The sequence below is a fragment of the Coregonus clupeaformis genome, chromosome 30, assembly GCF_020615455.1.
Source record: "Coregonus clupeaformis isolate EN_2021a chromosome 30, ASM2061545v1, whole genome shotgun sequence".
NCBI classification, from domain to species: domain Eukaryota; kingdom Metazoa; phylum Chordata; class Actinopteri; order Salmoniformes; family Salmonidae; genus Coregonus; species Coregonus clupeaformis.
In genome coordinates, this window is record NC_059221.1 from 19,285,685 (window position 1) to 19,355,907 (window position 70,223).

The 70,223-nt window shown below is 42.6% G+C and overlaps 4 protein-coding genes across 9 annotated transcripts in view; 3 read left to right on the plus strand and 1 right to left on the minus strand.

The window, feature by feature from the left end:
- The first annotated feature begins 318 nt into the window (after nucleotides 1–318).
- Nucleotides 319–35,846, plus strand: LOC121545725 (inactive dipeptidyl peptidase 10). 3 transcript variants are annotated; one of them, XM_041856498.1, is made up of 25 exons: nucleotides 319–492; nucleotides 8,069–8,183; nucleotides 8,969–9,064; nucleotides 9,363–9,457; nucleotides 10,171–10,242; nucleotides 17,623–17,675; nucleotides 18,467–18,548; nucleotides 18,930–19,050; nucleotides 21,421–21,575; nucleotides 21,702–21,799; nucleotides 21,928–22,051; nucleotides 22,368–22,409; nucleotides 22,538–22,642; nucleotides 22,954–23,045; nucleotides 27,078–27,125; nucleotides 28,149–28,267; nucleotides 28,385–28,432; nucleotides 28,631–28,729; nucleotides 31,170–31,236; nucleotides 31,537–31,731; nucleotides 33,401–33,455; nucleotides 33,591–33,690; nucleotides 33,779–33,837; nucleotides 34,596–34,668; nucleotides 34,812–35,846. In XM_041856498.1, exons 1-25 carry the CDS (start codon nucleotides 454–456, stop codon nucleotides 35,033–35,035), a joined length of 2,376 nt encoding a protein of 791 aa, XP_041712432.1. In that variant the 5' UTR covers nucleotides 319–453; the 3' UTR covers nucleotides 35,036–35,846. The 3 variants fall into 3 exon arrangements, with proteins under 3 accessions (XP_041712432.1, XP_041712433.1, XP_041712434.1); XM_041856499.1 differs by lacking the exons at nucleotides 319–492; nucleotides 8,069–8,183; nucleotides 8,969–9,064; nucleotides 17,623–17,675 and having other exon boundaries at nucleotides 9,370–9,457; XM_041856500.2 differs by lacking the exons at nucleotides 319–492; nucleotides 8,069–8,183; nucleotides 8,969–9,064; ... (1 more) ...; nucleotides 10,171–10,242; nucleotides 17,623–17,675 and adding an exon at nucleotides 16,717–16,933.
- Nucleotides 35,847–36,390: 544 nt separating this feature from the next.
- LOC121545723 (citrate synthase, mitochondrial) lies at nucleotides 36,391–51,703 on the plus strand. The gene is made up of 11 exons (XM_041856495.2): nucleotides 36,391–36,564; nucleotides 40,502–40,549; nucleotides 40,843–40,950; nucleotides 43,004–43,069; nucleotides 43,452–43,583; nucleotides 44,034–44,222; nucleotides 44,871–45,073; nucleotides 47,194–47,323; nucleotides 47,563–47,664; nucleotides 47,930–48,139; nucleotides 48,404–51,703. The coding sequence occupies exons 1-11, from the start codon at nucleotides 36,508–36,510 to the stop codon at nucleotides 48,575–48,577; spliced, it is 1,419 nt and encodes a 472-aa protein (XP_041712429.2). The 5' UTR covers nucleotides 36,391–36,507; the 3' UTR covers nucleotides 48,578–51,703.
- Nucleotides 51,704–54,286: 2,583 nt separating this feature from the next.
- Nucleotides 54,287–60,353, minus strand: LOC121545724 (coenzyme Q-binding protein COQ10 homolog A, mitochondrial). 2 transcript variants are annotated; one of them, XM_041856497.2, is made up of 5 exons: nucleotides 59,668–60,353; nucleotides 58,227–58,379; nucleotides 57,645–57,837; nucleotides 57,293–57,394; nucleotides 54,287–55,407 (listed from the first exon to the last, which is right to left on the minus strand). In XM_041856497.2, exons 1-5 carry the CDS (start codon nucleotides 59,802–59,804, stop codon nucleotides 55,240–55,242), a joined length of 753 nt encoding a protein of 250 aa, XP_041712431.2. In that variant the 5' UTR covers nucleotides 59,805–60,353; the 3' UTR covers nucleotides 54,287–55,239. The 2 variants fall into 2 exon arrangements, with proteins under 2 accessions (XP_041712431.2, XP_045065411.1); XM_045209476.1 differs by lacking the exon at nucleotides 59,668–60,353 and adding an exon at nucleotides 59,195–59,326.
- Nucleotides 60,354–60,866: 513 nt separating this feature from the next.
- LOC121545722 (serine/threonine-protein phosphatase 6 regulatory ankyrin repeat subunit C) overlaps nucleotides 60,867–70,223 on the plus strand; it is a 19,953-nt gene continuing 10,596 nt past the window's right edge. Inside the window, exons 1-17 of one of the 3 annotated variants that reach the window (XM_041856489.2) lie at nucleotides 60,867–61,062; nucleotides 61,395–61,481; nucleotides 63,373–63,451; nucleotides 63,680–63,750; nucleotides 63,886–64,086; nucleotides 64,348–64,435; nucleotides 66,470–66,612; nucleotides 66,825–67,037; nucleotides 67,292–67,370; nucleotides 67,477–67,674; nucleotides 67,810–67,927; nucleotides 68,046–68,114; nucleotides 68,324–68,464; nucleotides 68,581–68,643; nucleotides 68,803–68,917; nucleotides 69,029–69,100; nucleotides 69,240–69,441. In XM_041856489.2, coding sequence (XP_041712423.1) covers nucleotides 61,036–61,062; nucleotides 61,395–61,481; nucleotides 63,373–63,451; nucleotides 63,680–63,750; nucleotides 63,886–64,086; nucleotides 64,348–64,435; nucleotides 66,470–66,612; nucleotides 66,825–67,037; nucleotides 67,292–67,370; nucleotides 67,477–67,674; nucleotides 67,810–67,927; nucleotides 68,046–68,114; nucleotides 68,324–68,464; nucleotides 68,581–68,643; nucleotides 68,803–68,917; nucleotides 69,029–69,100; nucleotides 69,240–69,441 — 1,966 coding nt within the window. In that variant the 5' untranslated portion in view covers nucleotides 60,867–61,035. The remainder of the gene's footprint in view (nucleotides 61,063–61,394; nucleotides 61,482–63,372; nucleotides 63,452–63,679; nucleotides 63,751–63,885; nucleotides 64,087–64,347; nucleotides 64,436–66,469; nucleotides 66,613–66,824; nucleotides 67,038–67,291; nucleotides 67,371–67,476; nucleotides 67,675–67,809; nucleotides 67,928–68,045; nucleotides 68,115–68,323; nucleotides 68,465–68,580; nucleotides 68,644–68,802; nucleotides 68,918–69,028; nucleotides 69,101–69,239; nucleotides 69,442–70,223) is intronic. The other 2 variants (XM_041856491.2, XM_041856490.2) reach the window with 2 other exon arrangements.

Consider the following 70,223-nt stretch of genomic DNA (forward strand, 5'->3'; position numbering starts at 1 on the left):
TACCCACTGGGCACAGACGTCAATTCAACGTCTATTCCACGTTGATTTAACATAATTTCATTGAAATGAGGTGGAAACAATGTTGATTCAACCAGTGTGTGCCCAGTGGGTATGACCATGAAACGTTGCTGAGACAGAGGTAATGACCCGTGTCTTGATTAATTTCTGAGCTAATCAGTGGTATGGATTGAAAAGCAATGAAGAATTGACAAATGACCATATACAGAACAACACACACACACACACACACACACACACACACATAAAATCTCCATCCCGCAGAGACAGAGGATAGAGAGAGAGAGAGAGAGAGAGAGAGAGAGAGAGAGAGAGAGAGAGAGAGAGAGATCAATGTTTTCACTTGGACAACTTGCGAACAACGCATGCTTGCAAACCAGGTGCTAAAAGGAGCACGTTTTAATTATAGGAAGACGCTTGTTGAAGACAGCAAAGATGATTGCCACTACTCAACAGAACATGACCACGGACCTGGTAAATGGCTTGCTGAATAGTTTAATTATTTTAACGTTGCTTCCAAGATTAGTTTTTGTTGTAAAATATAATTGAGCTGTATCTGCGTAAATATTATTGATGCAGCTCTCTGATAAGCATGCATAAACATTGAAGTCGCAGAGGTTTGTGTTTGTGTGTTTGTGCGGGTGTGCGTGAATATGCGCATATGCGCTTGTAGGCTACTGTTGTAAATGCGCCTGTATGTATTTCTCTGTTGTGACCAGTCAGCATTTTTTTCATTTAAATCAACATGATTTGATTATCGATAAGTATCTATCTTTACGTTGTACTCTTTCATTCTTACTTTATATATCTAATTAATACAGCCATTTCTTGAACAAGCTTCTGTGTTCTGACTGCACTGACTGCGGTGGTCGTGCATTGTAGCCCCAGTAACATATCAGCATTCGTCTCTTCAACCACAAACTGATTTAATGTGGTGACTTTTTGTTCAACTGACTCAGTCAAATTGTGTAGATTTGAATACACCTCATGCATTCCCGTTGCTGTTATCACAATTGAAAAATGTCTCTTTGTTTTATGAATAGATCTGACATGCCTGTTCAGTTGTAGCATAATCTGTAGTGAAATCATGGCCAGATTACCAATGCCAAAGGGGCTGATCTTACTTTATTATATATTTATACAGCATGCTGATAGAGAGGGATCTGCAGTCACATAGTGTGAATAAGCAGGTGATGGATGGACAATCCATTTTATTCTGTTGCCTAATTGTATAAAGTGTATAAGCAATCTACCCACTCAATTAAGTTGATGTCAAATCTGAATATCAAAATAGCCAATTAATTAACACCAGACTTAATTTTTTCCAGCATTTTACACTTCACACTTTTTTGCCACAGATTTGAATGTCATATTTCTTTTCCCCCTTGTAATGAATTATGTCCACTGCATACTCATTCAGCAGTTCTGTGAGCCTATCCAAACAGAGAAGTAAGAAGTTGCAACAGTGTTTGCATGTTATGTACAGTAGCTCTACTTACAGGCTGTCAATGGGTTGCAGAATTGCTGACACCAAGAAATGTCTAAGTGACTAAATGTGACTGTAGTTGGTTGCATCTTTGTGGACAGTTGCTGATCGCTGCAAACATTGTTTTTAAATGAATTCTCTGAGAATTACATTTCCCCTGGAGATGAGTTAGTTTGTTGCTATATGCTTTCCATATCCAGTACAGCAATACTTTACAGCCTTTCCAAATGATCTAATTAAGAATACACATCACCCATCACCTTCTCAGTAACAGCAACAATTCAACCATGGCAGCATTTCAGTTCAGAGCTGCACTAATGCATGGCTGACAAAACATGTGTCAGTGCTGTATTAGGTTTCATTGGTATTTTTTATAGTGTGCGAAATTGTAAATAACTGAAAATAGATTATATGTCTTTAATGTCTGAAGTGGCCAGTTGGGAATGTTTTACATATCCCCTCAATTTAGAATGAATCTCTTCAATTTTGTAGGTTAAACAAGGAAGCCACAAACACTAGTCAGCGTATCCGTATCCCTTATCGTTTCCCAGGCAAATGTCTCTCTGTGTTATGGCCCAGTCCCAATCAATGCCTTTTATTTTACACAGCCAAGCAATTCATGTAGCTACTGCACCTCAGTGCTTGGTTATGTCTCCACAGATTTCAAGCTTCTGTAGACTGATAGGGAGCTCTTATATGTGATGGGGTTGGTGAACCAGAAGAGTCTGTGCTTTAAAAGGCTGTATTTATCAGTCGTGTGTGCCTGTATCTGAAAGGACGTGTACATCTCTCTCATATCTCATGTACCTCTCCTCTCCCCCATGCTTTACAGTGGCATCACACCCCATTCTCCCCAAGGCATACACGACTATGAGGGGAGTGGGAAAGGTTGAGGAGGACTGGATGTGTGGCGGGGGCAGCAGTCATACAATACCCACCCAGAGCCCTTTTGTAAAGTAATTTGCTAATGCTTGGTGGGATGCATGAAAGGGAAAGGAAAATGCCTTGCAGCAGAGAAGGCTAAAGTTGTGGGTCTGTTCCATGTGACTGAGGCAAGTGCTACATTATGTGGCCCGCCAGAAAGCATATGATAGAAAAATGTGTAGAATTGCAGGAAATTAGCTATAAAACAGCGAATCTTTCTCTATGACCCACCAACATGTGTTGGGAATAATCTGTCCCCCCCTCTGCTCACTGTACTGTATTGTACTGTATTCTACTGTGCTCTACTCACTGTACTGTACTGAACTGTACTGTGCTATCCAAACTATGATAGGTTCAGATTTGGTCAAGTCCAGTCCGTTTGTGGACGTTAACATGAAGGCCAGGGTGCAATGACCAAATTTCAACTCTCCCAGTAAGAGCTGGGAGAGTTGACATTAACTGGAGAGTGAGAGGCAGAGAGAGAGTGAGAGGGGGAGAGAGAGGGAGGGTTTTTCCAGATATCAGAAAGACAAAGAAAACAGTTCTGAGCTGAACATAACAGTATGCCAGTGGAAGGGAGGGCAGTAGCAGGTGACCCAACTGTGGTTTGTGACTATTATGATTTCCCATTGTAGCCAATTCAGTTGCAATAATTTAGTTACTGATATTTTGATAATTCTGTTACCAATTTCATTTAATAATTCATAAAGAAATTAATATCAGTAAAAACACTATAACTAATTGGTAGGTCTACAATTAGTTGTTACTTCTGTGAACTTTCATTATCCTCCCTGTCACGACTTCCGCCGAAGCTGCCTCATCTCCTTGTTCGGGCAGGCTTCGGCGTTTGTCGTCACCGGCCTTCTAGCCACTGCCGCTCCTCTTTTCATCATTCCATTTGTTTTGTCTTGTTTTCACACACACCTGGTACATATCCCCACATCAGTGTCTGTATAAGTATTCCCTCTGCTCCCCATGTCTTTGTGTGTTATTGTTTCCAGGTGGAGGTTTCGCTAGCTCAGTGGAGCATATTGTACTTCATCGCTGGGATATTCACCCGTGTGTTTTGTTTTTTCCCAGTGCGCCATTAAGCCGCACTGTAGTTGTTTTACGCATTGCTGCGAACCGCTGTATTGGCCGAATAAACCATTATTCTGTGATTTACACCTCCTGCGCCTGACTCCGTCCAAATCACCCACTACACACTCTCTTCATGAGGAAGTGAAATGGGAAAATATCTTAAAGATATGAGGGGTTTTGGTAACGGAATTACAAGGCACAAGGCACTATTTGTTAAACTTACAGAAGGTAAACAATTTCTCCAAAACGAAATATAAGCATCTTTACGTCAATATTATTGTGTTTTGATGTATTTCTTATACCTTTTAAGACTTTTCCTGGTAGATGTTTTCTAAGGCCCCTTTTCCATCTGTTTATCCAGAAACCAAAGCCTTTACTTATGCCTATTTTTGGAGGGATGGAAAATGGTTGAAAAATGAATCTATGCCTTAATTTCCCCAAAATATACATTCTTAGCTTCCATTTTACACCCAATTTGATATGCTAGTATGAACTTCACATGTTGGTGCTCATGGGTCCTTTTCAATGGAAATGCCCATATGTAGATGAGAGTCAGCACGTGTCAACAGTAGCTTCACTAGCGGTGTGATTCTGCTTCAGATGATTTATTGTGGTATTTCCACCGCCTGTTCCAAAGACAGACAGACAAGGAGTTAAGGAGATCCCCAGAGTCTAATTTATGAATTGTTAACAGCCCTATGGAATCTCTCACCAGCTAGCTCTGGTGCATTGGGAGCAAATTGAGTAATTCATTGTATTTTGTGTGGTTTCCCTTATTGTGTCTGTAGCCAATCAATACAATTAATTTGATTACAGTGTACATACAGCATGTGTTTAATTTAAAGAAGAGGCTGTTATCTGTACTCGTTAGTTGAGTTTCTCAGTGAAGAAGGGGTCAGGGTATAGGTCCAGGGATTCCACAAGGTGTCATATTTTGCGGGGAGGGACGCTCTCCAGTGGCCCGTCCATCTAAAAGTCCCCTTTACGGGCTGCTCTCTTTCTATGAATTGCTTCCCACTGGACCTTATTCAGCTGCACACTGTATCAATCATCTCATTTTGTTGAGGCGTTTTGTATCTTTGCCATGTTGGGAGTGGAGCTCTGTTACCTCTTACTGATGCAATGAACTCAGTGAGCACTGCAAATGTTTGTGGAGGTCTCTCGCAAGGTGCTCTCCCCAAGAGATCCATGGTTGGTTGCCCATACAAATCTCAATTTTGCATAGCTATAGACTGCCTGTGTGTTGGTTTGACTGACAGCTTCATCAAAGCTTTATCATAGGCTCCTCTCAACTCTCTTTTGGATGGATGGCTCACTGAGGAGTGTATTACACATTATTGATTTTATTTTCATTTTATGATGATATTTTCTGGGTCAGCAGAATGTGTGCGCTAACATCAAACTCCTAGAAGCAGGTTTCTCACTGACAGGACCTAATCCCTCATCTGTCCACCTCTTCTGGCAGCCAGTGCTGTGTTGGGGTCTCAATTCCTCAGATGTAGTGTCACCATCACTGAAACCCACCCAGACTGTGGTGGCTTTGTGTATCCACACTTGGGATTCTCTTCCTGTCTCCTGTCTCCTGTATCTGTGTCTCTTTTGCAACTTTGACAAAACTCCCTCTTCTCCCAGCCAGCATGCACAGTGTTCACCCTCTCTATCTTCTTACAACGGTGCATGCGACCTTAATTGGAAGTGTAGTCTAATTTCTGTTCTCTGGGGAGCGGTGGAATCTGATTTTAGCAGAGTGTTGTATGCAGTAATTAGGGAAGGACTTTGAAATCAAAACATTGTCTATGGTAGATTCATCAGAGCAAAGGAATTAGATGAACCATGTGTCTCTGCTAGGTTCTACACGTGTTTGTGTGTGTGTGTGCGCGTGTGTCTGCTTTAGATTAGATTCATTTTTTTGTCACATGCACAGGGTCGCAGATGTAATCGTAGGGTACAGTGAAATTCTTATGCTCTGAGCTCCAAAAGTGCAGGTAAAAAGAACTGAAGGGATTGAGATAACAATAGTAATAATACTATATACACATTTACAACTGTAGCAATGATAAATGTCAATTTGGGGGGTGGGGACAGGGTAAATGTAGAATACCCATGGGGGAGCAGCAATGGGGGAGGGGTAGGAAGTCCAGGGGGCAAGAGGGGGACAGAGGTAGCAGTTAGCTGCCTAGTGGCTATTCAACAGCCTGATGGTCTGGGGGTAGAAGCTATTGGCCAGTCTGACAGTTTTTGCCATGATGCTCCTATACTGCCCGGAAGAAGCAAGGCAAGCACAGTAGATGAGGTTGGGAGGATCTTGCCTGCACATCAATTGGTTTGGTATCTCTCTGGACCGCGGTGGGGGTGAAACATAACTTTGTGGTTGTCCCTACTGGCCCAGCAGGATGATCTAATAAAGATAAGACATTGGCTGTGTGTCCATGTATGCTGATGATTCAACCCTATACGTGTCAGCAACCACAGCTAGTGAAATCACTGCAACCATAAACAAAGAGTTGCAGTCAGTTTTAGAATGGGGAGCCAGTAATAAACATTAATAAACTGGTCCTGAACATCTGTAAAACTAAGAGCATTTTATTTAGTACAAATCATTTCCTAAGTTCCAGACTTAGGAAATTATTTGAATCTGGCATTGAATGGTGTCGCTGTTGAACAAGTTGAGGAAAGTAAATTACTTGGTCTTACCTTAGATTGCAAACTGACATGGTCAAAACATATTGATTTAAATGCTTGTAAAGATGGGGAGAGGTCTGTCCGTGTTAAAGAGATGCTTGCTTTTTTGACAGCACACTCCACAAAGCAAGTCCTGCAGGCTCTAGCTTTATCTTATCTTGATTATTGTCCAGTCATATGGTCAAGTGCTGCAAAGAAAAACCTAGTTAAGCTGCAGCTGGCCCAGAACAGAGCAGCACATCTTGCTCTTCATTGTAATCAGAGGGCTAATATTAATACTATGCACGCCAGTCTCTCTTGGCTAAGACTTGAGGAAAGACATTACATCACTTCTTGTTTTTATAAGAAACATTAATGTGTTGGAAATTCCAAATTGTTTGCATAGTCAACTTACCCACAGCACTGACACACACACTTACCCCACCAGACATGCCACCAGTGGTCTTTTCACAGTCCCCAGGTCCAGAACAAATTCAAGGTAATGTACAGTATTATACAGAGCCATGATTGCATGGAACTCCCTTCCATCTCATATAGCGCAAGTGAAAAGCAAACCTGGTTTAAAAAAACAAATAAAGCAACACCTCACGGCACAAAGCCTCTCCCCCATGTGACCTACTTGTTGTGTGTATGTACTGTATGTGTAACTGATAGATGCACACAGACTACATGTTAATGTTTTTTCGTTATGTGTCAGACCCCAGTAAGACTAGCTGTCGCCATTGGCAAATAAAATCTATGCTGGCAACCAGTCAAGAAATAGGAGTTGTCTCCTCGTTGCCTCCCCATGGGGAGACATTTCACACAAGTTTTGAGTATGCGGACAGGTTCTGAGTATGTTTGACCAAGATTGGGGATTGAGAAATTAGTGTGTGTGTGTGTGTGCAACAGTGGCTGTATAGTGGCGGTTCAGAGACGGGGCTGGATGGAGGATCAGCAATCTGTCAACCAGCGATCCGCATGGCTGTTTCCAGGCCCCATCAAGGCCTGGAGGAAGGTGATGGTGATGGGAGACAGCAGCCCGGCCGTGGCTCTGTGGCTCCGAGGACAAGGCCAGGCTACAGAGGCAAGCGGCCATAATGAAGGCTGAGCTTTATGGCTGCTCTGTGATTGAGCTCTCACACATCATTGAGCATGGGGCTCCAGCGTCCTGTCTCAGACAGCCAGACACTCTGAGGGATCACAGAGCAGCTCATCTGCCATTGTCTTTAATTGTGACTGATACTGTGGCTCCCTCTTTCCATCAGAGCTCTGAGGAGCATCTGAGGAGAATATACAGACATAATATTCATACGGCAGCTGTTTCTTGTACTGTAATGCCCCATCTTATTTATGTTTTGCCTTGTGTTCTTAAACTTTGTGTTCAACTCCCGTCAAGTCTGTTTGATTTATCATGTTGCTCCACAGACTTCTATGCAGATGTTTCCAACAAATGCTTTTCTTGCAGAATGTCTTCTGGTCTTCTAGTTTTCATGGAAAGTGCGCTTCTCCCCCTCCCAACCCCTACCATATGCCCCATTAAAGCTGTAACAGGTGAAATGAGGCGACAGTAGCGAGAAATTATACCATGACAGAAAATAGTAGTCTGCAATTAATTTCAAGGTTTTCACAGGCAAACTCTTTAGCTCTGCTTTAAGGAGAATCACTCTAAATCACACAGATTGCTGTCATAGTGAGAGGCTGTGAGTAGCTATTATTCCCCCAGAGTCTCAATGTAGCCTGAAACCACCGATCCGCCTGTCTGAGAGAGAAACCCCCACTGTGAGGCTGTGGAAATGAAGCAGCACTAATGTTCTCTCCCTCAGCTGTGTGTGTGGACACAACATTCATCACTGTGTATGTGCGTGTGTGTGTATGTGTGTGTGTTTCTCTTGGCAGGACATGCATGGTTCGACTGGTCCACCACGGAATTGGAAGGGCATTGCGATCGCCATGGTGGTGATTGTGGGTGTTCTTTCACTGGTCATCCTCTCAGTCATCATGCTCACACCTGGTAAGAAGAAACACGGAGAGAGAGGGAAGAGAAGGAATGGGGAGGGAAAGAAAGGTGTAGAGGTAAAAAAGAAAGAGAGAAAATGAACGCAGGAGGGTTAGAGGAAGGGAATAAAGGCAAGGGATGGAGTGAAGGGGGAGAGTGGAAGAATAGAGGAAGTAAGCGAGAGGGAGGGAGAGAGAGAGAAGGAGAGTGGATGCAGTGGGAGGAGGAGTGGGAACGGATACACAAGACTTTCCATCAGACAAACATATCAACAATAACATTACCAATAGGACAAAACAAACCAACACTGACAAATACAAAGTTCCCCTACATTGAAAAGATACTCAAACAAAAGCGGAGACTCCAGTGCTATGCTAAGAACAGGCTGAGCCCCAGCAACAGCTGTGCCTTGGCTCTGTGTGAATAGAGCAAGCTTCATGTTCATTCCTGGGTGGAAATGGTGTACACAAACAGAGTGTTTATACCTATTTGCTTTCTCCCACTTTCCCATTCCTTCTCTCTCTCTCTCTCTCTCTCTCTCTCTCTCTCTCTCTCTCTCTCTCTCTCTCTCTCTCTCTCTCTCTCTCTCTCTCTCTCTCTCTATCTCTCTCAATTCAATTCAAAGGGCTTTATTGCCATAGGAAACATATGTTTACATTGCCAAAGCAAGTGAAATAGATAATAAACAAAAGTGAAATAAATCAACAGTAAATATTACACTCACACAAGTTAAAGATTTCACTGTCATATTATGTCTCTCTCTCTCTCTCTCTATCTCTCTCTCTCTCTCTCTCTGGAAGATGAGTCTCACCTGTTACTGCAATCCCATCTCACCATGGAGGATCTGGTGAGCGAGAAGTATACAGTTCACAACCCCTGTGTGACCTGGTTGAATGGTAAGAGCTTCTAGCTCTAGCTGAGCTAACCCAGATTAGCCTGCTGCCTCTGTTTGATATCTGATAGTATAGCTGGTTCATGTCAGTATCAGGAGATTTAGTGAGGTATTACTGAGTCCATGTCAAACGTAAGAACAAATAACCGACAGTTATGTACCGGATAAACCTTGATACCCCGAAGGAGGGGAACAAGATACAACATGTATGGGGAAGCCTATGCAAACTTCCATTCATGTGGTAATCGAGTGAACCAACTGAAAGGTTCACATTTCCCTTGGACCTGTGTTGTCTCTTCCAGAGAATGAGGTTGCTCTCAGAACCAGAGAGGGTCACGTCCTGTCTTACAACCTCCACTCCAACCTCACAGCTACACTGCTGGACAACAGCTCCCTGGTGAGTAACGGCCCCGTAACGGCCCTGGGGCCCCACAGGAGAGGAGACTCATTCCATTATTGATTGGCTCATTTACAGAGACAGCCATACAAATGGACCGTTCAATAGAGACTGAGAGGGCCTCCCAGATGGAGAGAGAATATAGAATGACTGTTAAAACTTTTGTAGTTTTAGAAAAAATTGAGAGCAGTAGTAACTTTCACTGGAATATAGCTATGCAGAGGAGGTGACAGTTTAAGCTTTTTGGGGTCTATTTGGTTCCATCACTGTTCAACTGAAGCCCTCAACATATGGCTTCAAAGAGATTTTTCTAGCAATGGCCTCATTTTGAAGAGTGCCTGGTTTGGCAAAGCGACACTGGAAAACGTATCTGGGTCATTGCCTAGGAGCTAAGCGGGGTTCTGTTGTCAAGATGGGGAGATGTCTCCTCTGGCTCTCACCAGTTTATCATCTCTGTTGCTATATCAATCCCACACTGTAGCTGTTAGCCTACAACATTATTTAGCATTTGGTGGATGATATAGGCAGGGATACTGTACCTAGGGCCATGGCTTTCCAAGTGCCATCCCTGACTTTATCCATATAAGCCCCTAGGCGATGTTGTTCTTGAAGGTTAAGGCTCTTATGAGATCTAAGTAATTTGCTGACATGTGTATCTTGTAATGTTAGGAGATAAGCATGTTGTTGATATGTTGTTCATTCCATGTTTTCAGGACCTGACTACCACAAAGTTCCATGTGTCTGCAGACAAGAGGTTTGTCCTGTTGGCATACAACATTCAGCCGGTGAGTGATGCTTGTTCTGACCAAGTAACATGCTCATAGCTTGCTCTTTCCATCTTCTTTACTGTGTCAATCATTCTGATCAATTATCATACTCACAGCCATAGCAATCCCCAATGACACCAAAGATGACTTGAATGCAATGTGGTTTCCTACTCACTCACACACCGTTTTGCACAGCAGCGCCACAAACTTATTCCAGACCATCATAGAAAATCAGTTGAGTCAAATCTGTTTCTGTTTGCGACTAACGACAGGTCTATTTCCACACTGCATTGTGGCTGTAGTACAATAATGCCATGCATTCTAATCCAGCCTTTACAGTCAGTGGAATGAACGAGGGGGAGGAAAGTCCCTTATGAAACAGTTAGAGAGACACAGAAAGAGAGCGTGAGAGAGAGCGTGAGAGAGAGAGAGAGAGCGAGAGAGAGAGAGAGAGAGAGAGAGAGAGAGAGAGAGAGAGAGAGAGAGAGAGAGAGAGCGAGAGAGAGGGGGGGAACTAGTGATGCTACTACAGTACTGCAGCAGTCTGCATGCTATTCAGACACAGCCAATAGTCACATCACTGGCAAAATGTATGGGGAATATTCAGACTGGGTGATTATGGGGGAAGGGGTGTAGAAGGATGGAGGGAATTGGATGGCTGAGAGAGATGGATCAGTTTGATGTAGATAGCAGTGTGTGGGGAGGGGGAGGCAGAGATGTGATGAGGGAGATGGGGTGGTAAAGTTGGAGCTGCATGCAGTAATGAAATCGCCCTGCTGGTTTGGTGGGGAATGTTAATGAGGAGCTTATACGAGAGTGTAATGTATAATGCACAATTGCAGGTGGTTCGAGGCAAACCCCAGCATAACAAACAACTCTAATAACACATGTATTTTCCCATCTCTCTTTCCCTTGTAATAGCTTTCCCTGTTTCCCCCGCTGACCCTCTCCTTCTGTAAATAACTGCTCGCTTAATAAATAGCTTCCTGTGTCCCCAAAGGAGGGAGCAAGAGGTGTAATATACGGGTAATGGGGGGGGTGCCTTCTGCATTTAGTAGTTGATGATCATATACCTTTGTAGGGCGGCCCAGCTCCCGAAGTGACTCTTTACACTGTATGCAAGGATTTCCTTTGTGTTGTCTTAGGAATTCAGCCTTCTTTGTGTTGCTCTCCAACCCTCTCTTGTGTCACCTTTAAGAAGCAGATGTTCTATTGTCTTTACGTCCTGTAGGTCTGATATCTGATTGGAGGTTCACTTTACAGTAATACTATTGGTCAACCACTCAGATTTTGAATCCGAACAACTCAGATGTTATAAAGCGGTCTCAGATTCATTGTTTTTGTCTTCTTTGTTCCTGACCAGCACTGGTGAGATACTCTCTCCGCCCCTTGGACTCTTGAGGCATGGCCTTTCAGGCTATGACTTCTCTCTCTCCCTCTTTGAGCATGCTTAGAATAATGCCTTGTAATGCTTTGTAACTTAAGCATTATGCCTTGTATAATGTTATCATTCATTTTACAAAGTTATTAAATAATACTTTTTGCATTCGCTTCTCGTTACCATTTCTTGATCTTAGTCAGCTAAACGCATAATATTTGATTGCACATGGTTTTACTCTAATATTAAATGGAGTCAGATCAGTCTTTCCCTCTCGTTTGCTCTCTTTCTGCTTTGCCTGTCTCTCACTCCCTCACTCTTTCTATATATCTCTACCTCACTTTTTTTCTCTCTATCTCTGGGGGTTTTCTGCTGACAATAGCCTTTTGCCGCAAGCACCGGCTTTCTTATTGGGGAGAGGAGCGGTGTGCTGCTGAGAATGGCAGAGTGAGACAGAGAGGTAGAGGGAGAGATGCAATAGCAATAGGGGGAGAACAAATATCTGATACACACCATTTGCCTTTAGATCACCCTGTCCAATCGAAATCAATCAGAAGGGGTGTAAAAGAATGAGTGGGATGCATGCTTAGAGGAGAGGGCTGCACTGGTGGGAAATGGATGAGTGGGCTGTATGGTAAGTTGAAAGGCTTATCCCCTGGATTTCATATTAGCTGTGAGGCTTTGGGGAGGTTTGTGCCTAGTGGGCGAAGATAAATGGATTTTTTTTTGGGGGGATAGTTAGATGTAGGGGTGGCGGGGGGAGGAGGGGGGGGGGGGGCATATGGGAGAGAAGGAATTCACACCTCCTTTGTAGCAGAGGTTTCAATCTCTCCTCAAAATCCCCAATAGTCTGATAAGTGTGTGTGTTTGCGTGCGTGGGTGCGTGCGTGTGTGTGTGTGTGTGTGCGTCAGTGCTTGTGAGAGTTGTTCCGTTTGTTTGACACAAAAAGAGGGGAAGGAGAAGATGGATGGAGATAGAGTGGAAAAGATGAGGAAATGCAGCCAGAGCCAGACAGGTGGAAACTGCCAAGACTGTGCCATTTAGAAAGAAACGAAATACAAATGGAGAGTTGGTCTGCTCTGCAGTTACAGACAATGAGGTGCTTGAATCAAAGACAGCATATTGAGGCACTACCAGAGAGAAATGCAGGTTTAGCACTAACAATGGGCTGGGGGAAGAAATCTAGTATCCTTATATTGTGTGTACTGGGTCGTTCCACGAAATGAGTCCCTTTTGCTTCCCTTTGATGTTTAAAGTAGAAATTGTGCACCAATATTGCATTTTAAAAGCCTGTTATATTAAATGAATTCCCCTTTTAATATAGACCACATGGATAATTCAATACATCTTTTTTTTTTTATGAATGCAGCATTTTGACATGACCCTCGGTGAACCCTCTGTGACTTCTAGGAAGATTTTAACCCACTTAACCCCAAGATTTCTCCAAGTTTTCACCATCATTGTAAAGCCCTATTATTCTGTTGTTTTAAGAAAGTCATTTCTGAAGATTATTCTTTATTTCATGTGATAAGTGATTCACTTACGTCTATCTGTCACGATCGTCGTAAGAGACGGACCAAGGCGCAGCGTGATATGCGTACATCTTTTAATGAGTACTTTACAAATATACAGAACGATACGTGCAGTCCTAAGGTTAACAAAACACAAACCTCTCCGGAACAAGATCCCACAAATGACAAGTGCAAAACATGCTGCCTAAGTATGGTACCCAATCAGAGACAACAAGCCACAGCTGCCTCTGATTGGGAACCACCCCGGCCAACATAGAAACACATGAACTAGAACATGAACATAGAACACTAAACATAGAAACTAACACCCTGGCTCAACATATAATAGTCCCCAGAGCCAGGGCGTGACAGTACCCCCCAAAGGCGCGGACTGCGACAACCAAACACCACAGGGGAGGGGCCGGGTGGGCATTCCGCCTTGGAGGCAGATCCGGCTCCGGGCGTGACCACCCCTCTCTCTCTCGCCCTCGTGGTCTGGCCCTGCTGACCGGAGCTGGACTGAACACCGGTGGAGCGGATTGCTCTGGCTCCGGCGTGGAGCAGCTGACCGGTGCCGGACCAGGCACAGGTGGAACAGGCACGGACCGTGCCGGACTGACGACGCGCACCACTGGCTTGGTGCGGGGAGCGGGAACGGGCCGGACCGGGCTGACGACGCGCACCACTGGCTTGGTGTGGGGAGCAGGAACGGGCCGGACCGGGCTGACGACGCGCACCACTGGCTTGGTGCGGGGAGCAGGAACGGGCCGGACCGGGCTGACGACGCGCACCACTGGCTTGGTGCGGGGAGCAGGAACGGGCCGGGCTGGCGACGCGCACCACAGGCTTGGTGCGGGGAGCAGGAACAGGCCGGACCGGGCTGACGACGCGCACCACTGGCTTGGTGCGAGGGGCAGGAACAGGCCGGGCCGGGCTGGCGACGCGCACCACTGGCTTGGTGCGAGGGGCAGGAACAGGCCGGGCCGGGCTGGCGACGCGCACCACAGGCTTGGTGCGAGGGACAGGAACAGGCCGGACCGTACTGGGAACACACACCACTGGCCTTGTGCGGGGATCAGGAACGGGCCGGACCGGACTGGTAACACACCCCAGTACCTCTCGCCGTGCCTCTACACTCTCCTTCCCCCTCATGACCAATAGCCCCTGTAACCTGGTGGCCTCCTCTCGTAGTCCACAAACTCGCCCTGTAGCTGCCTCCAGCAGCCCCGTCGTCCATGCCGTGTGCCCCCCCCAAAAAAATTTATTGGGGTTGCCTCTCGCCTGTCCGACGACGGCACGGTTGGCGCCGTACCTCCTCTCTCGCTAGGGCTTTAACTTTTGCACATGGCCCTTTGCCCACGAACATGTCCTCCCAAGACCACCATTCGCCCACCTGGGACATCGCCAACTTCTCCAGTTCCTTTCCCGGTGTTTGCTCCTGAACATGCTGCTTGGTCCTTCTTTGGTGGGATCTTCTGTCACGATCGTCGTAAGAGACGGACCAAGGCGCAGCGTGATATGCGTACATCTTTTAATGAGTACTTTACAAATATACAAAACAACAAAACGATACGTGAAGTCCTAAGGTTAACAAAACACAAACCTCTCCGGAACAAGATCCCACAAATGACAAGTGCAAAACAGGCTGCCTAAGTATGGTTCCCAATCAGAGACAACAAGCCACAGCTGCCTCTGATTGGGAACCACCCCGGCCAACATAGAAACACATGAACTAGAACATGAACATAGAACACTAAACATAGAAACTAACACCCTGGCTCAACATATAATAGTCCCCAGAGCCAGGGCGTGACACTATCCCTCATTTCAATCCTGTTATGTGAACTGAATTCTCGTTTTAATATGGTGAAACTATTCCTTCAACAACAAAAAAAATCTAAAGAAACATTGAACATCTAATAGTCAAATCATATTGTAAAAGCAGGTGAGCTAGTTCTGCTCTTTTTGGTCATTTTCATTTTTGTGGTGGAAAACTGAGTGGGTCGAGCATAACACGTCAACCCTGTTACCAATAGATAGACAGGCTAGAAATGTTTTAACAATCATATTTTGGGGTGAAGCTTGCATTCAATTTTCACACCCTGTTGCACACAACAAGCTTCCATTCCCCATCACAAGGGGATTTATGGTTGATCTAAGATGAAATTCTCTACCCTGTAATGGTCAACCCTGTTATGGTCAACCCTGTTACTTTATTTGGCACTTAATAGGCACTTACTATACTATAGTATTTTTTTTGTCCCACGGTAATGCCAGCACGTTTTGGAATTCTAACCCCATTTAAACATTGTGCGTTTGAGCAACAGACCGCTGGGTTGCATTGGATTCGTCTATATCTGCTGCATCCGCTGATACATTGCGCTACACCCGCAATAACATCTGCTAAATACATGTATTTAACATGTTATTTTATTTGATTAGTTGGTGTGATTAACGGGTGCTGAGATAGAGCGCTGTTTATGAGACAAGGGCAGATCCCGAAAACGGGTTTTCTCACAAAAATGTCTGTAAAGTGAGAACAGTTTGAGCTACAAACTATTATGACCTATCTATGAAAAGCTGCGACTCTCACGAACATGCACATATTTTGCTCTATGACGATCCAAAGCAACACAAGAGTCGTTAGAAGGTAAAGTGCTTCTTCTACATAGAAAATCATAGGAAATCGCTGTACATAGTGTCTATAATACTGTAATAAGCTCACATAGTTGCTGTCACAAACTCCAAACTCCACACAGTTGACACTGACTAGTTGGATATTAATTTCCCACTGAGCAAACATTTTTCTACTTACAGCATTCATATAAATTCATTTTCTATCAGGTTTTTGCTTGTCAGACATTTATCAATAAAACGTTTGCATGCACTGTTTATGTCAAATTGTTTTGTGTTCTACTTGCAGCCCTGGTTGTCCTGAAAACACTTCAGTGTGAGGCTAAATATGAGGGCAGAGCAAACTTGTTTTGCTGTGGGATGCCTGGTTCCCATGGAGTTAAAAGGGGGGAAATGTGTTTTTCATGGCTGCACATGTGCTCTCCATGACAGAATGTTAAAATTAGGTAAAATTGAACTTTTTTAAAATCAAGTTACACTTCTCAAAAGGCACCTAATTTGTGGAACGACCCTACTGCACCGCAACAATACCTACCAATATCTCGCCTCATACACGGACTGTTGTAATCTTATTACTGTCCCATTGTCGCCAGGTCCCACGTGAGCACACACACACTGGTCTGGTCTGTTTACAGTGTTGCTCCTCCATTTGGGGTAAAGTCATGGGGAGGAAGCAGAACAATCTGGTGGAACACTGGGGAAAGATTTATGACTTAAGTACTTAGCGGCCACATTAGAATTCATTCCCTTTCTCTTAGACACGCATACAAGGGTGAGCACAGATACATGCACGCATGCACGCACGCACACACACACCCACGAACACACACAGAAACTGTAACACACACGCATGCATGCTACGCACGCTCTCAGACATGCACACATACACATAGTTATGCGCACACACACACACACACACACACACACACACACACACACACACACACACACACACACACACACACACACACACACACACACACATACACACAGACATACTGAGACTCGTTACTCTGCCACCACGCTGCTCACTCTGTGACCTGTTAAATAGCCGTGAACTTCTCTGGCTCAGACCCTCATCCTTTACCCTGGTGCCTCAGTTTTCTTCAGATCTAACTGTTTTCTGTTGTTATTGTGTTTTGTTTTGGGTGCAGTGCCCTTTTCCTCAGAAGCAATGTCCCGCTGGTAAGAAAGTGACCTTTCTCTCTCAGGGTGACATTTTCTGGTGTGAAACATAGCCCTTCTTTTTATAGTCCTGCTCCTTTGCCTCTCTGTATTTCTCAGTTTAGAGGACTAACAACATGGGAAGAAATCCAATTGTACTGTTAAGTATGCTATTGGAAACTTGACATTCAATTACATTAGGGACACGCTTTCCAAAGCTTTTCCTTTGGCTTCTTTAAGAAGCTAGTGGGCAAACAAAACACTTCAAGTCTTTGTTTTAGAAATGGAGTGTCCTCTTCAACATGCCTAGCTGATCACTGGTCAGGATGAGTTGCCACTCTGGATCTTTTTCAATCTGAGGGATATTGGCTGTAATTATGTTACTTAGGGAGTATGTCTTTCTCTAACCCCTCTCTCTCAAATCCACACATGACATCATTCCTCTAATGTCTCCTATTCTCTGTTAGGAGAGACTGGGTTATCATTGTTTGAGCTGTTTGATTGGATAATTGGAATTTATGTTTACGACAATGCAATGTGATTGATTGAATTGCTGGCTGTTAATTTGCTTAATTGGATTGTCCTATGGTCTAATTGTAGTGCGTGTGTCTGTGCGTGCGTACGTGTGTGTGTGTGTGTATGTTTGAGATTGAGTGTGTTCTTGAGTAACTCTGGACCACTGTGCCCATCATGTCCTCTACCTCCTACAGGTGTTCTCTCAGTCCTTTACAGCATCCTATGCCATCTACAATGTAGCTAATGGGTAGGTACTGTAGATCCATGAATGCTAATGCATGGGCTGCACTGGGCATGTACATTGCCAACGCAAGCGGGCCCTGGCCTCGACTGACCAAGCACCTCCAAGTGTGTCTCTTTTCATCTGAACGTTATCTGTTATGTCAGACATATTCATTACTCTTAACATTGTCCTCTCTGACTATAGTTAACTATCAGAGTAAGTTGGGAAATTGACAGCCAGAGATTCCTACTACCTGCTGGCCCACCAGTAAAGAAGAGCTCCCCTGTATCTTTGGATGAAAGCCTGGGCTTTGTGAGGAGCATCAATGCCTCTCAGAGAAATTCAGAAGGATCTGCTCGTCTTACAGTGGTCCTCAGTAGCTCAGCTGGTAGAGCACGGCGCTTGTAACGCCAAGGTAGTGGGTTCGATCCCCGGGACCACCCATACACAAAAAAAATAATAATGTATGCACGCATGACTGTAAGTCGCTTTGGATAAAAGCGTCTGCTAAATGGCATATTAATATTAATAATTAATTACAAAAAATGAAATGTCTGGTTTTGTCTTGTAGCAAGATGCCTGCCTGTGTTTAGGAGGAACATAGTGTTGTTCCAATGCATTAAGAGGTACTGATCCATTGCATGAACCGACCTCAATCTCTGTATGGTTTTGCATTTGCATCTTGTATTTTTACGATATCTCTCAAGTGCTTATGAACAGGTATGGACGGATCTACTTTCTACTCTGTTAACCACTAGTGGCTTTAGAGAGGCCATTTGTTCCTAATGGAGGGATTCTGTCTGTGTTTGTCTCAGGGATCTGCTGGAGCTCAACTCTCCAGCGGGGGAGAAGGCAGTGATACAGTACGCAGCCTGGGGACCACAGGGGAACCAGCTGGTAAAAGGCAGCAGCTCTCACTCATTCTGCATTCCACCTCAACAGTGTCTGGTGGGCTAGAAATGCATTTAAGACCACAAATCTATAATGCCTCTATTTAGCTGAGTTATAATGATAAAAATGAAAATAATAATTTGAGTGTTTGTTGCAGATTAATATTGGATTATGTGTTTTGAATGCAAAGTGTTTTCAGTGCAATGTTTGTGTTCCAATGGCAACACATTCAGTCAGTGGCAAGTTGAGATGTAATGGGCTGTAACTTGGCTGGCTGATGCATTCCCACTTGGAGCCAATAGAACGTTTGATTCAGCCAGCCAACACTGAGCTCTCTATCTGCCTTGCTTTGATAATGGATTAGTACCGTTTCTCTGTTGCTGCCAGGCCTATGTGTTTGAAGGAGATATCTACTACCAGCCAGCCATGACCAGTAAGCCCCTACGCCTTACATCCACAGGCAGAGAGGGGCTGGTGGTCAATGGGCTATCTGACTGGATGTATGAGGGTAAGAGATACTGTAGCTACATCCACTAACGTCTTAGAGGAAAATTCCACACAAAAACTATATTTTGGTATTCGTTTCATTAGTCCATTGTTGACATAGTTTCAAAATGTTTTGCTTGCCAGCACTCAAGTTTTCAAGATATGTAACTTTCAAAATACAGAAATCATCCCCGTATGATACATTTTGCATCATATGATGCTGCGTTTTGATATGATGCAACATACAGAAATTATTTCTGTATTTTGAAAGTTACATATCTTAAAAATTGAGTGCTGACCATTAAAACATTTTGGGACTATGACAACAATGGACAAATACCAAAATATAGTTTTTGGGTGAGTTTTCCTTTAACATATCTCTATCACATAGCCATTGATTGCCAACTGTTGCCAACTGTTCCAAAATTGCCAACTGTTTGCAAAATTAGGTCTGTCATATTGAAAGCTGTTCCCTGAGATGTATGGTATTGCAGATAGTATACAGTGGGGAAAAAAGTATTTAGTCAGCCACCAATTGTGCAAGTTCTCCCACTTAAAAAGATGAGAGAGGCCTGTAATGTTAATCATAGGTACACGTCAACTATGACAGACAAAATGAGAAAAAAAAATCCAGAAAATAATATAATAATATAATATAATATGCCATTTAGCAGACGCTTTTATCCAAAGCGACTTACAGTCATGCGTGCATACATTTCTTTTTTGTGTATGGGTGGTCCCGGGGATCGAACCCACTACCTTGGCGTTACAAGCGCCGTGCTCTACCAGCTGAGCTACAGAGGACTACAAAATCACATTGTAGGATTTTTAATGAATTTATTTGCAAATTATGGTGGAAAAAAAGTATTTGGTCAATAACAAAAGTTTCTCAATACTTTGTTATATACCCTTTGTTGGCAATGACACAGGTCAAACGTTCTGTGTAAGTCTTCACAAGGTTTTCACACACTGTTGCTGGTATTTTGGCCCATTCCTCCATGCAGATCTCCTCTAGAGCAGTGATGTTTTGGGGCTGTCGCTGGACAACACAGACTTTCAACTCCCTCCAAAGATTTTCTATGGGGTTGAGATCTGGAGACTGGCTAGGCCACTCCAGGACCTTGAAATGCTTCTTACGAAGCCACCTCCTTCGTTGCCCGGGCGGTGTGTTTGGGATCATTGTCATGCTGAAAGACCCAGCCACGTTTCATCTTCAATGCCCTTGCTGATGGAAGGAGGTTTTCACTCAAAATCTCATGATACATGGCCCCATTCATTCTTTCCTTTACACGGATCAGTCGTCCTGGTCCCTTTGCAGAAAAACAGCCCCAAAGCATGATGTTTCCACCCCCATGCTTCACAGTAGGTATGGTGTTCTTTGGATGCAACTCAGCATTCTTTGTCCTCCAAACACGACGAGTTGAGTTTTTACCAAAAAGTTATATTTGGTTTCATCTGACCATATGACATTCTCCCAATCCTCTTCTGGATCATCCAAATGCACTCTAGCAAACTTCAGACGGGCCTGGACATGTACTGGCTTAAGCAGGGGGACACGTCTGGCACTGCAGGATTTGAGTCCCTAGGCGGCGTAGTGTGTTACTGATGGTAGGCTTTGTTACTTTGGTCCCAGCTCTCTGCAGGTCATTCACTAGGTCCCCCCGTGTGGTTCTGGGATTTTTGCTCACCGTTCTTGTGATCATTTTGACCCCACGGGGTGAGATCTTGCGTAGAGCCCCAGATCGAGGGAGATTATCAGTGGTCTTGTATGTCTTCCATTTCCTAATAATTGCTCCCACAGTTGATTTCTTAAAACCAAGCTGCTTACCTATTGCAGATTCAGTCTTCCCAGCCTGGTGCAGGTCTACAATTTTGTTTCTGGTGTCCTTTGACAGCTCTTTGGTCTTGGCCATAGTGGAGTTTGGAGTGTGACTGTTTGAGGTTGTGGACAGGTGTCTTTTATACTGATAACAAGTTCAAACAGGTGCCATTAATACAGGTAACGAGTGGAGGACAGAGGAGCCTCTTAAATAAGAAGTTACAAGTCTGTGAGAGCCAGAAATCTTGCTTGTTTGTAGGTGACCAAATACTTATTTTCCACCATAATTTGCAAATAAATTCATTAAAAATCCTACAATGTGATTTTCTGGAGAAAAAAAATCTCAATTTGTCTGTCATAGTTGACGTGTACCTATGATGAAAATTACAGGCCTCTCTCATCTTTTTAAGTGGGAGAACTTGCACAATTGGTGGCTGACTAAATACTTTTTTTCCCCACTGTATGACTTTCATACATTGTTTGCACTATTGGCAATGTGTAACAATTGGAACACCATGAATAACAAATGTGTATTGAAATTGATTGCGTTGTTCTCTTGTCAAATGTTTACAGAGGAAGTGCTCTTGACTTACCCTGCCCACTGGTGGTCCAAAGATGGCGCTCGCTTGGCATACTTCACCATCAACAACTCTGCCACACCCCTAATGGAGATACCTTATTTCCTGGGTGGAGTCTATCCCTCCAATGTTTTCTTTCCTTACCCCAAAGTAAACACTGATTTTAAAATATATAATTAACCAATAATGTAATGTGTAAAAGCTCCAAGACTGTCATGTCATCTAACTAATGTAATACTAATGTAATAGTCTGAACCTGTGTGTCTGTGTGAATAGGCTGGCTCTACTATCCCCACAGTCAGCCTGTTTGTGGTGAATCTCTATGGTCCAGCTCACACTCTAGAGATGATCCCTCCAGACTCTCTCAGGGCCAGGTACTACCTCCAAAATATAACTTCATACTGTAGCTCAACTAAGGACTAATGTTGTTAACGTTGATATTTTATTTTACTGTCCAAGAAACCTTCTCTTTCTATCTTTTTTTCTTTAAACGTCTCCCTAGAGACAGCTACATCTCCATGGTGAAGTGGATCAGCAGCACTCGTCTGGTGGTGCGTTGGTTGAACCGGGCCCAGAACCAATCAGAGCTCTGTATGTGTGAGGCCACCACAGGGGCATGCTCAGAGGTGAGAGGTAAAAGGTTATTTCAAAGTAATCCAATAGGATCTCCTCGCTCTGCTGCCATGCATTACTTTTATAGCATTTTCATCTCCTTTACACTCTGGTGGATTTGGATTGATTTCCTTAAGCCACCATATCTGTTCCTTCCAGTTTAAATAAGGTCAATTATACTGCCTGTGATGAATTTCCAATGATCTGCTGCAGCATTTCTCTGCCATCTCTCTCCAACCAGTCCTTATGGATTCATTACAATATTAACTTTGGCTGCTTAATTATGTTGATATATTTTCTTTATTTTGTATCTCTGTTTTAATTCTACAGAAACACACAATGGTCATGGACTTAATGCAAAACCAACGACAGGTAGGCATCACTCATTTCCCCAAATCTGCTACTCATTGAAACTGGTATACTGATACAGTCTCATCGACCCACCTGTGATATTTCCTGGATTGTAATTGTTGACCACGCCTGTCTCATTTGTCCAACAGGAGGTGCCATTGTTTTCATCCGATGGCTCTTGGTTTTATTTGACACTGCCAGCGAAGCAGGGTGCCCGAGGGGAGTTCCGCCACATTGCCAGTCTCCCTGCCCAGGTCAGTGTGAGGGCAATAATGTTTTATACCCCTGCATCATCCTCCAATGGTTTAATGCCAGACTGCTTGTTAAGTCTTCAACAGGGTGACATGCAACAGTATATGATTATACAGATCTTAATAGCAGAGACCTGAAGTCTTGTCTTGGCAGTGATTATTTTAGGTATCTGTGACTGTGTATCTGAATTGTATGTGTCTGAATAACTCTACATTTCTCTGACAATGTTATTCTCTGCATCTCCTCTCCACTGGCAGTCTGTCTGTTTCTGTATTCATCCCCCTCTCTTTCTCTCTCATTCAATGTGACACAGCCTGCCATCCCCACTGTCCCTCCTCGTTTTCTGACATCCGGTAATTGGGATGTCACTGTGCTGTGTGCCCTGGACGAGGACAACGGGAAAATGTATGTGAGAGCCTCTGTGTTTGATGCTATATAGAATAAAATGTATGCAAGAGCCTCTGTGTGTGATGCTAGAATCCCCCCACAGCTCTTTAAGAATTTATACAGGCATAGTTAAAGGCTGGGGCAAAGTATTCCAGCAGGAGAAATTATCATTAAAATGATCATGGGCTTATATTTATTTGCTTTGCATGATGAGAAGTAGGCAGGGTTGGGGAGTAACTGATTGCATGTTGTCAGTTACAGTAATCCTATAAATAAATAAATGTAACTGTAATCAGTTACGTTACCAGCAAATATGTTGGTTAGGTAACTAGCTAGTAACTGTAATGGATTACATTTAGAAAGTAACCTACCCAACCCTGCAAGTAGGCTACTGTCGTAGAACGATGATTAGGACAGAAAAACACATACAGGTATTATTGCCCTTTTAAATAACTAGCCCATGATCCCTAACAGTTCATGGATCTAAATTAAAGAGAACATGTAGTATTCACTTAAAACAGATCTGGCTTTGACTTTGCTCAGGGCAAGTCAGCTGAAACTGAACAAGACAGAATTAGATGCTCTTAGACTGAGCAGTCCACTGTTTTATTCTGTCAGTACCAGGCTCGAGGCACAAGTCCTTCATGCTTAGACAAATTGATGTGTACTATGTGTGTGTGTGTGTGTGTGTGTGTGTGTGTGTGTGTGTGTGTGTGTGTGTGTGTGTGTGTGTGTGTGTGTGTGTGTGTGTGTGTGTGTGTGTGTGTGTGTGTGCGCTAGCATCATCCTCATAGAGCATGATGGGAACCGGAGGTGTAGCCAGATGGTTGCACAAAGTCCCAACCCAGCTAGCACATAACATTCTGAGAACCATTTGTTTCTTAGAGCTTGGTGAGAGCGTGGTTGTCCTATGGTTATTTAGCATGCAACCTTCCCACAACTTTCTGGGAATGGTGCATAATAGTTGCTTGACTGTAGAACATTTCCTGCACATTTAATGAACTTTATATTTTGGTATTTCATTTACTTTAACAGAATGTTTCCTAAAAGTTCAAACATGATTACATTTCATTTCAATTTTGGTAATGTTCTACAAATGTTCTCCAATTGGTTTGACATTGGGAATGTTCTCAAATTGTTCATAGAACTTTAAGAAACAACGTTCTTCTGTGGAAATTTCAGTATTTCAGCATAACTTTTCCTACAGATTTCCTAATGGTTCTATTAAAGTAATGTTCTCAATTTGTTCCGGGAACGTTATACATTCTGGGAAGGTACATTTAAAAAAATATATATATATATATCTATGTATCTACACTACAGTTCAAAGGTTTGGGATCACTTAGAAATGTCCTTGTTTTCGAAAGAAAAGCTATTTTGTAGTCCATTAAAATAACATCACATTTATCAGAAATACAGTGTAGACATTGTTAATGTTGTAAATGGCTATTGTAGCTGGAAACGGCAGATTTTTTATGGAATATCTACATAGGCATACAGAGGCCCATTATCAGCAACCATCAGTCCTGTGTTCCAATGGCACGTTGTGTTTGCTAATCCAAGTTGATCATTTTAAAAGGCTAATTGATCATTAGAAAACCCTTTTGCAATTATTTTAGCACAGCTGAAAAATGTTGTGCTGATTAAAGAAGCAATAAAACTGGCCTTCTTGAGACTAGTTGAGTATCTGGAGCATCAGCAATTGTGGGTTCAAATACAGGCTCAAAATGAAAGAAAAAAGAAACAAATAACTTTCCTCTGAAACTCGTCAGTCTATTTTTGTTCTGAGAAATGAAGGCTATTCCATGCGAGAAATTGCAAAGAAACTGAAGATCTCGTACAACGCTGTGTACTACTCCCTTCACAGAACAGTGCAAACTGGCTCTAACCAGAATAGAAAGAGGAGTGGGAGGCCCCGGTGCACAACTGAGCAAGCGGACAAATACATTAGAGTGTCTAGTTTGAGAAAGAGATGCCTCACAGGTCCTCAACTGGCAGCTTCATTAAATGGTACCCGCAAAACACCAGTCTCAACGTCAACAGTGAAGAGGCAACTCCAGGATGCTGACCTTCTAGGCAGAGTTTCAAAGAAAAAGCCAGATCTCAGACTGGCCAATAAAAAGAAAAGATTAAGATGGGCAAAAGAACACAGACACTGGACAGAGGAAGATTGGAAAAAAGTGTTATGGACAGACAAATCGAAGTTTGAGGTGTTCGGATAACAAAGAAGAACATTTGTGAGAAACAGACCAAATTAAAAGATGCTGGAGGAGTGCTTGATGCCATCTGTTAAGCATGGTGGAGGCAATGTGATGGTCTGGGGTGCTTTGGTGGTGGTAAAGTGGGAGATTTGTACAGGGTAAAAGGGATCTTGAAGAGGAAGGCTATCACTCCATTTTGCAACGCCATGCCATACCCTGTGCACAGCTCTTGATTGGAGCCAATTTCGTCCTACAACAGGACAATGACCCAAAGCACAGCTCCAAACTATGCAATAACTATTTAGGGAAGAAGCAGTCAGCTGGTATTCTGTCTATAATGGAGTGGCCAGCACAGTCACCAGATCTCAACCCTATTGAGCTGTTGTGGGAGCAGCTTGACCGTATGGTACGTAAGAAGTGCCCATCAAGCCAATCCAACTTGTGGGAGGTGCTTCAGGAAGCATGGGGTGAAATCGCTTCAGATTACCTCAACAAAGGTTGTAATTGCTGCAAATGGAGGATTCATTGACGAAAGCAAAGTTTGAAGGGCACAAGTATTATTTCAATTAAAAAATCATTATTTCTAACCTTGTCAATGACTACATTTCATATGCATTTTGCTATATTTCCTATTCAAACTAATTTCATGTATGTTTTCATGGAAAACAAGGAAATGTCTAAGTGACCCCAAACTTTTGAACGGTAGTGTATATATTGTTCACATTCATAAGCTCTAAATTCCGTTCTCATAACATGAAGAAAAATGTCCATAAAAACCACAAGAAAACTTTAGTAACATTCAGAGAACGTTCTAAGAATGTAATTAAAAAACATAAACATTCCATTCTCAGCATCAACAAAATTCTCTCTATCCTCTATCTTGTTAAGTGTGTTCAGGTGTGTTGGCCACGCCCACTAATTGGCCACACCTGATCTTAATGAGTGCTTGTTTCCTTTGAAAAGGGGTCTGTTTGAATAGACTAAAATGAACAGCTTTGTATACGTAAAAAAAAATGGCACACTAGCTCCATTCTGGTGGTGCGGTGGACTAATTCCATGCATAGAGAACATAAGATCATAGGTTCAAATCTCACTGATGCTGTGTCACAATAAAAAATAAATGTGTTTGCATGATTAATGCCTAAGGAAATGAATTTCCATATGTGCTTGGAGTTCAAAAAGTTAATGCAAATAAGCTAGCAGTGTTATTCAAAGTCTTATTGAAATAGTTTTAAGGAAGTAATTCGAAAACCACCAAATAACCTATAATTTCCATTCTTATAGCATTAATAAAACCTCCCAGGAAGACTTTCAGGGAGCCAGAGTAAAACATTCTCAGAACCTCCCTGCAACCTAAAAATATATGTTCCCAGAACAGGCGAAAGGTTCACTTCTCTTCTCAGAACATTTTTTAAATGTTCAGTTTTACCGGTCAGGAAACTCATAGCTTCGTTCCCACAACCAATGTGAAACCAAAAACATACGTTCCCACAACTTCCAAGGAATCAAATGTGCTAGCCGGGAATTGCCGTGTGGTGTCTGGCACGGCTGTTTGCCTCCAAGCAAGACACTCATACTGCATAGCATTCATATACTATACTTTCTGCTGTATAGACAATGGATTCAAAGTCAGACTCAAATCACTGGGCATGTTCTGTAATTCACCCTTATCGAGAGTGTCTGCGAATCAACTGATACTAGGAATTTGTTGAGTGAAGTGTGTAAATCATAAATATCATAGAGTCCAGATGGACTAACATACAGTATCTCCACATTCAGCGGTCCTGGAATGTGGGAGTTGATTGACTGTCTCCTATTGACTGCATCACTATGTCCTCTCTGTTTGCAGCTACTTCCTCAGCACAGAAGAATCCAGACAGAGCAGACACCTGTACAGGTGAGGCCATCCCCTGTCAAAAACTACTTGATCCAGAATTTCCTCCTTCGAAGGCGTGCTGGCTTTGACTGATTAAGTGAAATTTGTTTATATCCCAAATCAATACATTTTAGTTATTAAAACATGCCCTTGTTTTACTGAATGTAATTTCTTATTTTTAAGACAAAATATATTAGTTTAGCAGCCAATGAAACAAAACTAGTTACTTGAAATTCAAGTCAAAGTAATGGTGGCTCAACAACTTTTGGGTTTCATGAGAAGGTAGATGGTGAGAGAAGTGAGCTTTGAGCTGAAGGGTTATATTGTGCAGCAGCTGAAGCCATTCCTCTCCAGTGCGCTTTAGGCAGACTGCCCACCTAACACATTTATCAGAGAGGGGACCAAGCCAACTCAGTGGATGGGATGGTGCTGTGGTAGAGAATGCATCACTAGGACGTAAAGGCTGCGTCCCAAATGGCTCCTTATTCCCTATATAGTGCACTACTTTTGACCAGGGCCCTGGTCAAAAGTAGTGTGCTATATAGGGAATAGGGTGCCATTTGGGACTCAGACGTAAAGACTGATCCACAACCTGTGATTAATGTACTCAGCCCCCCAGGTCATTCACCTTATATGTTTTATATAGTTTTTTCATTACTCTGCTTTGGGCCTCGCCAGATGATAGAGTAGAGGGAGAGAAAGGTGTCTGGTTTAAAGTGGGTTTTCTGGGGAAGGTGTATGCATTCTTTTTTGGTACTTCCCTTGGAGAGAGATAGTTATTGAGAGGTTTGAAATATAGTTTTTATTTAAAAAGTTGCCTTTATTTTCAACCTTGAAGAGTCGTATTCTTGTTTGAGAAGTCAGTCGTATTCTTGTTTGAGAAGTCAACTCAGTAATTCATTTTAGCATTGCTATCATTGTATTATTGTTTAATGAAGGTGTAATTTACAACCTTAATAAGGTATTGATTGGGACAGCTGAATAGTTTCAGATCCACTAGTTCTTTAAGGTGTGTTTGGTCACTGTTCTCTTCCTCTCTCTCAGTGCGGACCTCGAAGGGATCTTTCAACGGCAGTGTCTGACCTGCTACCTTCTAGATGGTTGCAGCTTTTTCAAAGCAGAGTTCAGCCCCAATCAGAAATATTTCACACTTTATTGCCTAGGTAGGTGCTCCACACACACATGCGTGCACACGCACACCCTCCTGCTTGAATTAAAACCGCATTTCAAGGATAATCAAATATGTACATTTTCTTTGTCTTTGATCCATGTTTCCCCAGGCCCCGGAGTCCCCAAGGTGACAGTTCACAACACGAAGGACCCTTCCAGTGAGTTAGAGTCTGGTTCCTCTGACTAGCCTGCGCCACTTTTTCTACCATCAGACACTTTTGACAGTGGCCAGTAAAGGGCAGTATGTGCAAACAAACATAACCTATAGTTTAAAGCAGTTTCAGAAACTGGGTAGTAGGGAGTAGCTATGAATAGACTGTATAAATGTCAATATATTTTTGTATGATCTCCTTTAGGATACATAGTTCTGGAGGACAACACACCACTCTCTGAGGCCCTACATGGGAAGAGACTCCCAGAGACTGTCTTTAAGACCCTCACAGCAGACAACCATGGTAGGCATGTGATACCACTCTGGGCCCATACTCACAGAGTCTAAAATGATCATTCACATGAACTGACATAACAAAACAGACTGTTTTAGGTTCAAATGGTCACAGAACAGACTGGTTCCACTTATCTCAGGCCTCTAAATAACAAGCCAAATATAGCAGCATACCCATCAAGAAAATACTTTATTTAATTAGCTGATTAGGTATCCATGGGAGCGAGAGCCTGATTCATGCTCTCCCTTTGCGGTGAGGACAGTGTGTGCGTGTGCGGATGTGTGTGTGTGTGTGGGTGTGTGGGTGTGTGCACTGTAAACATACTCAATTAACTAACTCATTGTTACAATGACACACAGGACTCAGGGGTGTTCATTTACTGGTGCTTTAGTTTAGTGCCCATAGGTTTCAGGGGGAGAATACTGATGAGCTCTGCTACAATGTTCTGTAAAACTTCAGTTAAACGCTGAGTCTTGAATAGCAGCCTGTCCCTTTTGATTGCCAGGCATCACCACACATTTCAGCAAATAAACGCTGGGTCTAAATGAATTGTTTATGAGTACCATAAACATTTTACAATAGAAGATAAAGGAGAGCAACATCATTGCCATGGATGAAACAGCAGTGTGGCTTGGCATGGTCGGCTCATATGCCAACAAGATTTCACGGTCTCACTTCAGTATTCAATGTTTGGGTGAAGTGAAAATAGGTTAGGGTTAATGTTGTTAAAAAAGAAAAAAATTGGATGGTTAAGAATAAAGTAATACGTGCTCACGTTGCCCCTAGTGGACGGTATTGAAGGCGCCTCCCGACAGGACAAGTGTTTAATACTGAAGTCTATCTGCTGTGATCTCACTGCAACTACAGGGGATACAAAGCACAACAAGGTGCAACAAGTGAAAGTATGGTGCTGAAGCATGAAATCGGGGGTGAATGATGGGCAGCCTTTGCAAGTCTGATCTGCGACTGCTATGGATTTGTTATAATGTTTATACTGGTCATACTGGTCACAATAAAGTGTGGTAGTCTTTTCAACCTTTTATTGAGCAAAAGCTTTGTGCATTAAGGGAACAGACGCCTGGCTCAAATAGAAGCCTGTCTCTAATAAGCACCGATTGTGTTCAGTGATTGATGCATAAAAACGCCCGGGCTATTAATTGAAGTTTTACCAAATATCTCTGTATACACTACTTGTCCAAAACTATGTGGACACCTGCTCGTCGAACATCTCATTCCAAACTCATGGGCATTAATATTGAGTTGGTCCCCCCCTTGCTGCTATAACAGCCTCTACTCATCTGGGAAGGCTTTTACTAGAACATTTCTGCGGGGACTTGCTTCCATTCAGCCACAAGAGCATTAGTGAGCTTGGGCACTGATGTTGGGCGATTAGGCCTGGCTCGCGGTCGGCTTTCCAATTCATCCCAAAGGTGTTTGATGGGGTTGAGGTCAGGGCTCTGTGCAGGCCAGTCAAGTTCTTCCACACCGATCTCGACAAACCATTTCTGTATGGACCTTGCTTTGTGCACGGGGACAATGTCATGCTGAAACAGGAAAGGGCTTTCCCCAAACTGTTGCCACAAAGTTGGAAGCACAGAATCTTCTCGAATCTCATTGTATGCTGTAGTGTTAAGATTACCCTTCACTGAAGCTAAAGGGCCTAGCCCGAACCATGAAAAACAGCCCCAGACCATTATTCCTCCTCCACCCAACTTTACAGTTGACACTAAGCATTGGGGCAGGTAGCGTTCTCCTGGCATTTGCCAAACCCAGATTAGTCTGTGGGACTGCCAGATGGTGAAGCATGACTCATCACTCCAGAGAATGCGTTTCTACTGCTCCAGAGTCCAATGGCGGTGAGCTTTACACCACTCCAGCCGACACTTGGCATTGCGCATGGTGATCTTAGGCTTGTGTGCAGCTGCTCGGCCATGGAAACCCATTTCATGAAGCTCCCGACAAACAGTTCTTGGGCTGACGTTGCTTCCAGAGGCAGTTTGGAACTCGGTAATGAGTGTTGCAACTGAGGACAGACAATTTTTATGTGCTGCGTGCTTCAGCACTCGGCAGTCCCATTCTGTGAGCTTGTGTTGCCTACCACTTCACCGCTGAGCAGTTGTTGCTCTGAGACGTTTCAATAACAGCACTTACTGTTGACCGGGGCAGCTCTAGCAGGACAGAAATTTGATGAACAGACATGTTTGGAAGGTGGTATCCTATAACGGTTCCACATTGAAAGTCACTGAGCTCTTCAGTAAGGCCATTCTACTGCCAGTGTTTGTCTATTGAGATTGCATGGCTGTGTACTCGATTTCATACACCTGTCAGCAACGGGTGTGGCTGAAATATCAGAATCCACTAATTTGAAGGGGTGTCCACATACTTTTGTATATATAGTGTATCTCAGCTGAGACTGTGTGTGGGCCCACCTTTGTTTATTTTCATTTAGATCTGCACCTGAAGCTGTCTATGCCCCAGAGGTATGAGGCCAAGCTGCTCCCTCTCCTCATCATTGTGTAAGTTAGAATGCATTATACACTAAGCTCATCAATGGTGTTATAACATGCTAATGACATTGTATTAAGCCTCATAACATGAGCCAATATCAAGGATTCACTTTTATAGTTTTACGGCCTATTACGTAACATTTAACAGACATTGATTTCCCCATAGTTGACCAACAGGCTAAAGCACAAGTTCACTTGTTTGGCTTCCACATCCCATTTACAACCTCTAACACCTGCCCTTTGCTCAGTCCCTCCAAATTGACATTTTTGTCCAAACCGGCTCACCCTGTTCCTCTTGTTGTGACGCAGGGACGGAGTTCCAGGCAGTCAGTCGGTGACAGAGGAGTTTGCTATGGGATGGCCTGAGGTGCTCGCTAGTACTCATGACGTGGCCTTAGCCTGGGTGGATGGAAGGAGTGGGGTCGGCTGGGGGCAGAAGATCAGTAGTGTGGATCCCCGCAAGCTCAGCTCCCTCAGAGTCAAAGATCAACTAGGAGTTGTGGAGTTAGTTTCCAACCTACAATGTTATGGGCCATGATTACATAGACTAAAAAAGTTTCCATAATGTACAGTCGTGGTCAAAAGTTTTGAGAATGACACAAATATTAATTTTCACAAAGTCTGCTGCCTCAGTTTTTATGATGGCAATTTGCGTATACTCCAGAATGTTATGAAGAGTGATCAGATGAATTGCAATTAATTCCAAAGTCCCTCTTTGCCATGAAAATGAACTTAATCCCAAAAAACATTTCCACTGCATTTCAGCCCTGCCACAAAAGGACCAGCTGACATCATGTCAGTGATTCTCTCGTTAACACAGGTGAGAGTGTTGACGAGGACAAGGCTGGAGATCACTCTGTCATGCTGATTGAGTTAGAATAACATACTGGAAGCTTTAAAAGGAGGGTGGTGCTTGAAATCATTGTTCTTCCTCTGTTAACCATGGTTACCTGCAAGGAAACACGTGCCGTCATCATTGCTTTGCACAAAAAGTGCTTCACAGGCAAGGATATTGCTGCTAGTAAGATTGCAGCTAAATCAACCATTTATCGGATCATCAAGAACTTCAAGAAGAGAGGTTCAAATGTTGTGAAGAAGGCTTCAGGGCGCCCAAGAAAGTCCAGCAAGCGCCAGGACCGTCTCCTAAAGTTGATTCAGCTGCGGGATCGGGGCACCACCAGTGCAGCACTTGCTCAGGAATGGCAGCAGGCAGGTGTGAGTGCATCTGCACGCACAGTGAGGTGAAGACTTTTGGAGGATGGCCTGGTGTCAAGAAGGGCAGCGAGGAAGCCACTTCTCTCCAGGAAAAACACCAGGGACAGATTGATATTCTGCAAAAGGTATAGGGATTGGACTGCTGAGGACTGAGGTAAAGTCATTTTCTCTGATGAATCCCCTTTCCGATTGTTTGGGGCATCCGGAAAAAAGCTTGTCCGGAGAAGACAAGGTGAGTGCTACCATCAGTCCTGTGTCATGCCAACAGTAAAGCATCCTGAGACCATTCATGTGTGGGGTTGCTTCTCAGCCAAGGGAGTGGGCTCACTCACAATTTTGCCTAAGAACACAGCCATGAATAAAGAATGGTACCAACACATCCTCCGAGAGCAACTTCTCCCACCATCCAAGAACAGTTTGGTGATGAACAATGCCTTTTCCAGCATGTTGGAGCACCTTGCCATAAGGCAAAGGTGATAACTAAGTGGCTCGGGGAACAAAACATCGAAATTGTGGGTCCATGGCCAGGAATCTCCCCAGACCTTAATCCCATTGAGAACTTGTGGTCAATCCTCAAGAGGTGGGTGGACAAACAAAAACCCACAAATTCTGACAAACTCCAAGCATTGGTTATGCAAGAATGGGCTGCCATCAGTCAGGATGTGGCCCATAAGTTAATTGACAGCATGCCAGGGTGGATTGCAGAGGTCTTGAAAAAGAAGGGTCAACACTGCAAATATTGACCCTTTGCATAAACTTAATGTAATTGTCAATAAAAGCCTTTGACACTTATGGAATGCTTGTAATTATACTTCAGTATACCATAGTAAAATCTGACAAATAAATCTAAAAACACTGAAGCAGCAAACTTTGTGAAGACCAATACTTGTGTCATTCTCAAAACTTTTGACCACGACTGTATATATTAACTATGATGTATTTTGTTTGGCCCCCACAGGTGGTTGATGCAATTGCCTTACATTGATGATCGGCGGATTGCCCTGTATGGCAAGGTTACTTTGTTTACTAAGAAAACGTTTAACCAATATTATCTGGTCATCTGGACACATGAGTTCCATATACATCATGTTGCAAAAGCATAAATCATAAATATTTTTGTTTTATGTCGCTCATGTCTTTCTCTACAGGCATTTGGTGGTTATTTATCCCTCAAGATGCTAGCTGCGACTAACCGGCTGTTTAAATGTGCAGCCGCTGTGGCTCCCATAACAGACTTCAAACTTTACAGTAAGTGAAGACCATATCATTAATAGTGTCAAACTTACTAGGACACAACAGCCATTAAGTCTTATCACAATTGTTCTACCATTTATAGGTGCTGCCTTCTCAGAGAGGTATCTAGGTCCCCCAGCTAAGGAGGAGCACACATACTTGGTGAGGATCATCTTTACCCACAAACACCATATGTTCAAATCAAATCAGATTGCATTTGTCACATGCGCCGAATACAACAGGTGTAGACCTTACCATGAAATGCTTACTTACAAGCCCTTAACCAACAATGCAGTTTTAAGAAAATAGAGTTAAGAAAATATTTACTAAATAAACTAAAGTAAAACGTATAAAATTTAAAATAATAACACAATAAAATAACAATAATGAGGCTATATACAGGGGGTACCGGTACCGAGTCAGTCACATGTTAGTCGAGTTAATTTGTACATGTAGGTAGGGGTAAAGTGACTATGCATAGATAATAAACAACGAGTAGCAGTAGTGTAAAAACAAAGGGGGGTGGCAGGAAGCTTGGCCCCAGTTATATACTGGGACGTACGCACTACCCTCTGTAGCACCTTACGGTCAGATGCAGAGCAGTTGCCATACCAGGCGTTGATGCAACCGGTCAGGATGCTCTCGATGGTGCAGCTGTAGAACTTTTCGAGGATCTGGGGGACCCATGCCAAATCTTTTCAGTCTCCTGAGGGGAAAAGGGCGTTGTCATGCCCTCTTCACGACTTTCTTGGTGTGTTTGGACCATGATAGTTTGTTGGTGATGTGGACACCAAGGAACTTGAAACTCTCAACCCGCTCCACTACAGCCCCATCGATGTGAATGGGGGCGTGTTCTTCCCTCCGTTATGATATCTATTATATGTTATAATGTCCTTCCTGTCTCTGTTGTGACCCCTCAGACAGCCTCTGTATTGGAAGATGTTCACAAGCTTAAAGATGAGAACTTCCTCTTACTACATGGGACTGCAGACGGTGAGACTTTGCTTTGCTTTTAACATCTACATTTGTCCATGTTTTTTCAGAAATATGAAATTCTACTGATGAATAACTGAATGCTTACTTGATCATTTGTGTTATTGTGTCTTGTGTGTTTGTTTGTGGCTTTGGGCATGCAGCACGGGTTCACTTCCAGCACAGTGCGGAGCTCCTGAGCCGTCTGGTGAAGGTGGAGGCCAACTACTCCCTGCAGCTGTACCCAGACGAGGGCCACACCCTGAGGGAGCAGCGCAGCATCCAGCACTTTCAACAGACCCTGGTGCACTACCTCCAGACCTGCCTGAGACACAACCCCCTCCTGGCCTCCATAGAGGAGCCAGATGAGGATGAGGAGGACGACTGAGAACTCCCACCTCTGAGGAGATACAGAGAAGTGAGGACTACCCTCCTATGCATTGCCCCAAGTCAGACTACTACTAGACACTAGTCTCTTCCCATAGCAAGATCACCAGAGTGGGAACGGACCAAGAATATCAGATCACAGCCTTTCCTACTGTACCACTTCAGAGTAACTTTGGGATCTATACCATTTATTTTGTTTGTGCTGTTTGAATTGAGTCTGCCCTGATTTTTTACACTGTGTGGATCTATTATCAAAGAAGTGACCGTGGCCAGGTCTTAATGTTGATTCTACGTAATGTTTACAAAATAGTCTAAACATGCATGTCGTAATGGCTGCATGAAGTCATAAAGTGGTTTACCATTCTTCAATGTTTTGTAATCAGGCAGATCCTAATTTGGTTCAATTTATTATAGTTAAAATCAGCCTGTTATGCTGTTATGTAATGTACATACAGAATGGGCCTACTGTCAGTCTGCTTTTTGCATGATTCTTTTCAACAGTTCCATGTGGTATTTGATCACTTTGGATGGATACAATCAGAATGAACAAACCCAACAAAATATAACTTGATAAAAGCACATTTCTTGGAAGTCTATTTCAGAATTTAGTTATGTTTTTCTTTATTTCATTTGATAGTCATGTATACTTTGTTGTTCATTGTAATGTGAACTGCAAATGTTTAACACCTCCCAATCAAAGCCATGGAACATCCATGGTGCACTGCATGTAGTCTGTTTGCAATTGAATGCCCAACTTGAAATGTTTCCTTTTTTTTGTTTTACTAAATCCTTACAATAAAGAATAAAGTCCTTGTTTGCAATATTATTTAGTGTGTTCCCTGGAAAAGCTCCCCATCACTGGCTGCTTTGGAGAACACAAGTGGAGCCTCAGCCAAAGTACCAGGTTTGAAATACTGAATGAATAACTAACTGTCTGTTGTGTCAAGCAGAATTTCTTGAAACTGTCTCATAGGTGTCAGGTGCTTTTACCCTACTCTCCCTAGACCCCAACAGCCGGAACCCATAGATTTGGCAAGAATATGGCTGTGTATTTTCACCATATTGCTGATATGTATCCAATTCTTTCAGATCTACACCTGGACGTTATATGGTCCTGTCCAGAAACATCCCCTGACCATACTTGAATGATAGTTTTACCACAGAGTTTCTCTACCATCTTTGGTTTTACTCTGACTCAATTAATTTCAATTGCGTGACAGACTGAAACGGAAACGTGTTCTTAAATATACCCCAGTTGTCCGTCTGCCTTAGCCAATCGTTTCGATTGATAGAGACACACGAGTCTCAACTGGCCAATCAGGTTAGATTTCGCTGCAACCACCATCCAATCAACGATACGTCTACTTGCGGGCCCCAATCCCTCTTCAACCTTCAGTAGTGCTTTTTCTGTAGGGGCACCTTCAACCAGAGACTTTCACAAATAGAATAAACTATATTTTCTCCACAGACACCATGTCCTTTCTGACTACCGGTATCAGCAGGCTAGTGCCAAGACTCCTTAATTCAAAGGTAAGCCGAAGCAAAGAACATCTCCCAAGTAGAGTGGATGTCAGTGTTAGCTGTAGCTAAATAGTTTGCTAGCAAGTAAACTTCTACTAACGTTAGATAGCTAAAAGTTACAGGCTTGCACGCTCGCCAGGAAAAATGTAGGTTGTTGTTTTCAAGCACATTCATGTACGCTAGTAGTGGCTACACACCGCCAAACAGTTTTGGAACTTGGCAACGATGGTCCTCTTTCTTGTAAACTATTTTTGTGTTGGCACTGGCGCGTTTCGTAAGTTTGTTAAGGTTAACTGCGAGCTAGTCATCTGACATAGGAGATGGCAGGCTAGTTAGTTACTGTTAGATAGCCAGAGGAGGGTGATGTTTGACTGTTAGGTATCCATCCTCTCACGTGGAATTAAGTTAAACTGGTTGCTTGAATAATCAAAATCGTTCCTATTTCTTATAGCTAGCTACTATTACTGTCAGCAGTAGCAAGTTAACATGCTCGTCCACATCTCCTTATTCCCCTAATTTGACCTTCAGTGCTAACATTTCCTTCATAGCTAAATGCCATAGCTACTAGCCAACACAACAGCAACTATCTAGGTTTGTTCATTTTCAGGTGTTGTGTTGTTGCCAAGTCTCTCCATCTTGCTAGCTATGTAGCAAGAATGGCAAAAATGGTATCCACGAGTTCATCCGATTCTGGGGAAGTAGATTAAGGGCCTCATGGCCAAAATCATGTAGTGTCCCTTTAATTTAGCGATCCAATTATGTAATAGGTCAATGCATATGTCATACTTAAGAACACACATTGATTTGCATTCTGTCTTGTGTCTATCTATTTCAAGCGTTTCATAGAGGTCAGTATTGATTCCAGGGTGCCACTGCTACCTTCCTGGTCAGGAGTCAGACTGTAACTAGATTGTAACCTACAGTACTGACTAATCAATTAGCCTCCTGCGCAGATCATTCTATTTCTATTGACCAGACAGCTGACACATCACAATAATCATTTTATTTGTGCCATCTTCTTTGAAGGACTGTGCACCTTCAACTTCTCAGACAGAGATGAAGGCTCAGGGGTTTGCTTCTCTGAACTTTGTACAAAGTGGTAATTCCTTGTCAGTTCTCTGAGCATTGCAGTTAGGAATCTGTGAAATGTCTTTGTTTTACCAGAACTACCAACCTTACACAATTATATCAGCTAGAATTTGATGTTCAGGGACTGTCATTTTTGAGGGAATTTGTAGAATATTTCAGTATGCCTCCCTGTAGGCCTATCCAAGGGGATATATCATCCATTAAAACAGACTACTTCAAATGTGACATGTTGAATTAGACGGATGCATAGTGATTTAGGACAGTGCTTGCCCATTCAGAAACTTGGTTGCATTTCTTCCTAGTTCCTTTATGTCAGCATTGTCTTGCAAGAAACCTTCTATACATATTTGCCCATTGTAGAAGTTCATGAAGTAACTTTTTGGACCTGAATGCCAAAACATTCGAGATAAAGGTGCTCAAAGTTTAGCTACCTATTTTGCATACTCCTCCATACCATGGACATCCTTGTATTCATCACTTGAAAAGATAAATGGTTGAGATTGGTATTATTCAAAAGCATACAAACAGGGTTGTCAAACGGTTTAGGGTTTTTTTGTGTAAAAAAAAAAAAAGACGACAACCTCAGATGATGTAAAATAGGGTCTAAGCTACAATGTGAGAATATGAAGAAAAAAATCTGAGTTGACGCATTTTGAGAGAAATTATGTTAACCTCTTAAGGATCGGACCCTTTTTTTCAATTTTCGCCTAAAATGACATACCCAAATCTAACTGCCTGTAGCTCAGGACCTGAAGCAAGGATATGCATATTCTTGATACCATTTGAAAGGAAACACTTAGAAGTTTGTGGAAATGTGAAATTAATGTAGGAGAATATAACACATTAGATCTGGTGAAAGATAATACAAACAAAAAAACATTCGTTTTCTATTTATTTTTTTGTTCCATCATCTTTGAAATGCAAGAGAAAGGCCGCAATATAATATTGCAGTTTAGGCGCAATTTAGATGTTGGCCACTAGATGGAAGCAGTGTGTGCAAAGTTTCAGATTGATCCAGTGAAACATTGCAATACTGGTCTATTTTGTACAAAGTCTGCCCAAATGTGCTGAATTGGTCAATTGATACATTTTCAAGTACATAACTATAGAGAACATACAAAAATGATATGGTAAAGTATGAAAAATGTATGCACTCACTAATTGTAAGTCGCTCTGGATAAGAGCGTCTGCTAAATGACTAAAATGTAATACAAAATGTAAGTTTACTCACTCCCAGGAATGTCATACATGATGGATCATTAACTTATACACTAACTTTCACATCTAGATGGCCGGGCGGGGTGTGTGTGGAGCCAGAGACAGCAGGGGTTCAAACTATAACCCAGTTCCTACATTTGAAAATAAAAATTGATTTTATCAAACAAAACTATGCTACATTTTATCTCTGGGACCCTTAGGATGACAAATCAGAGCAAGATTACTGAATGTAATTACATTATTTACCTTCAGAGGTGAATGTATGAAACCAGTTGCCATGATAAGTTTTTTGTTGTTGTGCACTCTCCTCAAACAATAGCATGGTATTTTTTCACTGTAATAGTCACTGTAAATTGGACAGTGCAGTTAGATTAACAAGAATTTAAGCTTTCTGTCCATATAAGACATGTCTATGTCCTGGAAAGTTTGCTGTTACTTACAACAGTCTTACTAATCACATTAGCACACGTTAGCTCAACCATCCCGTATACGGGTCACTGATCCATAGGGGGTTAAAGGTTAAAAAAAAATCCGTAATTGTCATTAAAAAAAAATTAAATCAAGAAATTATTACATTGTTTGACAACCCTGTTTGTAAGCTTTTAAATGGGATCAAACTCAACTGTTTATCTTTCCAGCGATTAAGATATTGATGTCTCATGGTATGGTGGGGTGTGCAAAATGGGTCAATTTTGAGCACCTTTATCTCCTGAATGTTTTGGCATTCAGGTCCAAAGTCACTTTCTGACCACTTCTTCAATGGGCAAACATGTATGGAAGGTTTGTTTAAATCAAAAGGGATGCTGTCAAAAAGTGATTTAATTAAAATTGATTATACCCAGAATTAACTGGGTTTGCCTTTGCAGTCTGTCTGCACTACAGCAGTAGTGTCAGGTTTATTTGTTCTTGGTGGAATGAAAATGACATACATTATGGTTCATTGAAATTGTGAGAAATATTGCTATGTTTTTGCTCTAAGCCCTGTAGGCTCATTCTCATTCATTATTAGAAGCTGGTATCCTGTCTCATTATATCAGCTGCCCCCCATTTACCTCTGACAACATAATGGTCTCCCTCTGTCAACTCTGTCGTGGATGTTGTGAGTCTGTGGGGTTGGATACCTAGGCCAGGGATCATCAACTACATTCAGTGGCAGGCCGATTTATTATTGTTCTCGAGAGGATGGTCAGGGGGCCGGAACATAATTACATATATCTCTCTATTATACGTGGAAATACTTTGGAACAGATTTCCCTAATTAAAATAACTTGGAGCTGATTAGCAGGTGTTTTACAGTCTTTTATGTCCAACAATAAAAATATTTAAAAAATAGGCTCTGAACTTGGAGGGGCCAAATAAAATCACTTGCGACCCAAATTCGGCCCATGGGCCGACAGTTGGAGAACCCTGATCATGGCTAACTGAGGAGCAGCAAGCAATCAGGAGTTCATGATACTGTCAGCTCAATGATTCAATTAGGCCTAGTTCTAGTAGTTGCAAGTATTACAGTTTAGAAATTGGAAAGCAGAGTGCAGTTGTGCTTTGAAGCTTCTCTAATTCCTCGTTTACACTCGGGGCTAAACAACGCTGGTTTTCGACCACATACACTGTTTTCTGATACTTGCATTTTCCTCTGCAGAATGCCACCTGCGTTCTTGTGGCGTCCAGACATGCCAGCTCCTCAACAGTAAGTACTCTGACTACCTCATCAAGGGAACTCATCAATTTGCTCTTTATTATCATCATTGTTAGTTAAACATAATGTTAATAGGAATTGACAAAAATAGATGGTTTCCCTCTCTGTTCTCTCTGCCATTATGGACCATGCCAGTGTTTTTCAAGCTATTGTTTTGGATCTAATGTTTGTTTGACTAACACAGAGGTTCACTAGGTTCTCTGTAGTTGTCTTTTATATAGGCTGTTTTTGAATTGATGTGATTTCGACTGAGCTTTTAGTGAGACATGGCTGTGTTTTTGCAGAATCTAAAGGATGTTCTATCAGACCTTATTCCAAAAGAACAAAGTAGGATCAAGAGCTTCAAACAGCAGTTTGGAAAAACCAAGATTGGATCGATCACTGTTGATATGGTAAGTAACTGACCCATATTCAGTAACTCAGAACCTGATGTTAGTAAAACCATACAAGAGAATCAGAAAGGCTTTTGATGTAGAAATAAACCACATATACAGTACCAGTCAAAAGTTTGGACACACCTACTCATTCAAGGGTTTTTCTTTATTTGTATATATATTTTTTTTACATTGTAGAATAATAAAGACATCAAAACTATGAAATAACACACATGGAATCATGTAGTAACCAAAAAAGTGTTCAACAAATCAAAATATATTTGAGATTCTTCGAATAGCCACCCTTTGCCTTGATGACAGCTTTGCACACTCTTGGCATTCTCTCAACCAGCTTCACCTGGAATGCTTTTCCAACTGTCTTGAAGGAGTTCCCACATATGCTGAGCACTTGTTGCCTGCTTTTCCTTCACTCTGCGGTCCAACTCATCCCAAACCAACTCAATTGGGTTGTGGTCGGGGGATTGTGGAGGCCAGGTCATCTGATGCAGCACTCCATCACTCTCCTTCTAGGTAAATAGCCCTTACACAGCCTGGAGGTGTGTTGGGTCATTGTCCTGTTGGAAAACAAATGATAGTCCCACTAAGCCCAAACCAGATGGGATGGTGTATCGCTGCAGAATGCTGTGGTAGCCATGCTGGTTAAGTGTGCCTTGAATTCGAAATAAATCACAGACAGTGTCGCCAGCAAAGCACCCCACACCATAACACCACCTCCTCCATGCTTTACGGTGGGATCATCCGTTCACCTGCACCGCGTCTCACAAAGACACAGCGGTTTGAACCAAAAATCTCAAATTTGGACTCCAGACCAAAGGACAGATTGCCACCGGTCTAATGTCCATTGCTTGTGTTTCTTGGCCCAAGCAGGTCTCTTCTTATTATTGGTGTCCTTTAGTAGTGGCTTCTTTGCAACAATTCGACCATGAAGGCCTGATTCACACAGTCCCCTCTGAACAGTTGATGTTGAGATGTGTCTGTTACTTGCACTCTGTGAAGCATTTATTTGGGCTGCAATTTCTGAGGCTGGTAACTCTAATGAACTTATCCTCTGCAGCAGAGGTAACTCTGGGTCTTCCATTCCTGTGGCACTTAATGGTTTTTGCAGCTGCACTTGAAGAAACTTTCAAAGTTCTTGAAATGTTCCGTATTGACTGACCTTCATGTCTTAAAGTAATGATGGACTGTCGTTTCTCTTTGCTTATTTGAGCTGTTCTTGCCATAATATGGACTTGGTCTTTTACTAAATAGGGCTGTCTTCTGTATACCCCCCCTATCTTGTCACAACACAACTGATTGGCTCAAACGCATTAAGAAGGAAATAAATTCCACAAATTAACTTTTAAGAAGGCACACCTATTAATTGAAATGCATTCCAGGTGACTACCTCATGAGGCTGGTTGAGAGAATGCCAAGAGTGTGCAAAGCTGTCATCAAGGCAAAAGGTGGCAATTTGAAGAACATCAAATATATTTTGATTTAACACTTTTTTTCCCATTGCTACGTGATTCCATATGTTTTATTTCATAGTTTTGATGTCTTCACTATTATTCTATAATGTAAAGATTAAGAAAAACCCTTGAATGAGTAGGTGTGTCCAAACTTTTGACTGGTAGTGTAGATCAGAGAAACCATGGTAAAATATTTTTCTAAATTCCACCAAATTGGGTCTGATGTTGCCTTGAAGCCATCTCCCTTTTAGTATACTAGAGGTAATGTGATGTCACATGTCTAAGCCAGTTCCCTGCCAGCTGAGCACATAGCTGAGTCACAGCTCTTGCCTCACACCATTTATCACAGCAGGCTCACTCCAGGGTCACACACACACCTCAGCTTTGACTGTGTCATCCACACATGTTTATCATTCACATGATCTCTTCACCCTTATTATGGCTATGAATAATGCAGATGGATTAGGGTCATGGTTCATCTGATTCCTTACGCATTTGATTTTAGACACACATGCTATTTCTGGACTGATCAAAGAGCAAATGAGTCTAGCCTTAATTGAGCTTTCTGTTCAGAATGTAATTTGTGTTTGTGTGTTTTCCAGGTCTATGGTGGGATGAGGGGCATGAAGGGTCTGGTGTACGAGACCTCAGTACTGGATCCTGATGAGGTGTGTTTCCTGTCCTCACAACACACACAATCCACTAAACAGTAACACCCACAGAATGATTGCTGTGTCGAAGCTGAGCACCGTTGGCCCTTGTGTATAAGCCATACACTTATCTAAATTGCATCCACTTACATAAATTGAATTGTAAAATAAATCAGTGTCAATGGAAGTGTCACTGGTCCTCCAGTAACCTCAGCTGGTGGCGGTTAAGAATCCTAGAATGTTAAGATTTTCCAAATAATTCTGTTGATAAAGCTGCATTTACAGTAACTACTCCCCCTTTGTTGTGGTTTATTGTGCCATCATTTTAGACAATGCTCATTTGCAATATATGATGACTATATTAAGCATTACTCCTTGTATGTCCTGTTACTTTCTTTAGGGCATCCGTTTCCGGGGCTACAGCATTCCGGAGTGTCAGCAGCTGTTGCCCAAGGCTCCAGGAGGTCAGGAGCCACTGCCTGAGGGCCTCTTTTGGCTGCTGGTCACAGGACAGGTCCCCACAGAGGAACAGGTGAGAAGGGGCTAGAACGGGAGGATTCAGTCTGCTCAAGTTAAAAAGGAGGTTAAGAAAAAAGGTTTATTACGCATCTTTGTATATTTGCCTTCTTGTAATGAAACTGAAAACTGTATTCAGAAAAACTACCAGAAGTAGTGTTTGCTGCAGCACTGTCTTGAAGCCACCTCAAGATGAGGTCTAATTGGACCCTCATATGGCTCAGCTAGAGGAATTTCCTATGTTATTACATACTACAAGCAAGTTATTTTATGGTTTAGGAGGAAGGCATTGCAACAATCGAGTTTTACTTTTTGTTCCTGATGACTCACATTGAAGTTCTACAACTGTAGCCATGTGGTGGGGATTTATAGTGTTTGAGATTAAATAACATTTCTGTTCTGACTTGTGGCATTTTTATTGTCCCTATTTAAACTCACCAATCCTATTTGCATCTCATCTTTTCAGGTGAGCTGGTTGTCCAAAGAATGGGCTAAGAGGGCAGCACTCCCCTCCCACGTGGTCACCATGCTAGATAACTTCCCTACCAACCTGCACCCCATGTCCCAGTTCAGCGCTGCCATCACAGCTCTGAACAGCGAGAGCAGCTTTGCACAGGCCTACTCTGAGGGCGTTAACAAGGCCAAGTACTGGGAGGTGAGTCTCACACACACACAGACAGATTCTTCACAGACCTAGTATTTGAAATCTTTCAAGTACTTTGGCTGTGTTTGATTGAGCTTGCCTGGCAAAATGAAACAAACAGAATAGTCCCAAAGGTGTAAACCTTGCACATCTGGCTCTCCAGGCAGGCTAAAGCCAACGATCAAAGTATTTGAAAAATGTAAAATACCATTTGAACCCAGGTCTGTAGTCATTACACTACAATGCAATACAGTCAGGTGTGGGTAAATACATTAAAGCAGAGGGCGATGCTGGATGGATGAGTCATCCTCACTAAACCTTGACAGATTAAAGTGCTTTTCAAGTGTCTGTTCATTCTTTTTAATGGTGAATGTTAACATGCACACCAGGTCTCCCTTGAAAAAGAGCATATTAATATGTTCCTAGACTTCCTGGTTAGAATAAGATTAGGCTCAAATAAATAAATACCACCACACTGTTTTCTGGCGGGGTGCAGGGAATTACAGCCCCAGAATTCGACAGACCAAAGCGTGAACAGAAAATAAACTATACTTGCAGGGGTAATTGTGTGTGTGTGGGGTTTATCATGTAGTTCAGTTAGATCCTGTGGGAGACAGTCTACTGCCTGTTGATTAAACCACCTACCCTACTCTATTTCAGTTCATCTATGAGGACTCCATGGACTTGATTGCCAAGTTGCCGTGTGTTGCTGCTAAGATCTACCGTAACCTGTACCGTGAGGGCAGCAGCATTGGCGCCATCGACTCCAACCTGGACTGGTCCGCTAACTTTGCCAACATGCTGGGCTACAGTGACTCTGCTGAGTTCACTGAACTTATGAGGCTCTACCTTACCATCCACAGGTATTGTACTATGGGCCAGTTTCAGATTAAGCGGAAGAATTTCCATTTAAGTAGCTTTTTTTCAGGACTAGGTTTAAACTGTCTGGGAAACCAACCTTAAAGGATGTACATTTCAACCATTATTACCGTTTAGGTGTGTTTGGGTCATTGACAGGGCATAACATTTTGGCATTGTCGGGTAAGATGTCTTATTTCACGAGCCACGTTGGAGGGTGGTGTGGTCAGGGTTCCACAGTGCAAGCATTTCACTTGCATTTGTGAATAAAAAGAGTTAGAAGTCAAGTATGAGCACATTTAGGTGTTTCTGTCATTTTGTTTCATAGCTGGTAGCTGATCCTATAATATATATTCCCACCTCACGCAGCAACACTGCCTGGCTGGGAAGCTGTGCGCACTGAAGATGAATTTTTAGAAGAGCTGCTCACAGGCATAAAAGTTGGTCTAATTTACTAAAGTCTACTAAAGGGTGTGTTTCTTGGCTATTTACATTGTTTAGTTCACAAGCAAGGTTGTTTTCAATGTTTGAGTTTGCTTAAACTGCTAGCGAAGACACATCGGCTACTAGTCTCCTGAGTGGCGCAGTGGTCTAAGGCACTGCATCGCAGTGCTAACTGTGCCACTAGAGATCCTGGTTCGAATCCAGGCTCTGTCGCAGCCGGCCGCGACCGGGAGACTCATGGGCGGCGCACAATTGGCCCAGCGTCGTCCAGGGTAGGGGAGGGAATGGCCGGCAGGGATGTAGTTCAGTTGATAGAGCATGGCGTTTGCAACGCCAGGGTTGTGGGTTCGTTTCCCACGGGGGGCCAGTATAAAAAAATATGTATTCACTAACTGTAAGTCGCTCTGGATAAGAGCGTCTGCTAAATGACTTAAATGTAAATGTAGTCAGATTGTCTATCTCACAGGCACACTGTCACTGACGACTCAAGCTTAAATCATAGTCCACAGACACTAGGATGCGATAGTCCAGCATCCCTCTGAGACCCCCATCAGCGGGGACACACAGCCCGAACGCTCACCTCCCCACAATTCCCAACCAGTGCGTCTCCGGTACGCGCCCTCTATTCATTTCAAATTAAATCAAGCTTTATTTATACAGTACATTTCAGACATGGAATGCAACATTATGTGCTTCACATGAAAATAATAATAAAAACAATGAAAATAAAAACATAAGAGGATTTAAAAAAATAAAATGTACAAACTGAATTTGAATGTGATGACTCTTGGAGAAATGGCTTGAGCTGTGCTGAGAATGAGAAAAGTATGAACGCCAACGGTCCAATATTCTAGAGCACTGCTGTGCGTACGCATACACGTTTTGGACTATGATAGAGCCCTTAAAGGGGCAGCTGAACATTACATTTATATTTTAGTCATTTAGCAGAGACTCTCTTAGTGCAATCATCTTAAAAAAGCTAGGTGGAACAACCACATATCTCAGTCATAGTAAGTTCATTTTTCCTCAAAGTAGCTAACAGCAAGGTTAGTGCTAGCAAGGTTAGTGCTTTTTTTTTATATAGATTTCGGTTAAAAGACTCGGGTCACTTCTTACTAGTAATACATTTTATTGTTTTAGAAACATTACAAAGCATGTTCACCATTTTTATTTATATATTTGTTGGTGTAATTATGGCAACAACAACAAAAAATTGGCTGGTAAAATTTTTTAGTGGCTGGTGGATTTTTAAATCTACCTGCCACAGTGGCTGGTGAACCAAAACGTTAGTTTCAGGCCCTGGTCATTGAAACGCGCTATACAAAACCCTTGTATTCATATTATTATTAACCATTATGTCATTGATTTATTTGACTTTTGGGGGGGCAGCCATTTTGTCTATTTTTGGCTGTAGCTCCTTCCCCTTCCCTTGCCATTAAATTCTGACATTGCAGGATAGCGAATTGTGAAACCCTCAAAAATGAATATTCTCTGCCCTCTAGTGTTCATAAACTGCACTTGATAGTAAACAAATTTTATGTTAGACACAATTGAAAATTGTGTCTTGGATAGATCTGTATTTGAATATAGATCTGTATAAATGTTAGTAATCATTTACTGTCAATTCCAATTTTGTGATGAATAACATAGTAACCAACTGTCTCTGGGGTTCCTGTTTTAGTGACCACGAGGGAGGTAATGTCAGTGCCCACGCCAGTCACCTGGTGGGCAGTGCTCTCTCTGACCCTTACCTCTCCTTCAGTGCTGCTCTGAACGGGCTGGCTGGACCTCTACATGGGCTGGCCAACCAGGTCTGTCAAGCCTGTCCTCTGCTCTGCACTGTGCCACTAGGATTGACATCCTCTTGACTCACTGACCTGCTCTCTCCCAGAGTCATTAGTGGATGGATAGATATACATGATCCTTATAAACATCATAAGCACAACAACAGTCACTGAGAAGTGTTATAATAGTATTTCTGTTTTAGCCTTGCTGAGGTTGATATTATAGTATGTTGCTGATGTGATGTGTTTCTCTGTATGCCCTGCAGGAGGTGCTGATGTGGCTGACGGCCCTGCAGAAGGAGATGGGAGGGGAGGTGTCTGATGAGAAGATGAGGGATTACATCTGGAACACACTCAAGTCTGGCAGGGTAAGAGATGGCTGAAAACATCTGGGACGCATCTTCACTACTACGACGCATCTTACCTTACCCACCAGTGACCGTGACAGCCTTAGGGGGCCATATGGCATCATTAGCGTGGTTTCCAGTTCCATAAAGTATTTACAAGAAGTAATCCCATGTTGTGCCTCTCGGTTTCAAACATCTCTTGCGTTAACAAGAACCAGTTAACCCAGAGAGAAGTGGAAACCTTGCTAATCACCCCTCACACCCTCTCTCTCTCTCACCCCCATAGGTGGTGCCAGGCTATGGGCATGCTGTCCTGAGGAAGACTGACCCCAGGTACCAATGCCAGCAGGAGTTTGCCTTCAAGCACCTGCCCAACGACCCCATGTTCAAACTGGTGCACCAGCTCTACAAGATCGTGCCCCCAGTACTGCTGGAGCAGGGCAAGGCCAAGAACCCCTGGCCCAACGTAGACGCCCACAGTGGAGTGCTGTTGCAGGTAAAGGATAAGAGGTGTAGTGTTCTACTTAACAATGTCCTATTGTACTGCACACATTGTCATGTAATACAGATCTGTTTTTTGAACCACCTTGAATTTGTAAGTGGGCTTTTTGACTGGTCAGCATTGTTAGCCAGATGTGTTTCAATCAAAAGCATCACAGCACCTGTGAGTTTAGCCTTTCAATCATCACTGACCTCTGCAATAAACAACATTTGACCTCTCCCTGACCTTCCTCCTGACCTCTCTCCTTCTCCACTACAGTACTATGGGATGACAGAGATGAACTACTACACTGTGCTGTTTGGCGTGTCCCGAGCCCTGGGGGTGCTGGCCCAACTTATCTGGAGCCGAGCCCTGGGCTTCCCTCTAGAGCGCCCCAAGTCCATGAGCACGGACGGACTCATGACCCTGGTGGGGGCCAATAAGTCCGGCTGAAGAAGATGAGGGGGAGGAAATAACGTGTGCAAGTGACCTGTTCCTAAATCATACTTCCGTGTTCATGTCCCTGGTCTTTTGAATGGGCTTCAAGATTTATATTGTCAAATTCATGAAAACGACCATTGTGCTACGTTTTTGCCCATTTGAAGACCATTCAAAAAGCCTAGAAAAGTTCAAAAACGAATAGGCTACTTGTCACGTCACTTGCATGGCGTATTCAAATAAAAGCTGACCTCACCCCCATCCCCATGGAAGAGATTCAAAGAGACAGTACACATTTTAAATTAATCCAAAAAGGGCTTTTAATATTTACATTATTTAGTGCAGGCACGTGCACAGATAGGAGTCAATATATACCCAGCACCTGCCCCTTGGCCCTCCCACTTGCCAAGTGCCCTTTTGGGTGGTGGTATAATTAGAATTTTTTGTATAAAGTTTTGTTGTTGTTCTGAACCCATTACCCGCAAGTCGTCGTGACGTTGTCAAGTTCACCCACCCCGTCCATTGGTTGCCCCTGATGGTCTGGCGTGTACAGAGCTCACGCGTGCAAGGTTGCGCTTTTTTCCCGGACTACCCTGTACTGAGATTGCGCACGCTGGTATCCAAACCCTGCATGGCTTGAGATGCGGTCACCGGTCGTGTGTGTGTGTGTGTGTAAATGTCAACAGTACTACCGCAGCAGAATAACATTTGATTAACACTTGATTATCATCAATATTCGGTCTGGTTGGCTGATACGTGCAGCAGAGAGAGTCAGTAAGACCGAGAGGAGCTGGTGCATCAACGACCCTTGCTCCGACCCAACTCCATCCGGTCCTCAGTCGGAAGCAACCCAGGCAGTCTAGACGCTAGCTAACCACCATATACAAAAATATCCACAAAAGCCACTAGCCAGCCAGCCGTATATCTTGAGTTAGAAGATTATGAATATTATATTATGAAGTTATTATTTAAGAGCACTGAAGATAAATCCCAATCAGTAAAAACAATTGAGCTAGCTAACTAGCAGATTTACATCAATCATCAACATCAATGATCAGCTGATAGCCCACCCTCTTTTCCTGATGTCAATCATGTCTTTAGGAGGCACCGTAACTAGCTTCCTTACAATTTGTGATGAGTGAGTGTGTTGTTGCAAAAATTAATGTCTATGCTCACTTTTGTTTTTCACTACAGAGGCAGTTGGTATGTTATGAATTTTAAGATGTGAATTATGAGTTGTTTTTTTTCAGTACAGTAGGCCAATGCAGTCTGCTGGCATCTCATCAGCCTCCCCCATGTGCCTGTGAGGACTGGGCTGCACCAACTGATTGAAGATGGCATGGGGCTTAAAAAGTAGTATGCAATCCAAACTGCTATGCTCTGTTTTACCATTGTTTCACTCTGAGCAGTTTGGTTTCCAGGCTACGTAAAAATGTAATTATGTGGGGAATTACAGAGCAATCCCAAATGGTCATCAATTGAGATTTCACTTTTAGTAATTTCTTATATCTATTTAACTTGAGTGGTAGTTTGACATCAAGATGAAACCTTTTACAAAGTTAGCAAACTTAGTAAGGATGCAAGTAACTTTTAATTTGAGTCACATTTTGCTGCTGATGTTTGCTGAAGCTTCGATATTGTCTGGAAAGTCTTGCCTAATCTAAGCCAACAGGGAAATGTATTTTTTTGTTGTTGCCTGAAACCCTCACCACATTTCTCTATGCAATTTCTCCCTGACCATACTCTACCTACACTCCAGTAAAGGAAAAAGGTCCTTCCTTGTAAAAGTATCTAACTTCTATTGAAGATGTTCAATCTATCCAAGGAAGAATGCAAATCAGTAAAAAATACAGAATTAAACAGTACTGCCCCTTTACATCTATCTTTCTGTCTCACCAGATTCCCTGACTTCAATGGATTTAACCTTGAACATACCTCTATGATCAAAATAACCTGGTTTGTTTTGTCATTCAATATTGTTCTACATTCTTTCCTTTCATTTTCTGTCTATGCATCTTTTGTAATGTAGGATTGACTTGTGTAGGTAGGAGCATATGATCGAAGAGCTTTGGTTGTAGCCTGGAGCACCCAAAGGCCTGATAGTAATGGCATAGACTTGTATATTTGAAGGATTGAGAGAAGGACAAGGTCTTCTGCTTTTAGTATGTGCTTGAGAGCAAGCTTGAACATAAGTATGCAGCCAAGAGGGGCTTTTTATCTTTTGGGGTTCCTGTCTTATTTTGGTTTATAATGTATGTTGTTAATTATGCCCCAGAAGAGCGCTTCAGTGAGCTGCTACTCCAAAATGAGCGCTTGCTAGTTTGGAATCCCTTCTTCTTAGCAATAGGAAAACCCCTATTTTGATTTTGTGTCCTTTTTATTAGAGGTTTTGGGTGTTGAATGAATAACCATGTAATGTATAGAGAGGATAATCCTATTGTGGATACAGCATTTGTGGTTTTATTTATGCGTTGTGTAAATAGTTATAAATATATATGTTTCGCTTGAATATATATGAGCTCTACACAACCATATTGCTCAGTCATATAGCTGTGTGACTTCCAACCTCACTCATCACCATATTTCAGTTTTACATGTTTTGAAAGTTACTCTTACAATGAAGTAGATGTACGTACTCTGGCTGTCTTGTAAATAAATATATTGCCCATTTCTATGGGCTTCTTCTGCTGTTAAGGGGATGTTTGCTTTGACTGATTCAAGCTTGCTCACAGGCCATAGCAGCAGTTGGTCCGAGGCCCATAGCAGCTTTCCTTGTCTGCTTTAATATAGGGTTATCAACACTCCGTTTTGTGTAGCATCAGTGGGACCCTGCTCACTTGAACAACTAAATAATCATTAAATGTTTCAGACTTCCCTTCAATCCCCTCAGATTTTATAAGCCTTGCATTTGTCTCTCTTTTGGGTTTCATATGTGTCTGTGTTTTTATTCTTAGTTTGTCTTGTGGAACATCTGGTTGTTTCTGATCAAATCAGGTGTAGGATACTGTGAAACCAGGGAAGAGCCATTGAAGTTTGATGCATTTGGGAAACTATATAGCGGGATGGGGCTGGATAGGTCAAATGGGAGAAAGGAGCTAAGGAGAACAAAAAATGGAAAACCAATAAATGTTTTCAATAACACTTGGTGTCATGTGTTTGTTTTTACTCATGGTGTGTAAAGAGGTTGGAAACTGACAAGCTTTATTCAATAACAAATGGAAAATTCCAAAGTCACTGGTAATCTATTCCTGGCAGATCAGCCTCCTGTCTCAATGTCCTGGATGACTACATTATAGGATTTTGATAGTCTGGGATTTCTAGGTGTTGAAATTAAGGTCCTGTGCATGTATAAGTACACACAACCAGGTTCCCATAGGGGAAGTGTCAAATCTGCCCAGCAATCCCTGTCTCAGCTCTGCCTCTCTTGTTTCTGGCTCTGTGGAGAACTGTAGTCATGAGACCAGCCAGAGGATAATGTTACACACACTGAAACAACCAATTAGTCTCAACCACTGTTGCATAAGCCCCAACTGTAGTCACGGTTTTTGTGAATCCACCAGGCATGAGGCTCTGCAACAGGCCAAGCTTGTTTCTGTATACAGGGCTAGACAGCTGAATGATTAACAAGGAAGTGGGGCTTTGTTTAGTGAACTTTATTTAATGTCCAACAATCAATTGATATTGTTCTGGTTAGGTACTTATTTTGTGATTTGATTGTCATGGATATGGTGGTGTATGGGAGATTTGTGTAATCATAGTAATAATACGCAAATAGTCAAAGGACCCATCTCCTCTCTGCTGTTATTAATAACTGGCCCAGATACCAACACCCTGCTCTCGTTTCTTGTGCTTTGGTTGCCCTTTGAAAAGGCTGCATCCCACCCACCCCGTCACTTGCTGCATAGCGACAAACCCACCACCACTCACACTTTTCCCATTAGCACACTTCAGCTTTCGTCAGTGACACGCTACAGAAGGAGACGACTAAGCTCATCTAGTGGGACCAAGGCATTATCTTAGCAAGAGTCCCCACAGCTCTACTCCACCTGCCAAATTGTTCTACCTTGAGCAAATCCCGAAGGTGAGCTGAACAGCTTGCTACATTACACAACTTCTGAAAGCAGTGATTTATCTCAAAAAGTATATCAGCAGAACAATCACATTAAAACATTTTTACATCAACAACTCATTCACGAGTGATGGAAATATGTCTTTGGCTCTATAAATAAGACTACATTGCATGCACACATATTCCCAATATTCCATTCCATTGATAACTAATTTTGTAGTGAGTAGTGACCAGCTGCTCATGGTCAAAACCAGAATGTGACATTTTGCAGAATTTCGAATGGAAAAGAAAAGGAGCGATACCATGGCTACAGGTGGAAATGCATACACACTAAAGTATGATTAACAGGTCAAACAAATTTGATCTGCATGCAAAACTCAAACAACATAATATGCTCATACACTGTATGTGTTTTCAACACCCATCTGTGCATTATTGCTAACTTAGAACTAACTGAAAGAATAAGTAAAGGTAGGCCTAATTAGGAATACAGTAACATGATTCATTCTACCTCCTCCATCTTCATTTACAATACACAAAGCATGCACACAAATGTAATTGCCTTATATCAACACACTTAATTGTTTCATTTTCCATATCCAGTCTACTACAGCTCACTGATAAGAAAGGACTGGGTAAATGAATGCAATATGGCATCAACACCTAGCTTTATGGCTTTTTTTTTTACTATATTTATTTTACTTGTCAGGTGCTATTTGATTCAAAAGCAGTACTACTACATGTGTTTGTTGATGCCAGAGACTGGATAAAGACAGGAAGTTGCTTTGAAGTACTGAGACATTGCTTATGAATCTGGGATTCTTGCTTTTATAACAAATGAATAGTCTTGAATCTAAAAGACGTACACTTGCTTCCTATGTTCACCTTTCATGACCCCTGAGAGTAAATGCCACCATCATAGCAGAGGGCAAATACATACCGGTACATTAAACACAATCTGTTTGACTTTGCTGAGCCCTTTCTGTTATTACACATTAACTAAAATGTAATTCAAATGTCTTTCCATTAAAACGAAGGCAAAACAAACAAATGCAATTCAAAATAAAATATCCTACACAAGTAGCCATATCTTTCATGCATAAATAATTGCAATACTTTGTCTTGTTTCATTTATGAACTCGCTAGGCAGCCTGTGTTGACACACTTTATAGAATTTTCACAGCTCCTGTTCTCAACATTTACATAAAGCTTAACACTGAAGACAATATAATGTGGTTAATGTGTGTAAGGCGTAAATGACCAATGATTGTTTTAATCCACGACAAATGAAGCACTTGAACAACATTCTCTCTGCACACACACCAAAGTGAAGGAAAGCAGTTTACTTGCTATTTAAAAAAAGTATATATATATCAATAACTTAATAACAATTTTTTTTTAAAGCACTTCTTGGTATAAACAATACAGTATATTTAAAATATATTTAAAGGGGCAATCTGCAGTTGCTGCATCCATTTTGGACTTATAAATTAATTATATGTATCATTTGATTCTTAACGAATAACTTATAAATGCCTCATGAGCTTAGTTCAACTGTAATACCCCATCAGAAACCAAAATAAGCTTGTTTTACTACCAATGTTTGTAAACAAAGCAAATGTAAACAAAAAAACAAAAACACTGTATAGCCTCAATATATATTTTAACATCAGCATGGTTAAAACTATAATTTTGATATCATGGATGGTCAGTCCTTGTATCCATAGCTCTGACCATGAATTTGAGAGTAGCTACATTTCTCTAGCCCCATCCCTCAGCTTTTTACCGAAACAGTGGTGGGGAGAATGCTTAAGTTGTTATTGTTTCAACTATGGATTGCCCCTTTAAGATAAATTAATTTTGCATGATTGGACTACTAGAATGTAGCAGGTAAGTGGAGTGCACCTGCACCCACTCTACAGCAATCTAAAGTGTCTCCAGCAGTCACATACTAAGAGTGTCTACAGCAGTCACATACTAAGACAGACTCAAAATGGTCCATGTCATTCGTTCACTCAATATTGTGTCCTGCTCACTCATGATTACACAGCAATAAATTCAATCTATTCCGATTTGTGTAGTGGCTTTTTTGTTTTACAATTAGATTTAGAAGAAGGATTCTTCTTTTAAAATTGCGCACACACGTCAATGCAACAAGGGGCCTGTGCTGAAGAGTAACCCTTGTGAGGAGGTAGACGGCAGCTTTTTACAAGACAATGATACAGGCTAAGATATGGGACTTTCAAGTCAACTAGTTGTGTAGGGTGATAAGCTGGGCTGAAGCCCACACTGATTGGTCCTTACTCTATAATGTGAGGAGGATGCACTAGTGGCAGCTTAGCCTGGTCCCAGATCTGCTGTCACAGATACTCCAAGATCTCAGAAGTGCTGTCTGTCATGCCATTGTGACCATAGGAGTTGGCAAGACAGCACAAACAGACCTGGGACCAAGCCAATGGCATCTGGGCCTCGTGGTAACGGAGACTGGAGGCGGTTGATGGGGGCTGGTTGGTGTAGTGTCATGCTGCTCCAGCTAGGAGATACAGGGGACTGCCAGGGTTAAGGTGCAGGCTGGTTTGGGGCAAGGACACACAATGGCAGATGGACCTCACGTTTGATGTACCTCATGGAACATTAACTCCCGTGGGACGCAAGTCTGTGGGCCGTAGAGCGTGCCGGCCCGACGCTCAAAGGCAGACACATTCTTCTTTACCACCTCGTCAAAAAACACACTTGCTAACTGGGAGTGGAGCAAGGAGCGGAACTCAAACGAGATCTGTGTGGCAGAAAGGAAGGAGAGGGTAGAATATCAGTCAGAGAAGACATACAAAACAGAGAAAGGAAAAAAATGAGAAGAGGAAATACACTACATGACCAAAAGTATGTGGACACCTGCTAGTAAAACATCTCATTTCAAAATCATATATGGAGTAGGTCCCCCCTTTGCTGCCATAACAAGCTTTTCACTAGATGTTGGAACATTGCTGTGGGGACTTGCTTCCATTCAGCCACAAGAGCATCAGTGAGGTCGGGCACTGATGTTGGGCGATTAGGAATGGCTCGCAGTCGGCATTCCAATTCATCCCAAAGGTGTTCGATGGGGTTGAGGTCAGGGCTCTGTGCAGGCCAGTCAAGTTCTTCCACACCGATCTTGACAAACCATTTCTGTATGGACCTCGCTTTGTTCACAGGGGCATTGTCATGCAGAAACAGGAAAGGGCCTTCCCCCCTGTTGCCACAATCGTCTAGAATGTAATTGTATGCTGTAGCGTTAAGATTTCCCTGGAACTAAGGGGCCTAGCCCGAACCATAAAGAACAGCCCCAGACCATTATTCCTCCTCCACCAAACTTTACTGTTGGCACTATGCAGTCGGGCAGGTAGCATTCTCCTGGCATCCGCCAAACCCAGATTCATCCATTGGACTGCCAGATGGTGAAGCATGATTAATCACTCCAGAGAACGTGTTTCCACTGCTCCAGAGTCCAATGGCGGCGAGCTTTACACCATTCCAGCCGACGCTTGGCATTGTGCATGGTGATTTTAGGCTTATGTGCGGCTGCTCGGCGACGGAAACCCATTTCATGAAGCTCCCGACGAACAGTTCTTGTGCTGACGTTGCTTCCAGAGGCAGTTTGGAACTCGGTAGTGAGTGTTGCAACCGAGGACAGACGTTTTTACGCGCTGCATGTTTCAGCACTCGATGGTCCCGTTCTGTGAGCTTGTGTGGCCTACCACTTCGTAGCTGAGAGGTTGTTACTCCTAGATGTTTCCAATTCATAATAACAGCACTTACAGTTGACCGGGACAGCTCTAGCAGGGCAGAAATTTCACGAACTGACTTGTTGGAAAGGTGACATCCTATGACGGTGCCACGTTCAAAGTCTAAATGATCGGCTATGAAAAGCCAACTGAGAGACCTGAGCCCTAGGACCATACGTCGGGACTACCGGCCGTGGTGACTCCTTGCTGTCCCCAGTCCGCCTGGCCTTGCTGCTATTCCAGTTTAAACTGTTCTGCCTGCGGTTATGGAACCCCTACCTGTCCCAGACCTGCTGTTTTAAACTCTAATGATCGGCTATGAAAAGCCAACTGAGATTTATTCCTGATTATTATTTGACCATGCTTGTCACTTATGAACATTTTTGAACATCTTGGCATGGTTCTGTTATAATCTCCACCCGGCACAGCCAGAAGAGGACTGGCCACCCCTCATAGCCTGGTTCCTCTCTAGGTTTCTTCCTAGGTTTTGCCTTTCTAGGGAGTTTTTCCTAGCCACCGTGCTTCTACACCTGCATTACTAGCTGTTTGGGGTTTTAGGCTGGGTTTCTGTACAGCACTTCGAGATATTAGCTGATGTAAGAAGGGCTATATAAAATAAAATTGATTGATTGATTGACTGAGCTCTTCAGTAAGGCCATTCTACTGCCAATGTTTGTCTATGGAGATTGCATGGCCGTGTGCTCGATTTTATACACCTGTCAGCAACGGGTGTGGCTGAAATAGCCAAATCCACTCATTTGAAGGGGTGTACACATACTTTTGTATATATAGTGTAACTTAGTCAGTCTATTCACATGCAAAGGGTGTACGCACAAACAGAGAGCAAGATTACACGAGAGGTGGGCAGCGTAAGATAAAGACAAGGGCTGTCATATTCACCGAAACGTCCACAGTGCAGGTGCGGGGATAACCAGGGATGCCAGGACTGAAGCGCCATATTGTCTCCAGGTGGTTGAAAAGTGTTCCATCTGTGCACACTGCCTATCACCAAACAAACAATGATCATCATCATTCATGAAACCACAATTAAGCGGGACTAAGTAGGGTTGCAAAAATCCGGGAACTTTCCAAAGAATCCCAGGTTTTCCAGAAATCCTGGTTGGAAGATTCCTGGAATCAGGAGGGAATAAGCAACAAATCTGGAATACTCCAACCAAGATCTTTGGAAAACCTGGGAATTTAGGGAAAGTTACCAGAATTTTGAATCCCTAATTAAGCAGGAGGAACTTACTTTGACCATGTGTGGTCGCACCACGCTGATCATGGATGTGTATCGCTCTACGATGGGTGGGAACCCCACCTCCAGCTGAGCTTTGGAGTGGCCTGCCCTCTTCATGATGGTCTGGGACTTCTTACACCAGGGGACAAAGAGTTTGTAGTCATCCACGTTGGCTACCACATCATACATCTCCAGCATAGAGTACCTGAAGCAGCATCGTAGGAGGAGTTTGAAAACAACATTAAATAACTTAATAACCCCTTCCACTTCCATGTTGTGTTTCAAACAGAAAAAGCCCTATTTTTTTTACTTTAATATGAAACCTTTCCATGACTTCTTTCTATCCCCGTGTAGCTCAGTTGGTAGAGCATGGCGCTTGCAACGCCAGGGTTGTGGGTTCGATTCCCACGGGGGCCAGTATGAAAAAAAAATATATATATATGTATGCACTCACTAACTGTAAGTCGCTCTGGATAAGAGCGTCTGCTAAATGACTAAAATGTAAAATGTATGCATTCAAGCTCTCGTTTACCCTGTACATACGGAAATATAGTCCTACAATATATTTTATTTCATGGTGTGGTACCATCTTACCCCAGTATCCTCCGCTCTGAGTACTCCTTTCTCTTATTGGTGAACCCCATGAAAGTTCTGCTGTGGGGAACTGATGTCATCATGTCCCAATCCTGCTGGTGGCAAAGCACTCTGGGAGTCCTGGTCATTACAATACCGCATGATGACAAGTGTCTGATAGGGAAGGGCGAGAAAGAGTGGAAATGTTAAAAATAGCACATCTCTAACAAACACCCTTTTCCAGGCAGGCTTCCTGCCATTAAAGTCAGGGCAGAAATAACATATTGCCAGAAGGGGTAAAGGTTGTCAGTAGTATCCTATCCGGCAATGTTCAGGACAAACTAATAGGCTATATTCTGAGTAAACACGTGAATTAAACTATATGTAATGCAATCCCACAGCCTTGCTGCTTCACTCAGTCAGGGGTGTATTTATTAGTTGGATTCCGTTGCAAAACTTTGTCTGTTGCAAAACGTTTTGCAACTGAAACTGTTTACTCCAAACTGAAAAGGTTTTGCAAGGAAAATTTGAGTTTCTATTGGACAAATTAAGGTAGGTCCCTCCCCGTTTGCTCCCGTTTGGTTCCTAGAGTAAACAGTAAACGGTTTCCATTGCAAAACGTTTTGCAACTGACCAAACGTTTTGCAACAGAACTCGGCTAATGAATACACCCCAGGGGTGCTCGGTTCATTAAGTCTTGCAAAGGAAACTGTTTACCGTTTAAGAACCAAATGGAAGCAAACCGAGCAAACGGAACTAAACGGGGAGAGACTTACCCAAATTTGTCCAATAGCAACTCTAATTTTTGTTGCAAAACGTCTTCCGTTTGGAGTAAACAGTTTCTGTTTCAAAACGTTTTGCAACAGACAAACGTTTTGCAACAGAATCGGCGTAATGAATACACCCCAGGTGCTCACTACAAATAACTGTGACACTCATAAATAGAATTAGTCAGAAATAGAATTACAAAGAGCAAGGCAACTACTTACAAAGTGAAACCAATATGAAGGATAACACAATATGCATAGCCTATGACGTGATTGGCACTGCATCTTTGTGCTTGAAGCGTCACTACAGACCCCCTGGTTCGATTCCAGGCTGTATCACAACAGGCCATGACTGGGAGTCCTGTAGGGCGGCGCACAATTGGCCCAGCTTCGTCCGGGTTTGGCCGGTGTAGGCTGTCATTGTAAATAAGAATGTGTTCTTAACTGACTTGCCTAGTTAAATAAAGGTAAAATAAAATAAAATAAAAGGGAATGTTTTAGTCCTAAATGCAAATTAGATGATTAACAGGAAGCACAACACGTATTGTTCTTCAGTGTGGACCTTCATTATTTCAACCAGTGCTTGGCTGGAACAAAAACCTGCCACATAGGGGATTCAAAGAGATGCAAAAAGCGCATGCACTGCACTGATTGGTTCACGCTGTCACTCAAAGTTATACATTTATTCATCTCACCTGATGGTTTGTCTCATATGTTCTCTTGACCCCGCCGTGTGACAAGGTGAGCGACTTGAGCCTACAGCCATCTCCAGAAATTCACTGAATGTCCGCACACCCATCTGCATTCGCCGGGCAGTTGCTGAGGCTGCCATTATATTTTATGTGGGTTATTTTATCACAACCTCAAGTAGAACAACGGATCACTGGATCTGTAGGTTACTGCTGAAAACACTGATCTTCGTCCACTTCGGATTGGCTATTTGAAGCAGTTCACTTATCCAAGTAGGCCTAGACGCAACCAAAAAAGCTGCGTTTAGCCTATATTATAAAAACGTTAATGAAGTCGTTTATTTATTCCAAGCTCGATGTCCTGGGTCACTGAGGGTGCATAAATTATGCTTTCGGGTTTTACCTATACCACGACAACCCCTTGAAATCTCGTCCTTCTCTGTACTCAGTAAAGTAAACAAATACCGGTCTGTCAGGCCATGGACAAACCTTACCAGAGAGGACGAGGCGAAACGAGAGGGTTTACTCTGCCCAAAATCTTTCCACGAAAATAAGACCACGGATGAGGAATGTTTGTATGAGTGTCGAATTTGGTCAAACAAATTCATAAAAAAGGCTAATTTGCTACTCGAGGCTTATTTGATCGAATAGAAGTTTCGTAATGGTTAAAGTGTTACGAATGCACTGATATATAGATGCACGTGGCATTTTGCCCCCACATTAAAATAAATGTACAAAAAAAACTTTATATGGGATATGTGCGTGTTCACACGCGTATGTGCCCTCTCATTGGCTAGAATGGTCCCACCTGATCTCGCCTCCTCACGCCTGCCTTCCATCTTTTGAGGACATTATCTTATCAATAGATGTTCTTTGACCATACTGATTTTGGACAAACTGATGTTAAACAGAGCAACTGCCCAACGGATGAATTGCTGCCACCAACTGGGTCGGAGGTAGCCTACAATATCAGCCGTCCTGCTCCCGAATAACATTTTTGGGAGTAAACCATGATTCCTTACATGTTAATCTAGTGCCATTTAAAAATTACGAGATTATTTTGAATTGCAATTAGTAGTATATAATTGCCGTTCCCCTTGAAAACAAAGAGGCCCTCGCACTGTCTGGGAGAGCAAAACCACTGAGATAAAATAAGAACGAGCAAAGCGGGAGGGGCGTGGAACTGCGCATGTGCAGAAAGCCGAAGCAACAAACAAACATAAAGCAGAGACGGACAGCAACACAGATCAAGAGTTATCTTACAGATGGCTAGCTACATGGGTTAACTTTGAAAAATGAAAATCAAAACTATCGTTTAATATACCTTGCAGTTCCACCCTAATGAAGGAGCTCCGTCCTGGCTGATTTTGGGAGATGGGAGTACTCAACATTACAGACCAGGTGAGCTAGCAAGTAGCTAGCGTGCTATCTAACGGTAGTTGAAAAGCCAGTCTGGCTATTTGGCTGGCTAGCTGATAGACTGTCGGTTAGCTAGCTAATCTAGTGTTTTGATAGCAATTTCCTGAAAGTTGACCAGTTCAATAACGTTTGATGCAAGGATCTGTCTGAAAAAAATGTGTCGTAGGATTGCTAGCTAGATAGCTAACGTTAGCTAAACCTCGGCGCGGCCCAAGTGACGCTGATTGCTGTATGCAAACTGTTCACTTGACTTCCCTAACTAGCTACCATTCCTTGCTAACCACAGCGTGACATTCTCCTGTTCTTATCCCCAGCCTCCACTGGTCCAAGCGGTTTTCAATCGGAATGTCGATGAAATTCAACAACTATTGCACAACAAGAACGAGGATGTCAATGCACTGGTATGCTTGTGGTGGCAGACAGTGCTACAGCACTGGCTCGGGTTTATGGCTTTGATATTGAACTATCTCCAGTTTTTGCAAGTAGAGGGGTGCCGTGTGGATCCTTTACCCAGTTCATGTGATGAGTTTATTTTGTATTTCCCTGAAACCACATATATATCTGGAAAAAATTAAGAGACCACTGCAAAAATATAAGTTTCTTTTGGTTTTACTTTTTATAGGTATGTGTTTGGGTGAAATTAACATTTTTGTTTTATTCTATAAACTACTGACAACATTTCTCCCAAATTCCAAATAAAAATATTGTCATTTAGAGCATTTATTTGCAGAAATTGACAACTGGTCAAAATAACAAAAAAGATGCAGTGTTGTCAGTCTTCGAATAATGCAAAGAAAATAAGTTCATGTTCATTTTTAAACAACACAATAGTAATGTTTTAACTTAGGAAGAGTCAATATTTGGTGGAATAACCCTGATTTTTCAATCACAGCATTCATGCTCTTGGCATGCTCTCCACCAGACTTTCACATTGATGTTGGGTGACTTTATGCCACACCTGCCGCAAAAATTCAAGCAGCTCAGCTTTGTTTGATGGCTTGTGATCTTCCTCTTGATCACATTCCAGAAGTTTTCAATGGGGTTCAGGTCTGGAGATTGGGCTGGCCATGACAGGGTCTTGATCTGGTGGTCCTCCATCCACACCTTGATTGACCTGGCTGTGTGGCATGGCGCATTGTCCTGCTGGAAAAACCAATCTTCAGAGTTGGGGAACAATGTCAGAGCAAAAGGAAGCAAGTTTTCTTCCAGGACAACCTTGTACGTGGCTTGATTCATGCATCTTTCACAAAGACAAATCTGCCCGATTCTAGCCTTGCTGAAGCACCCCCAGATCATCACCGATCCTCCACCAAATTTCACAGTGGGTGCGAGACACTGTGGCTTGTAGGCCTCTCCAGGTCTCCGTCTAACCATTAGACGACCAGGTGTTGGGCAAAGCTGAAAATTGGACTCATCAGAGAAGATGACCTTACTCCAGTCCTCTACGGTCCAATCCTTATGGTCTTTTGCAAACCTCAGCCTGGCTCTTCTTTGCTTCTCATTGATGAAGGGCTTTTTTCTCGCTTTGCATGACTTCAGCCCTGCCCGTTTCGAACTGTCCTCGCCGTGCACTTCACCCCAGCTGCTGTTTGCCATTCTTTTTGTAGGTCACTTGATGTCATCCTACAGTTGTTGAGTGACTTTCGAATGAGTTGGCGGTCATCGCGGTCAGTAGAGTCGTTTTCGCCCTCTGCCGGTCTGTAGCTTTGTCTCCAATGTCTGCTGCTTGACCTTGTTCTTATGAACCGCCGTCTTTGGAATTTTAAGGATGGAAGCAACCTGACGCTCACTGTATCCCTCTGCCAGTAAAGCCAGAATTGAACCCTTATTTTCCTCACTCAAAACTTTCCTTTTCAACTCTTTTGGCATGGTCAATAGTTTATTTTTTGATTAATATTACTTTTGAGGTACTATTAGCACTGTTTTTGCCATCCAGCTGGGCCTATTGCAAGAGGATAGTGATGACCACAGCAGTGGTTTTTATACTTTTCCTTGTTAAATAAGATTTGGTTCAGGTGATCACCTAATCAGTACCTAATTCAGTAGAATGAGGTGTGCCTGTGTTGGAATTCAACAGACACTGGAATGGAATGGCTGTCATACATGTAGAGAAAAAAAGAAACATTTGCAGTGGTCTCTTTAATTTTTTCCAGAGCTGTATATATAGAACAGTACAAAGTCAACAGAAGGCCTAAATGTAAATTTTCAGCAATATTTCACCAGTATGCTTATTGGTCGCTGCCAGGGTAAGCGGGAGAGATGGTTAGTTTGTGTCTTACTTCAATCCCACAGGACCAAGAGCGCCGTACGCCGCTACATGCTGCTGCTTGTTTGGGGGATGTTCATATAATGGACCTCTTCATCAATGCAGGTAATTGTGACCAAAATTGACCAACCACTGGTACTTATTTTCACTAAACAGAACCGCCCCTGCCTGACCTTCTAATGTGTGTGCAATGAAAAGGTGGTTTTGGTCTACTTGCAGTTGTAGTAAAACTGTAGTGTCTGTTCATTGGTATGACGGCAACTTGAAATAAATGACTCTACTGTACTTGTCATGGCCCTCTAATAATGCTCCTTGTCTTGTACACTCTCATAGGTGCAAATGTAAATGCTAAGGACAATGTGTGGTTAACTCCATTGCACAGGGCAGCTGCCTCCCGGAATGAAGTAAGCAATGTTGATCATCTCTGTCATGTTAAGATTTATATAGCACTGTATCCATGTTTGAAACAGTTTGGTACCATGTTTTGGTGTTGTCAAGAAGTGTTTTCTCAAGTCCTGTTTGATTCCTTCTCTCTCCAGAGGGCAGTGGGACTACTTCTGCGGCAGGGAGCTGAGGCCAATGCACGGGACAAGTTCTGGCAGACACCACTGCATGTTGCAGCTGCCAATAGAGCCACACGCTGTGCAGAGGCCCTGCTCCCCCAGCTGAGCAATCTGAACATGGCAGACCGCACTGGCAGGACCGCCTTGCACCATGCTGCTCAGAGCGGATACATGGAGGTGAGAAGAGAGGGCTTGAAATATTGTTTATACTTTGAACAGGGCCATTTTCACAAACCATTTCAGAGTAGGAGTGTTGATCTAGGATCAGGTCTCCCATCTTATTCATTATGATAAAAAAAAAAAAAAAAGGTGATCATATATCAGCATGCCTACTCTGAGACGATTTTGGGAATACGGACCCAGGTTAGCAGGTTTATAAATAATGAAAATTATTTATATGTATATAATATATTTTTGATTAACTTTGTCTGTCCTTAGATGGTGAAGTTGCTGCTGAATAAAGGGGCCAACTTGAGTGCCAATGATAAGAGAGAGAGACAGCCTATCCACTGGGCAGCGTACTTGGGTGAGCTGGTCTCTGCCCTGGGAAACTCTTCAAGGGACAATCTCCAGTTGCTACATTCATTATTGGATTGATGATATTTACCCATTGATTCTTGAAGAATGTAACTTATAAATGCCTCATGAGCTTAGTCATATAGCTGTCATATCCCATCAGAATCCAAAATAGAAACTAGTTTTTTATTTATTTTACCTTTATTTAACTAGGCAAGTCAGTTAAGAACAAATTCTTATTTACAATGACGGTCTACACCGGCCAAACCCGGACGATGCTGGGCCAATTTGTGCGCCGCCCTATGGGACTCCCAATCACGGCCGGTTGTGATACAGCCTGGAATCAAACCAGGGGGTCTGTAGTGACGCCTCAAGCACTGAGATGCAGTGCCTTAGACCGCTGCGCCACTCGGGAGCCCACTTTATAAACAAAGTAAATGTAAACAAACACTGTATAGCCTCAAAACATGGTTCAAACTATCATTTTTATATAATGGATGGTCATTCCTTGCATCCATAACGCTCTAAGTTTGAATGGTTACATTTCTCCAGCCCCATCCCTCAGCCTTTGACTGAAACAGTGGCGCGAAGAGTGCTTTGTTATTGTTTTAACTGCTGATTGCCCCAACTTTTTTTTTTACATCAGAATTTCATAAACTTGCCGTGAATGGCAGGTGATGAGAATATGAAGTGTTTCTCCATAAGTCCTGTTTTAAGTTGGATGAACAGCAGACCTGGGCAGAACATGGTTGTATTTTGTTGTTTAGTTGAAAATACAAACTTTTCAAATACTCTAAGTAGTCAAATATATAGTTTATATAGAATTTCAACTAAAAGGCAACTCTTTTATTTGATATTCAAATACAGGTCTCAGAAAAACAAATAATAGTTGAATATATGCTAGTTATTTGCCTAAAGCCTAGAATGAAACACATGAGGGACATGGAATCACCTCAACATTAGAGTAGACCACTTTTACAACTTCAAAATGACTAACAAATATATTTTCAGAATGAGTGAGACACGGTAGTACAGTAACACTTGACATCAAGTTCTTATACATTTATAGTAACTTTGACTATTACAATAGCGCCATTGTGTTACATATGACTTTGGAAATTGCTTTATAATTGCATAATAGTTATTACAAAAGTGGTGTATAGAACAGTCACTATTCCTCTAGTGTGCAGTGGTTACAAAAACTCAGCTCATTGCTATGCAATTACCAAAGTATAATGTAACAACATGCTAATTAAATGTTGCTCCAAAAGTAATGACAGTTTTATTACACAGGCACAAGAAGTGTTACTGAGAATGATAACAGTAAAAAAAAAGATAGCTATTAAGTTTAGAAAGGAAACTAAATATCCCCAAACTTCCTTCTTGAATCGACTACAGCCAGGTAGGTGGACAATCATGTTAGTTTGTATTCTGAGTGAACTATCCCTTGTGTGTTTGAAACAAGAACATTTGAAAGTAATTGAGATATTGAAAATAGTATTTGAACCCAGGTCTGAAACAATGGCAACACTGCCATGTTGATCTGAGCCTTGCTGTTGGAAAACCACATTAGTTTTAGTTTACTATAATAACCGTGATGTATTTTGTAGATCAAATATGACTGTCAGACAGATTGGAATAGTATAGGAGATTGTGTGTGCTCTATTAATTCATTCTATCTTTAACATGCAGTTCCAGATACAGCCCTGCCATCAGTTGAAGGCAGTCTATCCAATAGTTTCAGAGATCTGTATTCAAATAGTTTTGGAAAGTAGTCACTTTCTGAGACCTTTATTTAAATAGATTTAGGAAGTAGTCATTTTTTGGGATCTGTTATTCAAATAGTTGTAGTCACCTCCAAAGTAACTATTTGTTCCCCTGGAAAAAGTTAATTTCCACAAACCATAGTTAAAACTACAGTTATCCCCGTTCTGATGAACAGTATGAATGTACTCTTCACTAGAGGGTGACATTAAAACAGGACTCCTGCAGGACCCACAGGACACACTCTTCTCACACAATGCCTCTCCCATATGTCTTATAGGGCATCTGGAGGTGGTGAAGCTGCTAGTGTCTCGGAGTGCAAACAAGGGCTGCAAGGACAAGCAGGGCTACACCCCTCTCCACGCTGCAGCTGCCAGCGGACACATTGACATCGTCAAGTACCTTCTGAGGCTCGGGGCAGAGGTGAGTGTGGAGTTCAAATGGGTAAACGGACTCTCAAGATAGCCATAGCAAGTAATACTTGTTACGAACCATAGTCTGATGAACCATAGTCATGATCAGAAGAGCCAGAGGATTATCTCTGATTACAATGAAATTATGTTTCATCTTCTTATTTTTGGACCTTTTGTTGCTTAGCTAACTCCTCATGTCTTGTGTGTTGGTGCTCCTTTTAGCTGGATGAGCCCAATGCCTTTGGGAACACTGCGCTGCATGTGGCCTGCTACACAGGCCAGGAGGCTGTGGCCAACGAGCTGGTGAACCACGGAGCTAACGTCAACCAGCCCAACAGGAGTGGCTACACCCCACTGCACCTGGCCGCTGTATCCACCAACGGGGCCCTCTGCTTGGAGCTGCTGGTCAACAACGGGGCTGACGTTAACCAGCAGGTTTGGGGCCCAATTCTATTAAAAAAGGGTCTCTGAGTACGATTGCTGATCTCAGATCCCTTCCCTCCTGTCCAGATAATCAAATTCATTATGCTCTAAAAGGCTTAACTCATCCTAGTTCGTACTCCTTCTTTAAGACTGACTAATGCCATCCCTAGCAGCATTTCACCCTGAACGGTTGTTTTATTGTGTGGTGATTTAAAGGATGATTTGTCTGCAAGACTAGTAAGACATCATTTTTTTTTCATCTCCAGAGTAAAGAAGGGAAGAGCCCCCTGCACATGGCAGCCATTCACGGACGCTTTACCCGCTCTCAGATCCTCATCCAAAACGGTAACCATGACAACCCCTCTGACTGACCTGTGAGGATGCTTTAAATGACTCTTGTCCCACTGGTTCTCTATTCATTCTTCTCTTCCTGTTGGTTTGTTTTTCCCAGGTGGAGAGATTGACAGTGTGGATAAATATGGCAATACCCCCCTCCATGTTGCTGCTAAATACGGTCATGAGCTGCTGATCAGCACTCTGATGACCAACGGTGCAGATACTGCCAGACAAGGGATTCATGGGATGTTCCCGCTGCACCTGGCTGTGCTCTATGGGTTTTCAGACTGTTGTCGCAAGCTACTCTCCTCTGGTTGGTACTTATATACATTATATCATTCATTCACACCTGTTGGATTTTATTTCACAAGGCCTATACACTGGAGGAGCTGTGACTGACAAGTGTCATGGGTTGGATGTTATTTCTAGTTGCCTCTTCTCCCCTCAGGTCAGCTGTACAGTATTGTTTCATCAATGAGTAAGGAGCACGTTCTATCAGCCGGGTTTGACATAAACATCCCAGACAACTTTGGAAGGACCTGTCTACACGCTGCTGCCTCTGGAGGGTAAGACACAGAATCGCACTCCAAAACTGGACCTATTCTGAACCATTGTATTGGTTAATACAATCTAATGAGTCAGTCATTCTCATCATGGTATTCCTCACTTCTCCTCTTCTGACAGAAATGTTGAATGTCTGAACATGCTCTTAAGCAGTGGTACCGACTTGAATCAGAGGGACAAGTCAGGAAGGTGAGTTTTTGCCACTGATTATTTGCTTTCTGTTTATACTCATGCTGGTGTGGGTATGCGATAATGTTCGGTGGAAAAGTCAGTGATTAAGGTTGTTGGTTCACTGTAAAAGCTTTGGGACAACGGCTGATGTAAATAGTGCTTTATAAATGCATTTGATTAATGGACTGATAATGATTCTGTGGACCTTCTCTCTCTCTCTCGCTCAGGACTCCGTTGCATTATGCATCTGCTAATGGGAGGTACCAGTGCACCGTGACCTTAGTGAGCGCTGGCGCTGAGGTCAACGAGCCTGACCGTACAGGCTGTACTCCGCTGCACTACTCTGCTGCCTCCCAGGCCTTCTGCAGGTAGGAACTCACGCTTGCACTCCATCGCAACATACACTGACACATGACAACACGCGTTCAGGAAACATGGCTATGTGTTGAATTTGTCATTAAATGTGTTAATTCTGCACTTCCAGAATGGACCGACATTTCCCTGGGACTCTTCAGAGGGAGGAGGATGGAGCGAAGGAGTCCTATTTGTGAGTTTGCAACCATTTTATTTTGTATAGCGTCTACAGTCCAGAATAATATATAAAAAAAAAAATGCTAATTCAAGATCTGCTTAAAGGACTCCAAAGAGATTTTGTTTATTTCATGACAACTACTTGACTGTTGTTGCTTTTTTCTGTCTTTGTAAGTAGTTGCTTGGAGCATCTGTTGGACAACGGTGCCGACCCATCCCTGGTCAACTCTAAAGGTTACAGTGCTGTTCATTATGCTGCTTCCCACGGCAACAAGCAGAACCTTGAACTGGTGAGTCCTTCTGTTTGTGTTCAATACCCTACCAAGCTAAACAGGTGAATTGTTTTTCATCATGACCTTGCTGTGTGTGTGGACAGTAATGCATCATGACTGTTCTTTTAGCTCCTGGAAATGTCGTTTAACGCATTGGGAGACATTGAGAGCAGTATTCCAGTGAGTCCATTGCATTTAGCTGTAAGTGCGCCTTTCCTAAAATCCTCTCTGATACATCATAGCTTGAGACTGAGTATGTGTGGAGAAGATGCCATGTTCATACAGATTAGCCCAAAACATGACTGTTCCCTGTTGTATCCCATCTCCTCTCCCCCTTCAGGCTGATAATGGCCACTGGCAGGCGCTGCGTGTGCTGACGGAGACTGCTGCATACGTGGACGTGCAGGATGCTTCGGGCCGCTCTGTGCTTTACCTGGCCTCCCAGAGAGGTTACGCTCGCTGTGTAGAGGTCCTGCTGGCCCAGGGGGCCTCCTGCCTCCTCAACGAGAACAGACACATGTGGACCCCTCTACATGTCGCAGGTACGGATCACTCCATGCCTCTCTAACCCCCCCCCTCCTCCTAGAATTGGATGTGGGATGCATTTTTGCAAAGCATGCTAATCAAATTAGTTTGTTTATTTGCCAGGTGTAATGAATACATTGGATATCTTACTTGCAAGCATGTGTTGCTGCGTATTGTTCGATATTGTCTGTTTTAGGTACTACAGTGCCTTGCAACAGTATTCATCCTCCTTGGTGTTTTTCCTATTTTGTTGCATTACAACCTGTAATTTAAATGGATTTTTATTTGGATTTCATGTAATGGACATACACAAAATAGTCAAAATTGGTGAAATGAAATGAAAAAAATTACTTGTTTCAAAAAATTCTAAAAAATAAATAACGGAAAAGTGGTGCATGCATACAGTGGGGAGAACAAGTATTTGATACACTGCCGATTTTGCAGGTTTTCCTACTTACAAAGCATGTAGAGGTCTGTCATTTTTATCATAGGTACACTTCAACTGTGAGAGACGGAATCTAAAACAAAAATCCAGAAAATCACATTGTATGATTTTTAAGTAATTAATTTGCATGTTATTGCATGACATAAGTATTTGATCACCTACCAACCAGTAAGAATTCCGGCTCTCACAGACCTGTTAGTTTTTCTTTAAGAAGCCCTCCTGTTCTCCACTCATTACCTGTATTAACTGCACATGTTTGAACTCGTTACCTGTATAAAAGACACCTGTCCACACACTCAATCAAACAGACTCCAACCTCTCCACAATGGCCAAGACCAGAGAGCTGTGTAAGGA

Coding starts and splice junctions, on each gene's coding strand:
- LOC121545725 (XM_041856498.1), top strand. CDS start 454: ATGATTGCCACTACTCAACAGAACATGACCACGGACCTG. Junction 10,243..17,622: donor TGGCATACAACATTCAGCCG/GTGAGTGATGCT, acceptor TACCTCCTACAG/GTGTTCTCTCAGTCCTTTAC. Junction 28,433..28,630: donor CAACACGAAGGACCCTTCCA/GTGAGTTAGAGT, acceptor GATCTCCTTTAG/GATACATAGTTCTGGAGGAC.
- LOC121545723 (XM_041856495.2), top strand. CDS start 36,508: ATGTCCTTTCTGACTACCGGTATCAGCAGGCTAGTGCCAAGACTCCTT. Junction 40,951..43,003: donor GATCGATCACTGTTGATATG/GTAAGTAACTGA, acceptor TGTGTTTTCCAG/GTCTATGGTGGGATGAGGGG. Junction 45,074..47,193: donor CTCTACCTTACCATCCACAG/GTATTGTACTAT, acceptor TTCCTGTTTTAG/TGACCACGAGGGAGGTAATG.
- LOC121545724 (XM_041856497.2), bottom strand. CDS start 59,804: ATGGCAGCCTCAGCAACTGCCCGGCGAATGCAGATGGGTGTGCGGACA. Junction 57,395..57,644: donor TGCGACCACACATGGTCAAA/GTAAGTTCCTCC, acceptor GTTTGGTGATAG/GCAGTGTGCACAGATGGAAC. Junction 55,408..57,292: donor CCTGCACTGTGGACGTTTCG/GTGAATATGACA, acceptor TCTGCCACACAG/ATCTCGTTTGAGTTCCGCTC.